Source organism: Diaphorina citri, unplaced genomic scaffold (genome assembly GCF_000475195.1).
Source record: "Diaphorina citri unplaced genomic scaffold, Diaci psyllid genome assembly version 1.1 scaffold157, whole genome shotgun sequence".
NCBI classification, from domain to species: domain Eukaryota; kingdom Metazoa; phylum Arthropoda; class Insecta; order Hemiptera; family Psyllidae; genus Diaphorina; species Diaphorina citri.
In genome coordinates this window covers 137,685-209,773 of record NW_007377594.1, presented here as the reverse complement: position 1 = coordinate 209,773, position 72,089 = coordinate 137,685, and the positions used below count along the sequence as shown (strand labels likewise).

The window sequence follows — 72,089 nt, the reverse complement described above, 5'->3', positions numbered from 1 at the left end:
GTCAGGTAGGAAAAAGTTTGTCCCTATAGGTAAGCGCGTACATAAAAATCCCACTCTGATGCTTAGGAGTAGGGTTAACCACACCTCAAAAGGTGGAAAGCCATTCTTAACCTATGGTCCGTGGACCACTAGTGGTCCGCGAGAAGGTTTCAGGTGGTCCGCGAGAGGTGAGTAGGTAAGGAAAAAGTCATTTGTGCGCTTCTTCCCACACCTCAAAAGGTGGAATCCTATAGGTAAGGAAAGTGAAAATGTGACAAGCCAAATTACCTAGGTATTAATTAAACTTTCCTCTTCCTATTCTGTAGAAATCATCGAGTCAAATAATTAATTTATTTGTATTGAAGAATAGTGTCTTTTGTCTGGGCCCGGAGTAGACTAATTGCGTACGACTTGGCCCAGAACATGTCAGGTAGGAAAAAGTTTGTCCCTATAGGTAAGCGCGTAGGTACATAAAAATCCCACTCTGATGCTTAGGAGTAGGGTTAACCACACCTCAAAAGGTGGAATCCTATAGGTAAGGAAAGTGAAAATGTGACAAGCCAAATTACCTAGGTATTAATTAAACTTTCCTCTTTCTATGGAGTAGACTAATTGCGTACGACTTGGCCCAGAACATGTCAGGTAGGAAAAAGTTTGTCCCTATAGGTAAGCGCGTACATAAAAATCCTACTCTGAGGCTTGGGAGTAGGGGCAAACATACCCCAAAATATGAGTTCGTTGTAAGCGGCGTTGTAAGAGAGCGAAGTTGTAAGGCGGCAGGGGCATATAGGTAAGGATATTAGTAAAAAAAAGTGACAGAAGTATAATTAAATAACCTTTTCTCTTTTATTTTTTGTAAAATTGGAATCAAATCATAAATCTGTGGCGAAAAAGGAGCCTTTTCACATTTATTGTGGGTACCTATCACAGCATTATACAAAAGTGCCTCCTTTACTGTTACATATTTCCCATGGGAAATCATCAGTCCTTTTACACTGGTAATGCCGTTATATGTAGGTCACTGCATAGTTCAAAAAGTTACTCAATTTTTTTCAAGAAGCTGAGTACATCCTGAATTCCAATCATAGAGCCGAAAAATCTTCGACCCCGCCGGAAATCGAACCCGGGACCTCTGATGAGCAAACCTCGTGTAATGCCCACTCGGTCACGGAGTGTGGAGATTCATTTTGCTCGGCTAATCAGTATTTGTACCTTTTTCAAAGTGTCTGTTTTTGGTACCTAGGCAGCTAGGCACCCTTTTCGATTTGTCTGCAATTAGTGTGCAAAAGGACGTTTTGATCGCAATTAGGCAGCTCGGATCCATTAGCCCTGTCTTCTGCACGGTAGGTAGGTAGTAGATTATATTCCTGGCTTAAGATAAATAGAGTCCCCTGTTAGTAGCCATCCTTTTCGAAGTGTCCTCAATCAGTATGTAAAAGGACGTTTTGATCGCAATTAGACAGCTCAGGTCCATTAGTCCTGTCTTCTGCACGGTAGGTAGGTAGTAGGTTATATTCCTGGCTTAAGATAAATAGAGTCCCCTGTTAGTAGCCATCCTTTTCGAAGTGTCCTCAATCAGTATGTAAAAGGACGTTTTGATCGCAATTAGACAGCTCGGGTCCATTAGCCGTGTCTTCTGCACGGTAGGTAGGTTGTAGATTGTAGATTATTCCAAGCTTAGGATAAATAAGAGATAATCCAAGTGGGCATTTAGGTAAATGACGCGAACAGGCCGTGGCAAAGAAGACTTCAAAACCTTTTCCCGGGTCCCCCTTAAGGAGCCCGGGGCAAATGAGACCAAAGGAGCCCCCCTGTGGTCCGTCCTAATCGGGGAACTTACTAGCGATCTGCGAACTATCTTGAACTGATCTTGGAATCAAGACTTGATCGACTAATGTCTCGAGTTACGCCTACACACTCGATAGATAAATGGAAAGATAGGGGCCAAATGCCATAGAGCCTGATAGAGAACGAATTGAATGCTCTTTATGATCTACATCTACCTACATGACAAAAATAATATATTTAATGGAATATACCTTGTTTATCTTACTATAATGAGACTGAAAACTGAAAAGTCTTAAAAAAAAGATGTTTGATTGAGGGAACTGTAACTGCTAAGGTCTAATCGTCCCTATGTCGGAGAGAGAAGGAAGACAGGGTAGGTCGGTAGGAGAAAGCCAGCCGTTCTGAGAACGAACCTTATCTGTGAAGCATAAAGTCTTTCTCGCTTAGCAATAGAACCCGCGACCTAGCGCTTGCAAGGCAGGTGCTCTACCTTCCAAGCTAACTAGACTGACCGAAAATAATACCTAAGAGTGCAGTAATAAGTCCCAATCCCATAAAACCTATCTCATGTCAGCTCCCATGGCGTAGTGGTCACTGCGCTCGCCTTGCACGCGGGAGACCCGGGTTCGATTCCCGGTGGGTTTGGCCAGCACCTGAGAGCTATGTCTAACTGATGAGTTCCAATAAGAACGAAACGCGTCTTAGGCTGCTCTCAGGTGTTGGCCAAATTACTTTCTATTTTTTTTAGGCAAATGCGAATTGCAGCGGATGCAAAACGCACAGGTACTTTTGTTTCAAAGATTCTAAAGCGTCTATTCTGTAGATTAAAACACTGCCTTATTACTTTCTCTTATTACTGAGGCGGATTTTCTTCCGTGTAGCTACTGGTATTTGACTTTCCTTTTTGGAATTGCAGCGGATGCAAAACGCACAGGTACTTTTGTTTCAAAGATTCTAAAGCGTCTATTCTGTAGATTAAAACACTGCCTTATTACATTCTCTTATTACTGAGGCGGATTTTCTTCCGTGTAGCTACTGGTATTTGACTTTCCTTTTTGAAGAACACCTTTTTGCAGCCCTTTTGACTGTCCTTAAGAAGGCCGTGGCAAAGAAGACTTCAAAACCTTTTCCCGGGTCCCCCTTAAGGAGCCCGGGGCAAATGAGACCAAAGGAGCCCCCCTGTGGGTACCGTCCTGGTGAGGGAACTTACTAGCGATCTGCGAACTATCTTGAACTGATCTTGGAATCAAGACTTGATCGACTAATATATGTCTCGAGTTACGCCTACACACTCGGTAGATAAATGGAAAGATAGGGGCCAAATGCCATAGAGCCTGATAGAGGCAGAATTGAATGCTCTTTATGATCTACATCTACCTGCATGACAAAAATAATGTATTTAATGGAATATACCTTGTTTATCTTACTAGAATGAGACTGAAAACTGAAAAGTCTTAAAAAAAAGATGTTTAATTGAGGGAACTGTAACTGCTAAGGTCTAATCGTCCCTATGTCGAAGAGAGAAGGAAGACAGGGTAGTAGAAAGCCAGCCGTTCTGAGAACGAACCTTATCTGTGAAGCATGAAGTCTTTCTCGCATGGCAATAGAACCCGCGACCTGGCGCTTGCAAGGCAGGTGCTCTACCTTCCAAGCTAACTAGACTGACTGAAAACAATAGATACCTAAGAGGTACCTTACACAATCATTAGTAATATCATTATTTCCAAGTAATGATGATAAAAAATCAGAAAATCCGGAATTCCATCATTACTAATGACATTACATCAGTAATAAGTCCCAATCCCATAAAACCTATCTCGGTATCTATGAAACTTTTTCAATCTCTAAACTTTTCTCTATCTCCTAATCTCTCTCAGCAAATTGCCAACAAATCAAACACAGAACCAGCTTTGTTGTGCAGATTATTCAGGTAGCAACTCTATTATCTTGTAATTTGCATCTGGCAGTAGTTGAGAGCCAATCTGGAGCTTTTATAAGATAAGATACTATAAGATACTAGTACCCTATTAAACATATAAATAGTATACTGTTCTATTGGATCACCATCCATAATTTTCAAACTTTAAATTGGACCACGCAGATTTCTTATTATTAAAGAAATACGAGTAGGGTGTCAACGATTACAACAGGTGTCGGCGATTGGGGGTTTTACCCTACCTACCTAAAAACCTAAATAGCTACAGTTTATTGTCCCTAGCCCTTATTCGCCTCGCCTATCTAATGAGGGACATACCACGATCGGGATGGGAATGCTACGGCACAGACCACAAGCGTCTAATGTGGCAGTTGTTTCATTTGATACGAAATAAAACGACCGGCAGTGAAACACTTTTTTTTCTATCCAGCAGATCCTTATCAGAAAGGACTGTGTCCACTAATACAGATTTTGCTACCGATGAGTTTTCGAGACAGATGAATGTTTCACCGCCGTTTTTATTTCGGAGCAATAAAACAACGGCAACATTAGACTCGTGTGGTCTGTGTCGTAGCATGCCCATTCCGTAGTATGTCCCTCATCAGATTGGTAATTGGTCGTGTATGGGCACCTTTATGCCCGCCACTCATGCCCAGACCGTCTGACAGCAGTCTGACATGTCACAGGTCAGACAGGTCTGCCAATCCATTTCAGAAGTTTAGAAACTGTCTCGCAGCTTTACAACTAGGACCATTTCACAAGTTTAGAACCTATCTCGTAGCTTTACAACCTTATAACTAGGTATATGTACATATATCGTATCTACAACAGCTTTACACTAGATAACTACTCGTATATCGCGGGTATTGTTTACTTTAGAACACGACATGACTCGGTGAGTCACTCGAGAACACACATTCCTCTGTCTAGTATTGAACTTTTAGACTGTTCAGTCCATCAGTCCACGGAACCTTTTTTTTTTTTTCAAAAGGTTTGATAGGGAACTGTAACTGCTGAACGGCTGAGCTCTAATCGTCCCGAAAGCGAAGAGAGAAGGAAGACAGGATGGGAAAAAAGCCATCAGCCTTTCCGAGAACTACCCTTAGTTATTTGCTTGGGATAAAATTCGCCCCGGACGGGAATTGAAAACGCGACCTAGTGCTTACAAGGCAGTCACGCTAACCTCCAAATTATCTAAACTAGGCTGGCTGCTTATGAAATTACATTGAGATATTGGGAAAATCCTACAATGCTGCAGTGAGCACCAAAGTTGTGACATAATAACACAAAGAAACTGCATTTACATTTTACAAAACCTATCTCGGTATTCTCGGTATCTATGAAACTTTTTCTATCTCTAAACTTTTCTCCATCTCCTAATCTCTCTCAGCAAATTGCCTACAAATCAAACACAGAACCAGCTTTGTTGTGCAGATTATTCATGTAGCAACTCTATTATCTTGTAATTTGCATCTGGCAGTATAGTTGAGAGCCAATCTGGAGCTTTTATTAGATAAGATACTATAAGATACTAGTACCCTATTAAACATATAAATAGTACCTATATACTGTTCTATTGGATCACCATCCATAATTTTCAAACTTTAAATTGATCTTCGAAACTTCGGTCTTCATGATTCCTAGGTTCGATTCATTTTACGCCCCTCCTCCTCAACAATTTAAATAAATTTAAGATCTAAATGACCCATAGGTTGGTTGGTAGGTAGGTAGGTACGTCTTTGTGTATTGGGCTCAAGTAGGTAGCTATTCTGTATTAATCTGTGTCCACACATAGGTACTTACCTAGTCTGGTTCATGTCTCTCAGAAGACCGAGGCATCTAAGCTGTAATATTGTGAAAAAGATGGAGGGGGGAGAGGAGATCCTAGTGCATAGATTTGATCACGTGTAAACCACGCAGATTTCTTATTATTAAAGAAATACGAGTAGGGTGTCGATGATTACAACAGGTGTCGGCCATTGGGGGTTTTACCCTACTTAGTCAATCAACCGTCGCGTCGCGTCTAACGATGTCGATTAAATTGTCCACACTGCTTTCAACTTGAATATTTTTACAATTGCCTAATAGATCTTTTTTTTTTTTTTTTTTTTTTTTTTATATATACAGCAGAGCCTCTTCAGAAAGGACTGTGTCCACTACTACAGATTTTGCTACACCGATGAGTTTTCGAGAAAGATGAATGTTTCACCGCCGTTTTTATTTCGGAGCAATAACTGCTACATTAGACTCGTGCGTGGTCTGTGTCGTAGCACGCCCATTCCGTAGTATGTCCCTCATCAGATTGGTAATTGGTCGTGTATGGGCACCTTTATGGCTTTATGACCGCCACTCACGCTCAGACCATCTGACAGCGGTCTGACATATCACAGGTCAGACAGGTCTGCCAATCCATTTCAGAAGTTTAGAAACTGTCTCGCAGCTTTACCTTACAACTAGGTATATGTATATCGTATCTACAAATCTACAACAGCTTTACACTAGATAACTACTCGTATATCGCGGGTATTGTTTACTTTAGAACACGACATGACTCGGTGAGTCACTCGAGAACACACATTCCTCTGTCTAGTATTGAACTTTTAGACTGTTCAGTCCATCAGTCCACGGAACCTTTTTTTTTTAAAGGTTTGATAGAGAGGGAACTGTAACAGCTGAACGGCTGAGGTCTAATCGTCCCGAAAGCGAAGAGAGAAGGAAGACAGGATGGGAAAAAAGCCGTCAGCCTTTCCGAGAACTACCCTTGGGTATTTGGTTAGGATAAAATTCGCCCCGGACGGGAATTGAAAACGCGACCTAATGCTTACAAGGCAGTCACGCTGACCTCCAAATTATCTAAACTAGGCTGGCTGCTTATTAAATTAAGGACTTCAATATCCTAAACAGGATAAGTATGGATATGCAACATAATTTCATGTTTTGTGGATGGGATTTGAACCCGCGATCTCTCGATTGTCAAGCGCCTCACCAAGTCCAGGCCTGACTTCATAAATAGCTAATTTATAATAATAGCGTCTACTGACGCAGTATACCAAGCACTCTTTACTAACTTAGCACTATATTTACTCAGGTTCTTTATATCACCAAGCACCTAATTTACGATTATAACTCCCTGAGCTCATAACTTCTTGTGATCTTGGCAAACTTTGTAGAAGGAAAAAATCTAGAGTCCACTAAAATAAAATCTAGTGTCTACTAAAATAACGATATACGTGTCTACTAACTATAAAAAAAAGTTCAACTACCTCCCGTCAGTAATATTAAACAAAAAAGTTATTAAAATGGGGTTAGCTTGGAAAATAAATTTCAAAATTTATTAGGACTGGGGTCCAATGCAACAGCCACTTGTGGAGAGGTCAAAACCTGTAGGTAGGTATACCAAACCACTATACCAACTAACAACTATTCGTAGTTTTTTCAGATAAAATTACCTATACCTATGTAGAACTTGGTCCTGTTACTGAAATAGTGTCCCTGTCGGGACCCCCGATAATCAATGGGACCCAGAACTTCACTCCGATCAGCAAACATCCTGCCTTCCTTTTGTATACTTTCGTTAAATTTCATCAAAATCGCACAGATCTTTTGAGAGTTACATGGAGTCTGGAAGTAGCCTACAAGTGTTTTTTTCAGCACTGTTCGTCCGATTTTGGTGAAAGATTGTTCAAAAGTTAAAAGAAATTTTGGGGCCCTTTTGATTGAGTTCTACAAAAACAAGTAGTAGATACATAACATGAGACAAAATCTGACGCAGGAATCATTTGTACTTTCTTTTTCAGACAAGAACTACCGCCATTCAATGAATCAATGAAGTAGCCTACAAGTGTTTTTTTCAGCACTGTTCGTCCGATTTTGGTGAAAGATTGTTCAAAAGTTAAAAGAAATTTTGGGGCCCTTCTGATTGAGTTCTACGAAACTAGTAGTACATAAGACAAAATCTGACGCAGGAATCATTTCTACTTTGTTTTTCAGACAAGAACTACCGCCATTCAATGAATCAATACCTAACACCAGCCAGTAGGCACCTACAGCCAAAGTTCAACGATAACCAATCCGACAAAATCTAATACAATAATCGTTTCTATTTTCTTTTACAGACAAGAACTACCGTTATGTAATGAATCAATACCAATCACCAGCCAGAACAGGCGGCTTCCAACGATAACCAATCCGACAATATCTAATACAATAATCGTTTCTATTTTCTTTTACAGACAAGAACTACCGTTATGTAATGAATCAATACCAAACATCAAGAAGTACAGGCGGATTCCAACGATAACCAATCCGAAAACAGAGAAAAAGACAGAACAATGGATCTCTGATTGATGTCACCGAGGTTAAGCACTGTGCAGATCGTTAAGTATTTGGTGAGGTGCCCATCACTTGGTACTATTGGTGGACTTAATGGCTTAGGCCGGGACCAACGATAACCAATCCGAAAACAGAGAAAAAGACAGAACAATGGATCTCTGATTGATGTCACCGAGGTTAAGCACTGTGCAGATCGTCAAGTATTTGGTGAGGTGCCCATCACTTGGTACTAATGGTGGACTTGATGGCTTAGGCCGGGATGTATACACTCATCTATTTACCAGCTGGGTAAAATCTCAGCTAGATGACCAGGTGGTATTAAAATTATTATTATTTCAATAGGTTTGTTGTTGTTGTTGTTGTTGTAGCGTTGCTTGTTGAGTAGCAAACCGCTGCGCTGTGTAGTATACACTGTGTAGTACGCTGCGCTGCAGATGGTTTGAAAGAGGGCACTGTAACAACGGTGGTCTTATCGTCCCGAGAGCGAAGAGAGAAAGAAGACAGGATAGGAGAAAGCTTGCCGTTCCGAGAACGAACCTTATCTGTTTACAATAAAATCCGCCCAGGGCGGGAATCGAACCCGTGACGCGACCTAGCGCTTACAAGGCAGACGCGCCTCATCTATTTACCAGCTGGGTAAAATCTCAGCTAGATGACCAGGTGGTATTAAAATTATTATTATTTCAATAGGTTTATTGTTGTTGTTGTAGCGTTGCTTGTTGAGTAGCAAACCGCTGCGCTGTGTAGTATACAGACGGTTTGAAAGAGGGCACAGAAACAACGGTGGTCTCATCGTCCCGAGAGCGAAGAGAGACGGAAGACAGGATAGGAGAAAGCCAGCCGTTCCGAGAACGAACCTTATCTGTTTACAATAAAATCCACCCAGGGCGGGAATCGAACCCGTGACGCGACCTAGCGCTTACAAGGCAGACGCGCTACCTTCCAGACCAGCTAGACTGACAGTGATAACTTTGGCTCTGGCAAAATTGTCGGACCGGGACTGAGGATTTGGTAGGACTTTGTTAGGTTCTGGTTTACTCCTACTGGCCTGTCAAGTCCCTAGTCCTGGGTTCGAAGCCTCTTCATCGTGACAAGTTCTGAAAATATTCTCCAAAACGTATACCTACTTTGTCAAGTACCATTATTGCAAGAAGGACGAAGGAAAATATGTCATTTGAGTCGGTAATTCCTAAAAAAAAAAGAAGAAAAGCTTGTCTCCAAAATCTCCATGACTAGAAATCTTAGCAGTTACTAAGAAAACTTTCTTTTGTTCACAGAATACAGATTTCTGATCAAGACAATGGCAAGGATGTGTTGAATCATTCCTGGATCAGCAAGATCAGAGACCATCAGCTACATATCAAGATCAAGACGTTGAGAGACCGAGGAAGGTGATGGCGTCTGGTTGAAGTTTTTGAAGACTCCAAGTAGCCACTGCTGCTGAATGCCTGGAATTACCAACTGCATTACCAGGATGATGTGAAGGACAGGAGACTGCTACCACAACAACATTAAGTTACGCCACAGATCAACATCAAGTTGAGTCACATTCGGGGTTTCAAAGAGGCATTTGCGAGAGCTTTTTATTAGTTGAAGCTGGGTTCGAAGCCTCTTCATCGTGACAAGTTCTGAAAATATTCTCCAAAACGTATACCTACTTTGTCAAGTACCATTATTGCAAGAACGACGAAGGAAAATATGTCTTCATTTGAGTCGGTAATTCCTAAAAAAAAAAGAAGAAAAGCTTGTCTCCAAAATCTCCATGACTAAAAATCTTAGCAGTTACTAAGAAAACTTTCTTTTGTTCCCAGAATACAGATTACTAATCAATACGATAGCACGGATGTGCTGAATTATTCCTGGATCAGCAAGATCAGAGACCATCAGCTACATATCAAGATCAAGACGTTGCGAGACCAAGGGGGAGCGATGGCCTTTGGTTGAAGTTTTTGAAGACTCCAAGTAGCAACTGCTGCTGAATGCCTGGAATTACCAACTGCATTACCAGGATGATGTGAGGAAGAAGAGGAAGAGGAGACTGCTACCACAACAACATTAAGTTACGCCACAGATCAACATCAAGTTACGCCACATACGGGGTTTCAAAGAGGCATTTGCGAGAGCTTTTTATTGGTTGAAGCGTACCGCTTTGACCGTCTGCAATGCCCTTGGAAATCCCAAATGTTGCTAACTTCACACTACTCAGGCGATGGCTAACTTCAAACTATTGGGCGATGGCTCCCTTCAAACTAGTGGGAAATGGTTAACTTCACACTACAAAGGCAAATGGACAACTTTACCGAGGAAATCTCAGGGGACTTTATGGTTAACTTTACACTGCTAAAGCGAAACTGTGGATAACTTCACCCTACTGAGGCGAAATCATGGTTACCTTTAGGATTCTGTGGCGCTGCGATGATGGCTAACTTTACTGAGGACTCTATTGTTTTGTACAAAGCTTGTGGTACCTGAGATCAATCAATGTGATTTCTCAATTTTTAGCCTTAAGATACCATGCTCAATATTTAGGCTTAAGATATCATGGTATCTTAAGGCTAAATATTGAGAAATCACATTGATTTACTGAGGAATTTCATGGGACTTTGTGGCTAACTTCGCCGAGGAAATCTCATGAGACTTTAGAGCTAACTTCGCCAATATGGCAACCTTTCAAGGACTTTGGACGAAAAGCAGTCCCGAGACCAGAGATTTCCAATTGGCGGCCCCAGAGATGGGTACATAAATCTACTTCCTCCTAACATAGGCGGGGCGACCACAAATCGCAAAAATATTTAACAAATGAAAAACAAAATTTAAAAAAGTGAAAGGAAATGTACATACCTCGGTTAGGTATTTTATTATATTTAATATCCTAAAATTGTACTTGTTTTCATAATAGAAGAAGAGAGGAGAAAAGTACATACCAAATTTCAAGTCTCTAGCTTATACCGTTCCCGAGATATTGTTAAATTACACCGAAAACCGCCAAAACGCGGTAAAATGCCAACCGTTGCACCGGTCTTAATCAAAAGTTTCGTGTCGCATCCTTGTCACATTTGACAGCTACATACCAAACTTCAACTCTCTAGCTCTTACGGTTCTCGAGATATTTTGTTTACAGACAGACAGACAGACACACACACGGATCAATGGCTGAAACTTTGGATTTAGGCTCTACGGACCTCAAAACGTGTTTTGACACTAAAAACTGACCATCGAAAATTTGACCCGGTTACATTACTTTCCTTCCTATAGGATAAGGAAAGTAAAAAGAAACAAACAAAAACTCACCATAACTACTAAACAAGTCCACTATATTATTCGTCTTCCAGGAGTTCGGGAAGTGAAGTACAAACACATGACCGCGATCAGGCGCAGGTTCGAGTCCCGTCAAATCTACATACGGGTAGTCTGCGAGCCGCATGAGGAATAGTTTGTTGCGCATCGGGTCGAGAATTGGCGCATGCGCAGTGATGGGGATCGTGAGGCCTGACTGGGAACGCTCGCCCAGGTAGTGATTCCTTCCTATAGGATAGCGCGTCTGCCTTGTAAGCGGCAGGTCGCGGGTTCGATTCCCTCCCGGGGCGGATTTTATCCGAAACAGTTGTTAATGTTCGTTCTCGGAAAGGTTGGCTTTCTTCCTGCCCAACTTCCGGACAATATCCGGTCGATTCCGGACAATAAGACCTCAGTATGTACTGTTCCCCCTATCAAAGCTTTGGAAAAAAAAACAGTTATTTGGAAAGGCTGGTTTTGTCCTGTCCTTCTAGTCTATCTTCGATTTCGGGACGATAAGACCATAGCAGTTACAGTTCCTCCTATTAAACCTCTTGGGGGAAAAAAAATCTGGTGTGAACATCACACGACTTTCGTCATCCTATTGAATGATGCTTATTTGAGTGTTTTTTTTACCCTAACTTTTACAATACATATCTCTAACCGTTTTGTCGCTTTAGCTGAAAACCGCCAAAAAACGGCCGAAAAACTAAATTATTTAAATTGATTTAGATAGGTAGTTAGTAGGTATCTGAATTTTGTTGTAATACCTATTTTAAGGATTTTATATTATTAGGCAATTTATTGTGAAAATAGATAGAATGTAATAGTTAGCTAGAGGAATAGGACTCTAATTGTTAACCTCCTCTTTAAATAAAACACATAAAAAAAAACGGTCGAAATCTGTCCAAAAGCGGTCAACATTTTATATTATTAGGCAATTTATTGTGAAAATAGATAGAATGTAATAGTTAGCTAGAGGAATAGGACTCTAATTGTTAACCTCCTCTATAAAACACATAAAAAAAAAGCTGATTTTACCCAAGACTAAAATTTCATTGTTTTCTTCCGACTTTTCTAAAGGGACACAACTAGGTATTAGGATGGGTGGCCAGAATACGACAAGAATTAGAAGGTTGAGTAATAAACCTCATACATAGATCAGAAAAAAGCCCACAAGTAAAAATGGATGACTCCCTTTCCAAAACATTTGGAGCGCGAAGAAGAAAATTAACTTTTTTCTCTCTCTTCTTCTCACACAAGTTTCTTTTTTCTCCAAGCATTTCTCAATTTCTTCTCTCTCTCTCTCTTCCCTCCTCTTTAACTTCCTATCTTATTCCTTATTACTTTCATAGTATACGCTTTATAAATTACTTTTAACGTCACTACTTCTCCTTTACTACGCTTTCTTTCCTTATTTTCTAAAAAGAAAGAAAAAAAATCAACTCCTATTCCAGTATAGTTTTTCATTTCTCTCCCTCCCCTCTCTCTTTTTCCAAGGGAAGTAAAATATTTCCTGTCTTTTTCATTCCACGCCCAAGGTATCTTGTTAATTCTCTCTCCTTCTCCCTCCCTCGTCCATTTTTCCAATTTTTGTTTACAAGAAGTTATCTTTCTTCTTTGTGCTATGCTAAAGCATAACACAATTTATTCGAGCGCATACCACAACAATATTTTGACACCAACCAAAGAGCAGGGAACTAAAAAGGACAGGGATAAGAAGTACTCAGTCATGCTGATCAAACATTACTGAAAGGTCCCTTTACCCCAGCTGTAGACTACTATGCTACTGTCAGAGTAGTCAAATTCTCAAAAAATATTGAACACAAATTTCCACAACTCGGCTGGGACGGAACCCACGCCCTCTTCATTCCAGGCAAGCGTCTGAAATTCTTGACCACCGAGGCAGGATAAGGGAAAAGCGAAACAAAAAGGAAATCGAGAACGAGAGAGGGGAGAAATAGAAAAAAGAAGTAGGTACCATCAATAAAAATGAAATAACAGCTAAGAAAAACCACGATTAAAAACAAAGGTAATGGTGAAAATTTAGCTAGAGAAGAGATAAAGGTAAGGAATTAGGTAAGTACGAACATGAAACTGATCAAACATTACTGAAAGGTCCCTTTACCCCAGCTGTAGACTACTATGCTACTGTCAGAGTAGTCAAATTCTCAAAAAATATTGAGCACAAAATTCCACACCTCGGCTGGGACGGAACCCACGCCCTCTTGATTCCAGGCAAGCGTCTGAAATTCTTGACCACCGAGGCAGGATAAGGGAAAAGCGAAACAAAAAGCAAATCGAGAACGAGAGAGGGGAGAAATAGAAAAAGAGGTAGGTACCATCAATAAAAATGAAATAACAGCTAAGAAAAACCACGATTAAAAACAAAAGTAATGGTGAAAATTTAGCTAGAGAATAGATAAAGGTAAGGAATTAGGTAAGTACGAACATGAAAGGGAGGGAGGGAGGGAGGAAGGAAGGAAGGAGCCAGAGGAAGGAAAGGAGAAGAACGAAGAAAGGGGGGGATTGATATCATTATCTCATTTCGATTGTGTGAAGGATTATAAAGTGAAAGAAAAAGAGAAGAAAAGAAATGGAGGAAGGAAGAGAGAAGGAGGGAGACATAAAGACTAGGTTGAAGCAGAAAGACACGAGAGACTGAGGGAATGAGAGCGTGAAAAGTGTAGGGAGGGTGTGAATGGAAACGAGGAAAGAAGGGAGGGGGAGACAGAGGAGGACGAAAGGAGGAGGGAAAAACAAAAACAAGCCTTTGGGTAATTTTTTAAATGCGAAGAAATGGAAGGCGTATTTTTATTTTTATGATGCCTTAATAAAAAGTTTTTACGACACTTCTCTGTGTGGAGGGGAGAGAGGAGAAAGGGAGGGAGGGGGGGAGGAGCGTAAAAGTAAAGCATTTCATAATGTTATTGCAGGAGGCATCTTCTTGCATAGGGAGGGAATGACATACAGGGGGGAAACATATTCAGGAAGCTTGAAAACATTATGTCTATACCCCGTGTACATAAGTTTAAGTACCTCTCTACCTATTTATGAAGAGCCCAGGAAAAGAAGAAGCTTTCAATTGACAAGAGCATTGAGAGATATGACTGTGAGAAGGGAGTGAATCCACTCTGTCCCTCCTATAGGCAATGGGTCTGTCTTTAAGTAGATACTCGTAGTTCAATCCAGTACAACCATCAAAAACGATCAGTAGCTAGAAGAGGAGGAGGAGGAGGAGGAGGAGGAGGAGGAGGAGGAGAAGGAGGAGAAGGAGGAGGAGAAGGCGGTTTATATATAAACGGAACTACGAACTTGCTGAGTATAAACGAAAATCCGTCCTGAATTTGCAGATAACACCAAAAACAAACAAGACCAACCAACAACAACATTGACATCAACATTGCTAGTTATTGATTTTTCCTTTTCTCCCTCTTCCTCTTTTTGAGGAGGAGGAGGAGGAGGAGGAGGAGGAGGAGGAGGAGGAGAAGGAGAAGAAGAAGAAGGAAGAAGAAGAGAAGTAGGAGAAGAAGAAGGAGAAGAAGGAGGAAGAGGAGAAGGAGGAGGAGGAAGAGGAGGAGGAGGAAGAGGAGAAGTAGGAGAAGAAGAAGAAGAAGAAGAAGAAGAAGAAGAAGGAGGAGGAGAAGTAGGACGAAAATGAGGAAGAGGAGAAGTAGGAGGAGAAGGCGGAAGAGGAGAAGAAGGATACCTTTTTGGATACCCCACCATATAAACGGAACTACGAACTTGCTGAGTATAAACGAAAATCCGTCCTGAATTTGCAGGTAACACCAAAAACAAACAAGACCAACCAACAACAACATTGACATCAACATTGCTAGTTATTGATTTTTTCTTTTCTCCCTCCAAGACCAACCAACAACAACATTGACATCAACATTGCTAGTTATTGATTTTTCCTTTTCTCCCTCTTCCTCTTTTTGATTAGGCGCTTTAACACTATAGTTCTCCTACAATCATAATACTTCCAGATAAGATGCCAATACGCACCCGGGCCTTGGTCTCCCGATAGTAAGTAAATTGAATTTATAAATGATAAACTACCACAGATATGTGGAACACACGATTAAAATCCAAGTCGATTTCTAGAACTCTTGGTCTTGCAGTACAAATACAGAACAAGGCGATAAATTTATAGAAAAAAAAAAAAAAAAAAAAAAAACGCCAGATGTTTCATACGAACCAAACCAATCTGTATAGATGCCTTGGTACAAGGTCTCTCGTTGAAAAAGAATCTGTGTGTGTATGTTGTTTTTTGTGGGTCCTATTAAATTTACACCCGAACCTTCCTGTTAACTTCTAGGTAACTTCCAGTAGATATAGATACTGTGTACATATCTGTAAGGAGAATCTCATGACTTCTAGGTTCTAGGATACCATCGACAAGGACGAAGCAATTTAGAGAATGAGATCCAAAATCCAAACCTTTATATGCAGAACAGAACATTTACTACTGCAAGTTTTGATCCGGATGATTTTCTTCAACGGTCTTTAATTTCTCAAGGGTGACTTTTTCGACCAATAAAATTTAACTTGGACCAGATTGACTCCCAATAATTTCAGGACGACGAGGACCCTAACCATCAGGGTTTTTGATCCGAAAACTAAAAGGGTTACATAGAAAGATGAGATAACAACATACCCCCCTATCCTATCTCGTCTAATGAATCCCATGGTAAATCCCTTTGGGGGAAAGGGAGAAAAAGGTTAACGTAACTCATCTCAAGAATCATATTAATGGGATCTACATATCTTTCAGTTTTCTCTTTTCTCAGATCATTGGAGATGGTAAAACTTTAACTTCTGTGCATCAACATGCTTTTCAACATCCATTGCTAACAGGCAGCAGGATGATGTTTGATTGCTATTTTAAGGTTTGTCCACACATAGCCGACGCCGTCGATCGACGTCGACTGAAACCGTACAAAGCCTCGACAACATAGATTCACCTCTTCACCTCGTAGATCGACGGCGTCGACTATGTGTGGACACAGCTTTGGAACCACATATGAGAATAGGTAGAGCTAGGTATCCTAACTTCCAGGGCACCAAGTACATAGAGGTACAATGTTGAGCATAGGTACAATGTTATGTACCTCAAGAACTAGGATTTATAATATGTGTACCATACACGCGCCCCTTTTCAGTGTTCCAGTGCCTCCAACTAAAAACCAAGTCAACTGTCGTGAACAGTTAATTTATGACCGAACAGAAAATACAAATGAACTAATGAAACGCTGCAAATTTAGTTTGTCCGTCTGTTTTCTTCAGGGATTATCGGTATCTTCCAAACGCTTAGTTCGAATGATCCTGTCTACTGAAAGAGGCTGAAAAATTCTGTCCCATTTCAGTCGGTTTGCCCAGAAGGGTGATAGAACTTTTACTCAAGATGTATAAGTATAGTCGAGGGTACAAATGTGTGCAACACACTTGTTTTTTTTTTTTACTCAAGTGTACATACCATGTCTATTTTGACATACGACATGCTTAGGACTGCTAGGTCTTGATGTTTTGGATTAAGCATTGGTCCAAAATAAATTCCAATTTATTACTGAGGGGGCCAAAATTTTGTTTTGAGGCCCGAAGAGGCAGCCCCCATGACTCATTTCATATCGAACTTATCTAACCTATCCAGTATTCCAGTAGCAATAGCCAATAGCTTAATTCTTTCAAGATACTGAAAACGAGCCATAATAAACTGCCCCGTGCCCATTTGATCATTGGACCACTTCATGCCAAGTGATTTATAACTAGCGGCAGTATCATTTGGTATCCATCCAAATGACAGGACATACACATTAACCGTACTTGAGGGGGAGTCTTGTGAAGAGATTTGATAGAGGGAACTGTGATTACGGAGGTCTTATCGTCCCGAAATCGAATAGAAAAGGTCAGGATAGTAAAAAGCCAGCCGTCCCAAGAAAGAACCTTGTCTGAAAGAGAGGACAGGAAAGGGGAAAGCCAGCCGTTCCAAGAACGAACCTTGTCTCAAAGAGAGGACGGGAAAGCCAGTCGTTCCAAGAACGAACTTTGTCTGAAAGAGAGGACAGGAAAGGAGAAGGACACTCGTTCCTAGCGCTTACAAGTTACAAAGCAGACGCGCTACACCTTTAAAATACTCTGTCATTTGCAGAGTTCTCTTCTCAGTGAGCTGTGAGCTTACGCCTTCAAGGACCGGACCTAATGGAAATGGAAACTGCAAGAGGGTCCAAAGCTCAAAATCCAAAGATCTTGACAATACATAAGTAATAACCAACATTTTTCCATGCAAAAAATATTCAGTAATAGAGAAAGAAAACATGTATTAAGCAACAATGAAAACCATTTTGTAATCGTCAGCTACCTCAATACTTAGCCAAGCTCTTTGCTTCGAACCCCTAATCATCAGACGAAATCTAAGATCAGAATCTGGTTGCTTCAAACTTTATGTAGAGCAACCCCATAGGTCCCAAGAGATAAGCATGTTCCATTGGTTTGATTCGCTAGAACAAAACTAACCAGGGAATGGTCCAAAGTAGGTACACCAGAATAGTATAGGTACCAACTATCAACCCAAGTACACGTATCTCAACTCTCAACACATACCTGAGGTACCTATCAACATACCTCTCTAGGTATAGGTACTAGAAGTGTATCAATCCGCGATTAGCGCAAAATGTATAACACATTAGAGATTTTTCTATCCGATTTTTTCATAGGTATTATTATTATTTTTATTGCTTTATTATTTCAAATAGTTTATTATGGCCAAGAACAATATATCCACGGTATCGCGCGGACTGAATTACATGTAAATTATTTCATGGTACATTGCATCTCATTAAAAATACATAAGCGATCGATCTATCTCTCTAGGTTTTTCGTTGCGAATATACAAAACTGCAACTTTTTAAACTGAAGTAAAATGAAATCAAGTGTTCCCTCGAATTGGCGCGAAAGGTAGAGTTGTACTGAGATTTGGTGAGGATGAGGCCCAAATTGAAGGGAAAAAGCATTGGACTCAGAAGAATGAAGACATGATTGATAGGAGCCGAAATAATGATAAAAAGAACTCTTGAAAGTTAGTCAAACAAAAGGTAAGACACATTACCTGACCCATTTTCTACCATCAAATTGTCAATTCTTCTCTCTAGGCATTTCGCACAGAATATACAAAACTGCAACTTTTTAAACTGAAGTAAAATGAAATCAAGTGTTCCCTCAAACTGGTGGGAAAGGTAGTGTTGTACTGAGATTTTGTGAACTTTCGATGAGGCACAAGATGGAAGGGAGAAGTATTGGACTCAGAAGATTGAAGATAGGATTGATAGGAGCCGAAATAATGGTAAAAAGAAATCTTGAAAGTTAGTCAAACAAAAGGTAAGACACATTACCTGACCCATTTTCTACCATCAAATTGTCAATTCTTATAGCTACAAGAGTCCATATTCGATTATTCAAGGGCCAAGCCCCACAACTCACCTCAATCAAAGCGAAAATACATACAACTGTAGCTACTACCTACCATCAAGAGGGGATAGGCAGACATCCATCAATACTGATGTAGGTAAAGCCATCACATAAACCACCTCTCCTGGCGCAAGCATTGTGATACGTTCTACTCATACATTAAGAGCTGATATCTCTTCGTATTAAACAATAGGATAATTATTTCAAGTTTATAGCTATGCTAAAGCACTGACTATATGGTTGCAGGGGTTAACATATACCACCTCTATTTTTACACACACTCTCTTAGAGACATTCAGAAATTCAGATGTAGTAAGTAGGTAAGGGCAAAAGGTGTGTTGGTGAATCAAATTAAATGTTTTAAGTGTAGTGCTCTGGTGTGTTGGTGAATCAAATTAAATGTTTTAAGTGTAGTGCTCTAACCTGTTAACTGGTAGTTGGTTGGTACCATCTCATTTAGGATAATATTAAACTGTGAAACTGTTCTGACTTGGCGGGAAAATTGCTACCGCACCCCTTAATTTTTAGGTCAAATTTACATGGTCAATTAGATCATTTGCTTTGACTGGAGATAAAGTCCTGGACTATTGGAATGTTCAGGGATATAGGTACACATACCTAAGTACTTAGTAAGTATGTATAATATGGTTGAGCATGTCAAAATCTCTCAGGAAAGACCAAATTTTTGCCCATGAGAAGGGGGAGGGGCATTTTAGATTGGCTGCATGGTTTTTGAATGAAATTTCAGGTCCAGGATCACAGTCAATTTTATTGTTACTTTTAAACAGATCTGTACCTATCTTATGGGTATTGCTTAGCTCAATTACCTATACAGCAATGATAATTTTTGTTAACCTAGTTCAGTAAAGAATGAATATGGTTCTAAGCCCAAATTGGTATAGATAAGTACTTCAGGGGGCAGCCAAAACTTTGAGGGTCCAGCTATGAAATAAATAAGTGGTAAATGGTTCGGGAACAATCATGACTTAATCAACTCAAGAAAATTGGTAGTACCTAGATTACCTTCCTGCTAAATATCTGAAGGTACCTAGTGTGAAAAGGAAAAGACCTATTTTATTAATCCTTATCGCATGGTGAGATTTCTGTGGGGCAACTGGCAACTGCGAACCTCAAAAGAGAGAGAACAACACCATCTTCTTCGTTTAGTAGGTCTCTGATTTTGATAGTCAAGACCCTCCTTTACAACAGAGTAGATAGAAAGACAAAACAGGTTTCTGAACCACTCAAATTCGAAGGATCTTGGACCCTTTTCTCCCCTCTTTATCCAAAATCCAATAATAGTGCCTTGATAAGATCAGGGTGTCTACCAAAATCAAAAAATGAAATTCCCTGACTTTTCTCTGCTTTCCAGTCCATTTTTTTCAAAACTTCCAGTCCACTTTTCGAAGATTCAAAAATACCCTTGTGCCCTGTTTCAGGAAGGTACGCTGCGGTCGTAGAAAGCTCAAAAGGAACTAGCGGTTCTCACGACTTCACCTTTAGCCACAGATCTCTCAAATTGCAGACAGCTTCCATAATTTATGATCAAAAGTGTCCGCAGGCCGGACCTCGAGGAATGTACGGTTCGGCCGCTATTTACCGTCAAATCTTTGTAAAAGCTCAAAAAGAGTTCGCAATGCTTAGGCCTTTAGATTTAAGCCAAAGTCGCTCGAACTTGGCATAGAGATTCGATACAGTATTTAGATCAAATATATCCTTGGGCTCTGTTTCCTCAAGGTACGGTTCGGCCGTTATTCCGGACCAAAGTTCCGCTATTTCGGGCTATACAGGGAAAAAGCTCAAAAGGAACTAGGGCTTTAAACCTATATAAAACATGAAAGTTTCGAAAGTTACCAAACTCCTGAATGTATTCTTCTACTCACTTGGTTTGTCCCACCCGATGACATCTGTCTTCAGCTTGCTTGTCATTGTACGGGTTAAAGTCCACGTCGTGTATGATAACAGTGTCCGCTGCCGTCAGGTTAATGCCCAGACCTCCCGCCTTGGTGGATAAGAGGAAAGCGAATAGGTCCTGATCTCGATTGTACTCGTCGATTAGCTCTTGTCTGGGGGAGAAAGAGAAAAGAGAGATAGACATTAAAAATATGTACCTACTACTTTAAAAATAAAAAAAAAGAGGTTTGACAGAGGGAATTGTAAGTACCTAACTGCTAAGGTCTTATCGTCCCAAAATCGAAGAGAAAAGTAAGACAGTTATAGGAGAAAAGCAGGTGTTCCGAGAACGAAAATTATCCGTTCAAGATAAAATCCGAACCGGGCGGGAATCGAACCTGCGACCTAGCGCTTACAATACAGTCTCCCTTGGTTTATAAGACCTTGGTTAGTTTAGTCTGCAGGGGCAAAGGGACTTTTTAGTCTCATTCGAGCAGGATAAACAAGGTTTTGACAGAGGGAATTGTAAGTACCTAACTGCTAAGGTCTTATCGTCCCAAAATCGAAGAGAAAAGTAAGACAGTTATAGGAGAAAAGTAGGTGTTCCGAGAACGAAAATTATCCGTTCAAGATAAAATCCGAACCGGGCGGGAATCGAACCTGCGATCTAGCGCTTACAATACAGTCTCCCTTGGTTTATAAGACCTTGGTTAGTTTAGTCTGCAGGGGCAAAGGGACTTTTCAGTCTCATGCTAGCAGGATAAACAAGGCATATTCTATTCTACAAGGAATACGCTTCAAGCTAATTAGGCTGGTCAGAAAGTTCTGCTATGTTGTTAAACCCATAAAATACACAAGACCTTGTTTAGACTGCTGGGGTAAAGGGACATTTTAGTCTCATGCTAGCAGGATAAACACGGCATATTCTATTCTACTTGTACTTAAGTATTACTTATTGAGATTTGGTAGAAGAGAGGTTTTTTTTTTACCTCGAAGACACCTGAGTGGCTCCGTCCAGGCGCAAATGTCTCCAGCCTCGTATGTCCATATAGTGCCCCAATATATCCAGCACGAATATGAACTGCGAGAATATGAGCACGCGATGTCCGTTCTTCTTCAGGTCGGGCAGGATTTCGTCCAACTTCTTCAGCTTACCGGACTCCACGACGAGATCGTCAGGCACTTTGTACTTGGCACAGTCCAGTGTCTGCTAAGCATGAATATTTGTCACAAATACACTGTGCTTAATTTTATGACTTGACTTGGATTCGAAAGATCAACTTCCGGATCCGAAGTCCATCACGTTAACCACTACTGAAAATTGTAATTCATCATCGTTATTAAACGATGTCAAATCCCACTTTCAACGCCATGGCTCTTTTTCTGCCTTTAAAAAATCCCCGTCGCGTCGTGTAAAGACAAACAATGTATTTACACAAAGTGAATACAATGCTTTATTTATTCAGAATTTTAAGCTGAACAAATAGGACATATGCCCATTACATTAAAACAGTTTAGGTGATGCTGAAGCTATTGAATATAGCAAGACACAGAAGGGAAGGGAAGATATTGCTTTAGCGAAAAAATCTGCAACTCGACCAGGAGTTATCTTGAAATGCCCGAAGGAAATAAATAACAAATTAAAGAAAACATACGAAATTCCATTCTGGGAAACAAGCATTATCTAATTTTCACAAAATCCGAATGCCAAAGAATTTTTCCCCACATAATTTGTATTAAAAATGTATATGACAATATATCGGTACCATGGTCAATTATGCTTTTAGCATGAGCGTTTGCTCTCAAATATACCTACACGGTTCGGTTTTGTACCTATATGTGGTCCTAAAACTTGTAGAAGATTTTTGTTTGGTAGCTGATTTAAAATTGTACATAGGAGATTTTTGACTGCATTTAGTCAGATTTTTAGTGATGCGCCAAGATTTTTAGTGACGGGCCTTTTATCCTCCATTTGGCGACAAGTTAATCGCCTCCTCACATTGACCTCATCTAGCCTGAGTATGGCCGGGAAAAGTCAGCAGACTAATCTGACGCGACTAAACTGATTGTTTCTTTCTTTCCCCCAAGTTATGCATATCGTAACATAACACCGACACATACTCCTTCGTAAGTTACAAACTTCGAACAGCCAGCCTGGTTAGCTTAGTTGGTAGTGCATCTGCCTTGTAAGCGCTAGGCCGCGGGTTCGATTTCCGCCCGGGGCGGATTTTATCCTGAACGGATAATGTTCGTTCTCGGAACGTCTGGCTTTGTCCTATATCCTGTCTTCCTCCTCTCTTCGATTTTCGGGACGATAAGACCATAGCAGTTACAGTTCCTGTCTTCCTTCTCTCTTCGATTTCGGGACGATAAGACCATAGCAGTTACAGTTCCCTCTGTCAGACCTCTAAAAAAAAAAAAAAAATTCCAACATCTTCTCAGCACAGCTTAATAAGCGTTGGCAAAGTAGATTACAAAAACAAACGCCACTTTTCTTCGAACGCCATTTTTTGACAAGAAAGTTCACCCAAACTTGTTTGTTTTTGGGGTAGAAACAAAAACAAAAAGGAAAACTTCTGGTTGATGTGCTGGGAAAAATCTCGCCTTTGACAATATTACTTATGACTTAATCTTGCATATTTACCAAATATGAAGTTCCTCGGACGTCTACTTTAACATGTTCATCTGCTGAAAACGCTTAATAAGCTTGATTTTCTACCACAAATTTGTAGATTCCATTCACTTTGCAAATACATTTTATGTAACTACAAGCAATGAGTCCGCACCTGTCTTTATCTTCAACAGTTTGACATCTTCACAACATTTCGAACTACAAAAAGACAAAAACCAATCCCTCCGCCCTCTTTCTTTTACTTGACCCTGTAAGCTCTCCAAGCTAGGGATTATCCTCAAGATAACCCCAAGCAAACCCTGTATTAGAACACAGACCATGCACTCTACACACACACAATACCTACAATTGAAACCGTTTTTTATTACTATGTGTTCTTTTTCAGTTAATATTCTTTAGAGAACCGGTTATCTTTCAGTTTTCTCTTTTCTCAGATCATTGGAGATGGTAAAACTTTAACTTCTGTGCATCAACATGCTTTTCAACATCCATTGCTGGAAAAGCAAATGAGAAGAAGACTTTAGTCCTCATTTTAAAGCTTCTGGTTCGAGTTTACAGTCGTATAACTAGTGGATATTAATCAGACTGTAAAACCGGGCATTGGTTTGACAATTTTCTCGATTCTTTGTAAGTATTTAAGGAGAAAACCTCCAAACTGTTAAAGTTTTCCAATACATTTATGTGAAACCTGACTGAATCTCACAAGAGAGATACCCACAAGATCTAAACTCATTAACTAACAACACGGACTTTATTCTCATTATGATTAGTGGAAGTAGATAATGAATTGTTAGTGTTGTTGTTTTTTCGATTCTTTGTAAGTATTTAAGGAGAAAACCTCCAAACTGTTAAAGTTTTCCAATACATTTATGTGAAACCTGACTGAATCTCACAACAGATATACCCACAAGATCTAAACTCATTAACTAACAACACGGACTTTATTCTCATTATGATTAGTGGAAGTAGTTAATGAATTGTTAGTGGTGGTGTTGTTGTTGTTGTTGTTGTTGTTGTTGTTGTTGTTGTTGTTGTTGTTGTTGTTTTTTTCTGATCCTGGTTCGGTCTCTTTCTGACCACTACTCCATCTATTGACTATGATAGCATGTCTATCATTCAATTCCTAACCTAAACCTTCTGTCCGTATATCATCTATATTGGGTCAATGACTCCTCCATGATTCTTTATTATATCATCTGATAGATTGATGATGTTTTGTTACTGATATATTTTTTATTTATTTTTATACTTTCTATTTGTTCTCTTTCTTCTAAATATTTAGTGTTTATTTTGTTACTTTGATATTAATCTACTTAGGTACGTATTTGGGGATTCTTTGCCAGCAATTTATTTCAAGGCCGATCTAGGATCTTCCCTTCGCATAGTAGAAGAGTGTGAAAAGAAAGAATGACAAAACACCCTATGGATAAGAGTACTACTATGTGTTACTAATGATCTAGCTATAAGTACTGCTCGAGTGATCATTATCTCAACCAGTACTGCTATTCCTGTCAAAAATTCCTTGACGTGGTAGGAGTTTGAACCCGCGCATTTCCGATTTCCAGGCGGGCGCCAACCACTATGCTACCTACCAAGGTAGGTTTCTGCAAAAGTGGGTACCAGAAGAAAATGAACCACCAGGACTTGTATGCTTTTACCTTAAGCGGATACCAGAATACAATGAATCTCCAGAACTTTATGCTTTTACCTTAGGACCAGGAGTACCAGGACCAGGACCCACAATCTTTTCTCTCGAAATATCCTTCCAATCGACACCCTTGGAACCCTCCCTGTTGGTCTTTAAATGAATTAAACATCCGAGAAGTAGATAACACAATGCAATGCAATATTCGAAAACCTTGAATAATTTATTTGCCAGAAATGAAATTTAAAAGAAGCGAGTTCATTCTTTTTCTCTCAATATTCGAACCTTGTCTTCTCATCTCGGTGTTTTATTCATTTCCAGCTTTCCATCGCCCACCGTTACGTCAGTTCGTTAAGGCTTTTTCAAATCCAACTTTCCAATCCTATCTGAATTATGAAGGAATCGACTTGCCTCCGTTGACAACCAAAATTGCGGATTTTTCTCCAGTGAACAGAACATGGACACCAATTTTTCTCAGGTCACAAATGGCCACTGATCTCAAAGTTGGCTCTCCAAAATTTGGTATGCCATAGATATCCTCAGCACTCCTTGAAATATCTACCAAAAATGGGGGGGAATCTTCTCAAAAATGGTTGAGACAATGAACATAGAACGATGAGATAACAACATACCCCCCTATCCTATCTCGTCTAATGAATCCCATGGTAAATCCCTTTGGGGGAAAGGGAGAAAGAGGTTAACGTAACTCATCTCAAGAATCATATTAATGGGATCTAGGGATCCACATATCTTTCAGTTTTCTCTTTTCTCAGATCATTGGAGATGGTAAAACTTCAACTTCTGTGCATCAACATGCTTTTCAACATCCATTGCTGGAAAAGCCAATGAAAAGAAGACTTTAGTCCTCATTTTAATGCTTTTGGTTCGAGTTCACAATCGCATAACTACTGAGTGAAGATAAGTGGTTTCATGTCAAGGGGACGGAGAATCCAGCCGATTGTCTGTCTCGAGGAATTACTCCCAAGGAACTCATTTCACACAAGTTATGGTCATGTGGTCCTCCCTGGCTAGCTACCCCAGATGAGCAGTCATCCAATGATAAGCTATTAGAAGAAAGGTTGAAGGTTCTTCACAATTTGGAACCTCAAAAACCAAGTCAAAATGTTCTTCTCATGTTGGCTTCGAGAATTTCCAAGTGGAACATTCTTCTACGTGCTGTAGCGCTAGTTCTCAAATTCTGCCGGTTACTTCCTCCCGGAACCATTTCCGTACAAGATCTCCACAGCTGAGCTGAGATTAATTCAAGCTTTACAAGGAGAAGTGTTTGCTGCCGAAAATCATCTGCTTCAGTGCTATACTTGAGATCCCAATAATTATTAATTATTTTGTTCATAAATGCGCGTGTAAGTGGGTACATAACTATCTAGTATCTAGCTATCTAGCATTCTAGCTGGTAGATATCATCTACTCTTGTCTTGATAGTTGCTAGTCTTGTTGGTTTGTTGTCAAGTATCTCAATCCCTACTCAAGTTGCGCCCCTTTCTACAAGATAATGTATTGTTATGCGGTGGTCGCATTTCCAATGCAAGTCAAATTGAAGTTAAGGACAAAGACAATGAAAAGGGGACAGAAACATTCTGCCAGTTACCTTCCAGAACTTTTTGTAGACTGTTTTGTTGACGGAAAAATAGCCAGAAAAGTCCACCCTGACCGGACTTCGACCCCGCCACCTCTGGATTAGGAATCAAGTAGTCAATACGTCACGCAGTCAAAGTGGTTTTGCTGCGGAGAAGAAAATGAGATCTACCTATCCTAGTGTTCAAAGTTGTTCGTTCTGTTCAACAAAAATGATAGGAAAAGAAGCCATTGAATTATTAAACAGTTTCAAAACCAAGTAGGAAGAAAAAGTCCCAAATTTCACCAAATCTTCAACAATTCTTCATACCATTGACCTTCACCTAGGGGACTTGAGACATGGCGCTTTAACACTATAGTTCTCCTACAATCATAATACTTCCAGATAAGATGCCAATACGCACCCGGGCCTTGGTCTCCCGATAGTAAATTGAATTTATAAATGATAAACTACCACAGATATGTGGAACACACGATTAAAATCCAAGTCGATTTCTAGAACTCTTGGTCTTGCAGTACAAATACAGAACAAGGCGATAAATTTATATTACAGAATTATGAATTGTTCCTCTAGTTAAGCACAGCACAAGCCAAGAAACAACAGAGGTTCAAAAGTGAGGCAGCTCTGGTCAGAACTTGGTAGGGTTTGTGCTGGGAAACAGTGGAGCTTTTGTTCACAAACTAGATGTAAAGTGTGAGACAAGTCTAGAACTCTTGGTCTTGCAGTACAAATACAGAACAAGGCGATAAATTTATATTACAGAATTATGAATTGTTCCTCTAGTTAAGCACGGCACAAGCCAAGAAACAACAGAGGTTCAAAAGTGAGGCAACTCTGGTCACTCTGATCAGAACTTGGTAGGGTTTGTGCTGGGAAACAGTGGAGCTTTTATTCACAAACTAGATGTGTAAAGGTAAAGAGTAAGACAAGGAGTCAGAGTCAGAGATCCTAAAACACACAACTCACTCTTCAACTCCCTACAGATATGGGGAGTATGGAGGAGTTAAGATCTGGTGGCTTCATTGAGTAGTCCACTGAAACAGTGCTGGGAGGATTGTTATTTTAAAGTTCCTACATAGGATGTGGATTTCCAACAATACCTCAGCCCTGTCAATGTCCAGATCAAGAGATACAAAGAAGTGATCAAGAAAGTTCTGAACATTTGATATGACTTTTTTCTACAGATATGGGGAGTATGGAGGAGTTAAGATCTGGTGGCTTCATTGAGTAGTCCACTGAAACAGTGCTGGGAGGATTGTTATTTTAGTCCCTACATAGGATGTGGATGTGGATGTCCAACAATACCTCAGCCCTTTCCCTGTCAATGTCCAGATCAAGAGATACAAAGAAGTGATCAAGAAAGTTCTGAACATTTGATGTGACTTTTTCCCAACAGAAATGAGAAACAGGCAGCAGGATGATGTTTGATTGCTATTTTAAGGTTTGTCCACACATAGCCGACGCCGTCGATCGACGTCGACTGAAACCGTACACTGCCTCGACAACATAGATTCATCTCTTCACCTCGTAGATCGACGGCATCGACTATGTGTGGACACAGCTTTGGAACCACACACTAGAATAGGTAGCTAGGTATCCTAACTTCCAGGGCACCAAGTACATAGAGGTACAATGTTCAGCATAGGTACAATGTTATGTACCTCAAGAACTAGGATTTATATGTGTACCATACACGCGCCCCTTTTCAGTGTTCCAGTGCCTCCAACTAAAAACCAAGTCAACTGTCGTGAACAGTTAATTTATGGCCGAACAGAAAATACAAATGAACTAATGAAACGCTGAAAATTTAGTTTGTCCGTCTGTTTTCTTCAGGGATTATCGGTATCTTTCAAACGCTTAGTTCGAATGATCCTGGCTACTGAAAGAGGCTGAAAATTTCTCTCCCATTTCAGTCGGTTTGCTCAGAAGGGTGATAGAACTTTTACTCAAGATGTATAGTCGAGGGTACAAATGTGTGCAACACACTTGTTTTTTTTTTTAACTCAAGTGTACATACCTACCAAGTCTATTTTGACATACGACGTGCTTAGGACTGCTAGGTCTTGATGTTTTGGATGAAGCATTGGTCCAAAATAAATTCAAATTTATTACTGAGGGGGCCAAAATTTCGTTTTGAGGCAGAACAATAATTTTTAGAATACATAGAACAAATAGGTATTATAAAATTAATATTTCTACAATTAATATTTTTTTAGAACTATTCTCAGATTCTGTGTTGAAAAAAACTCAACATCCATAACAAAGCCTGTTGTTTTGATCAGTGTTGCCACCGCTATTGTGGGAGAAAGAGAGAGAAATAGTAGATACAGAATATGCTAGGCTTGAGAAACTTTATGAAGAACAAAGATAGCTTGCAAATAAAATAAGATTGATCTAAAATTCTAAACAAACAAAGGACTTCAATATAACTATTTGTTCTTGAGGTGTTCCTTCTAATTATTATTGATCATTGGACCACTTCATGCCAAGTGATTTATAACTAGCGGCAGTATCATTTGGTATCCATCCAAATGACAGGACATACACATTAGCCGTACTTGAGGGGGAGTCTTGTGAAGAGATTTGATAGAGGGAACTGTGACTACGGAGGTCTTATCGTCCCGAAATCGAATAGAAAAGGACAGGATAGGAGGACCGGACGAAACGAATATGGAAACTGCAAGAGAGACTTCAAAATAAAAGGATCTTGACAATGCATAACCAACATATTTCAATACATAAAATATTAAGAGAAAGAAAACATGTATGAAGCAACGATGAAAACTGTTTCGTCATCAGCTACCTCAATAGGTAGGTACTTAGTCAAGCTCCTTACTCAAACCCCTAATCGTCAGACGAAATCTAAGATCAAAATCTGGTTGCTTCAAACTTAATGTAGAGCAACCCTATAGGTCCTAGGAGATAAGCATGTTCCATTGGTTTAGTTCGCTAGAACAAAACTAACCAGAGAATGGTCCAAAGTAGGTACACCAGAATAGTATAGGTACCAACTATCAACCCAAGTACACGTATCTCAACTCTCAACACATACCTGAGGTATCTATCAACATACCTCTCTAGGTATAGGTACTAGAAGTGTATCAATCCGCGATTAGTGCAAAATTTATAACACATTAGAGATTTTTCTATCCGATTTTTTCATAGGTATTATTTTTATTGCTTTATTATTTCAAATAGTTTATAATGGCCAAGAACAATATATCCACGGTATCGCGCGGACTGAATTACATGTAAATTATTTCATGGTACATTGCATCTCATTAAAAATACATAAGCGATCGATCTATCTCTCTAGGTTTTTCGTTGCGAATATACAAAACTGCAACTTTTTGAACTGAAGTAAAATGAAATCAAGTGTTCCCTCGAATTGGCGCGAAAGGTAGAGTTGTACTGAGATTTGGTGAACTTTCGATGAGGCACAAGATGGAAGGGAGAAGTATTGAACTCAGAAGATTGATGATAGGATTGATAGGAATCGAAATAATGATAAAAAGAACTCTTGAAAGTTAGTCAAACAAAAGGTACATTTTCTGACCCATTTTCTACCATCAAATTGTCAATTCTTAGCTACAAGAGTCCATATTCAATTATTCGAGGGCCAAGCCCCACAACTCACCTCAATCATAGCGAAAATACATACAACTGTAGCTACTACCTACCATCAAGAGGGGATAGGCAGACATCCATCAATACTGAGGTAGGTAAAGCCATCACATAAACCACCTCTCTTGGCGCAAGCATTGTGATACGTTCTACTCATACATTAAGAGCTGATATCTCTTCGTATTAAACAATAGGATAATTATTTCAAGTTTATAGCTATGCTAAAGCACTGACTATATGGTTGCAGGGGTTAAGATATACCACCTCTATTTTTACACACACTCTCTTAAAAGTAGCACTTTTTCTCCGTTATCAGGGGTACTTTATCGCAGAAAATACACAAGGTACTTAGGAAACTTTTAACAAATTCAGATCAAGGCCAAATGAAACCAGTACAGCACCAAGCTTGACTCTTGAGATTCAATAAACAAACAGATAAACTTCCAAGGGAACAATAGACACTATCGTCGTAGGTAATGTGTTTTGTTTAAGTAGGGGTGGTAAACAATGAAACGAGTTAAAGTTAAGGACAAAGACAATGAAAAGGGGACAGAAACATTCTGCCAGTTACCTTCCAGAACTTTTTGTAGACTGTTTTGTTGACGGAAAACAGCCCACCCTGACCGGACTTCGACCCCGCCACCTCTGGATTAGGAGTCAAGTAGTCAATACGTCACACAGCAGTCAAAGTGGTTTCGCAGCAAAGAACAAAATGAGATCTACCTATCCTAGTGTTCAAAGTTGTTCGTTCTGTTCAACAAAAGTGATAGGAAAAGAAGCCATTGAATTATTCAACAGTTTCAAAACCAAGTAGGAAGAAAAAGTCCCAAATTTCACCAAATCTTCAACAATTCTTGATACCATTGACCTTCACCTAGGACCTAGGGGACTTGAGACACAGGGGTTCCAAAATGTGAAAGGTTTCGGATACACACCAAAAACTTGAAATTTAGATAAATGATTTTTTGATGAAGTGCAAAACGAAAGGCAAGAAGAAAAGAACAAAAGATGGTTAAAGAACCTCTTGAAGAAATGCTTTGGAATAATAAGACAGAGGGAAAATGTACCCCAAAAGGCTGAATAAAATAAGATTGATCTAAAATTCTAAACAAACAAAGGACTTCAATATAACTATTTGTTCTTGAGGTGTTCCTTCTAATTATTATCCAATTCTCTTTTATTTAAGAATTTAATTTGAGCACACCCATGAAGCAGAAGTGAAAAACGAGGTTCAAATTTATGTGAACCTCAAGGAGGTCTAAAAAAGATAAGCCTAATGAGACTGAAGGATATTTACTGTTTACTTATAGTAAATTGATAGGTCAAGTAGTTGGACGCTTATTCATCATAATACTCTGTAGTTCCTCAGTTTTCTACATCAAATCTTGATGAAGAGTAATAGGGCTTCAACACGTATTTCTTCATTTTTATGATACTTTGTAAACACCTAATAACTAATTGAAAATATTAACTATTTAACTAATATTCTCCACCAGAATGAAATGTTATGAAACTTACCTTTCAGGTGGCAAAAGCACGGAAGAGTTTGATTGTCAGCTGTACAAATTCATAGGCCTAGAATTTTGAGCTGGCTCCAGCTTCTTAAGAGTTCAAAACTGAAAATATAAAAACAATGAAATTCAGTACATGGGAGACAGAGAATGGAGGAGGTGAAAATAAATAAAGGAGAAAATGGGAGGGAAAGAGAGAGAGAGAGAGAGAGAGAGAGAGATCATCATTAGTTTTACAAACCCCAAGACAGAAGTACAGAACCCAGAAACTACCTATGCATCTCCAGCCAAAATAAAGTGAAATACCTAGCCAAGTGTGGAATTGTTAAAGGGTATTTTATGTAGGTAGGTAAGTATACCAGAAGTCAGAAGAGAAAATGTTATCCTGAATGTCTTACTAAAGGTAGGTAGCTGTAGGTAGGTAAGGTACTAGCTACCCAAGTAGGTATGTAGGGAACCAACTAGCCAATCTCCCATTTGAATCAGTTCCATTTGTTTGTCCACTTCACTGTAATAGGTTTTATGATCAAGTAAAAACAGATTGATGGAGGTGATTCTAGACAAGAAATACAAACTAACTACAAACAATTTTTTCTTCTAGCTTACAACCTAGTCAGTTTGCTTGTCATTTTAATAGGTTGTCCACTTCACTGTAATAGGTTTTATGATCAAGTAAAAACAGATTGATGGAGGTGATTCTAGACAAGAAATACAAACTAACTACAACACAATTTTTTCTTCTAGCTTACAACCTAGTCAGTTTGCTTGTCATTTTAATAGTCCATCTGTAGTTTGCCTGTCTACCTTCCTCTATGTTTCCTTGACTTAGGAGATTAATTCAATTAATAATCTGATGTGCAAAGTAGCTACTCCTGTTCTAGAAGTGTTTCATCTAAATAAAAAGCAATCATAGAAACATACACTGGCAAAAAACTTAACTTTATAACCTACAAGATATACACTTGGAAGGAAAATCTGAAAATGAACAAAAAGAAGAAAATACATTTTTTTATCTTTCTTCTTTTTTCAATTTCACACAAGAATGATCACATTACATTGTAATCAATGTGCTGCTGCTCTTTTTTTTTTTCATTTCTAGCTACAGTGCACATCATCTTCCAAAGTCAACTGAAAATCTATACAGTTTGAAATGTTTATGATTATGTTCTCCATATTTCATTCAATTTTCCAACTCGAATGGAAAACAATCCCTCCTTAAGTCATACATTGGGGATCACTACCATCAGCTTATCCCTGAAAATTCCATAGCTATCTTAAGACTTGGGTATTTTTTAAACATTACCTTTGAAAAAATAGATGAAGTATCTTATTTGTACAAGAAATGTATTTACTCTTAAATCACCACATATACAATCTCATTTATACACCGAGTAAATAAAAAAACACATTGGTAGGTAAAATAATTTGAAACAAAAGTTGGTTTATTTAATTTAAAGTTAAAAATTAACTATCCACTCATTTATTTTCTTTGTAAAACCAACAGAAATTTCCTATGAAGCTATTTATTTTTTGTTGAAATAAAATCATAAATTATGTTAGAAAAACACTATGGGGTTTAAAACATATTCAGTGAAAATACATTCAAGAAATATGGTTTCTTTCAATGCATACTGTACGAGTAAAATATAATAAAACGGTGTTCTGTCCACAAATTTGCAGAGGGCATCATTACATATGAGGTATTTTCACTTTGCACTTTTCGCGCAAGAAGTTCTACATCTTTCTTTGCGCGAACAGTAAGACGTGGAATAGCGCCCTGAAAATTTAATTTTAATTGCGCTAAGCATGAATATTTGTCACAAATACACTGTGCTTAATTTTATGACTTGACTTGGATTCGAAAGATCAACTTCCGGATCCGAAGTCCATCACGTTAACCACTACTGAAAATTGTAATTCATCATCGTTATTAAACGATGTCAAATCCCACTTTCAACGCCATGGCTCTTTTTCTGCCTTTAAAAAATCCCCGTCGCGTCGTGTAAAGACAAACAATGTATTTACACAAAGTGAATACAATGCTTTATTTATTCAGAATTTTAAGCTGAACAAATAGGACATATGCCCATTACATTAAAACAGTTTAGGGTTTAGGTGATGCTGAAGCTAGTGAATATAATTACACAAAGTGAATACAATGCTTTATTTATTCAGAATTTTAAGCTGAACAAATAGGACATATGCCCATTACATTAAAACAGTTTAGGTGATGCTGAAGCTATTGAATATAGCAAGACACAGAAGGGAAGGGAAGATATTGCTTTAGCGAAAAAATCTGCAACTCGACCAGGAGTTATCTTGAAATGCCCGAAGGAAATAAATAACAAATTAAAGAAAACATACGAAATTCCATTCTGGGAAACAAGCATTATCTAATTTTCACAAAATCCGAATGCCAAAGAATTTTTCCCACATAATTTGTATTAAAATGTATATGACAGTAGATCGGTAACATGGTCAATTATGCTTTTAGCATGAGCAATGAGATAAAAGAAGTGTTTTATTTAGACTGTCAGCTTAACACTAGAAGTCCCATTACGCTAACAGTTAATAGGGATCATATTGGTTTACCTCGTTAAATTCTTAAACAAATTAAGGCAAATATTTTCTATATTTTGTCTATATTTTTCCTCTAATAGTCCGTTTGTCATACAGGTACTTACGCCTATTATAATACTGCTCGATTTATACTACCAAGTCCACTATACTATACTGCTCCAATGCTCCATTGGTTCTACAAGGAATACGCTTCAAGCTAATTAGGCTGGTCAGAAAGTTCTGCTATGTTGTTAAACCCATAAAATACACGAGCCTTGTTTAAACTGCTGGGGTAAAGTCTCATGCTAGCAGGATAAACAAGGTATATTCTATTCTACTTATACTTGAGTATTACTTATTGGAATTTGGTAAAAGAGATGGTTTTTTTTACCTCGAAGACACCTGAGTGGCTCCGTCCAGGCGCAAATGTCTCCAGCCTCGTATGTCCATATAGTGCCCCAATATATCCAGCACGAATATGAACTGCGAGAATATGAGCACGCGATGTCCGTTCTTCTTCAGGTCGGGCAGGATTTCGTCCAACTTCTTCAGCTTACCGGACTCCACGACGAGATCGTCAGGCACTTTGTACTTGGCACAGTCCAGTGTCTGTAGGGAAGCAAATTAGCAAATCAGTAAAGAAAAAAAGTCGAGTCATTCAATAATCCATTTTTTCTTTCTTTTTCAATTCTCTCCTAATCCTAGCCTAGCCCAAGAATCGAATTTGGGCATTCAAAGTACGAATGGCAGGCAAGAGGAAATCTAATAAATGTTATCTATTGACAAATAAATAATAGCAATAATAAAACAAGACGTGAGATAATTGCATTGCTGTTCCTCTGTAGAAATAAAACAGCTAAATTATGTACTTTTATCACAGGAGCATATCACAAGAACACCAAAAGTAATTTGTCGCTGGTGGGAATCGAACTCGGAGCTTTCTGAAGGACAAACAAACTTGTTACCACTGATTCAAATCTGTTCTTAGAATATTAATGTTGAGTTGTGAAGTATTAATGAAACTCTGTTTCGTGTTAGTATAGGCCGGGCGACGCGACGCTTCGAACTCTTGACGTTCACGCTTGATGAGAAATGTGTAGGTATAATTCTAATCCTGTGAGAGCATATTCAAGGAGTAGGAAGTTGGGAACTTACCTTGTGTTTTAGAGACAGCTGATGAATATCGTAGTCGGACAGCCAAGAGATATCCTCAAGAATATACTGGGGGTTTGTTCCTTTGTACGTTGGATCCTCAACTAGACAGTCTGCTATCTCCCTCAGAGTATTTTCCTGAAGAAATAGAGAAAAATGTAAGAAATACACACGAGTTAGGTGGGTACATCGGATAGAATCTTCGAAAATTGGTTACCAAAAAGTTACAATTTTAGCCATATACCTATCGGTAAAAAACCAACCACACATTGCTGTCTCCCTCATGAAATTGATGACATTCATTATTCGCTGAGTTCTGCTTCTTCGTCTTCAGTGCTTTAACAATGCTCATGTTTTGACACCACTAGGTGTCTCAGTTCAAACTTTTAACTAAGGTGCACTGTGAACTGTGCCACACAGTCGGACAGTTCTGTTCAGGAAAATAAAAGTACTCCATAGATTCGAAGCCTTGCAAGGGTTTAAGAACTCTAAGAGTTCCAAGAACATGTCACTTACCTGGAAATAATATCGCAGACCCAGCGGATGATTGGCCATCTTCCTCAGCATCATAAACATGGACATGTGGGATATCTCGTTACTCCTGTTCGAACCTTCAGGATTAGCCGTCTTCTTGAAATCCTCCATAAGGCCCCGGTACTTTTCGGCCTGGGACGGAATCATGGGGACTTTGATAACTAGGGCAGTCTTCTTGGGCAATTCGGTGAGGACGTCTTTCTTCAGACGTCGCAACATGAACGGACTGATGATTCGCTTCGCTTGATCCACCTGCTCCACTTCGAACGTCGCTTGTTCTTTCTGTGAAAAGGAAATAAGGAACAGGAGAAAAATTAGTTCGAACTTTGGAATAGAAGGGAGCTGAACGACTGGGAGGAGTAAACACAACGTAGATGTCTCTGGAAGCTAGCACCGGCTTCACATATCCCTCATGCGCTATCGGAGTGAGTGAGATTATTCATTTTTGTTTTATTAAGCACGGATCCACAAAGTGAGTTTAAACTCTGTTTAAGTTAAACAATCTGATTATCTGATTGGTTCATTTTTTAAAAAATGCCAAATATCACATTGCTTTATAAGAGAGTTCAACTTAAAACGAGTTTAAGAAATATTCTCAATTCAGGCATTTTTATTTTTAATGTGTGTTTTATTTAAAGGATAATTGATGATTGAACCCCAATTCTTACACACGACTGGGAGGAGTAAACACAACGTAGATGTCTCTGGAAGCTAGCACCGGCTTCACATATCCCTCATGCGCTATCGGAGTGAGTGAGAATATTCATTTTTGTTTTATTAAGCACGGGTCCACAAAGTGAGTTTAAACTCTGTTTAAGTTAAACAGTCTGATTGTGATTATCTGATTGGTTCATTTTTTAAAAATTCCAAATATCAGATTGCTTTATAAGAGAGTTCAACTTAAAACGAGTTTAAGTAAACTCTATTTGTGGACCCGGCCATAAGGGTTTAACGCCACTGTAGGTATAACTGATAAGGTTTTTCGTAATGTGGACGTGGACTTTACCATTCATTCAGCGACAAGTTACCCGCCTCTCCATCTTAACCTCACCCAACCCAGGAAAAGCCTGCAGTACGCGATTGCCTTAGAAATATTCTCAATTCAGGCATTTTTATTTTTAATGTGTGTTTTATTTAAAGGAGAATTGATGATTGAACTCCAATTCTTACACTTAACAAAACCTGAAGGTTCTGGGTTCAAATCCCGAGAGGAGAGACATTTTCTAGCCCAACTTTTCCGTTCTCAGATAGGAATGTGCCTTAAAGTAAAGCGAAAGCGGTTCCGAGGTACAATATCTTTTTGAAGTAAATAATTTATAATCATAATGAGGGGACCCTCACCTGTCAAATACTCTCTTGTCTTCGTATCTCGCATCGTCTTCAGAATCTGAATCCATCATGGCGGTTTTTTTCCTCTCTGAAAATCAAATGGTGAGCAATACCTATTAGCATTATGTCGACTGAAAACAGAATAGTACAGTTGTGCTTTTATTGAAACAATAACCTATGATAGTCTAAAGTCTAATCGTTTAAAGCTTCATTTGGTTCAAGGTCCAATGGTTTAAGGTTTAACTGCATGTGTTTCGAGATTGAAAATAATAAGTACTCTTTTTTATTCAAATTTTCATTTCTCTAGTTTTCTGCGTTTTAAAACACTTGAAGTAATCCCCCCCCCCCCAACTGTTGGTGTTTAACTTACTTTTCGTTTTGGATTGTGCTCCTCCAACTAGTCGCCGTTTTCCGGGAGGCTGAAATAATAAAATCAAAGTATTAAAAAAGAAGTTTCTAATGATGATGATAATAATAATTATAATAAAAAGCTTCAGTCCCTTAGCTCTAGAAATAAAATTATTGAGATTCGAACCCGAGTTATGCGGTATAGCTGGCGAATGCCTCAAAAATTCCATTTTATAAGGAAGATTAGCAATTAAAATTATATGGTTTCACGTGTAACAGATGGAATAAAATAAAAAAGGACCTAGATTTTTTCTAATGAATGTTCCACCGCCGTTTTTGTTTTTAGCTGGCAAATGCCTCAAAAATTCCATTTTATAAGGAAGATTAGCAATTAAAATTATATGGTTTCACGTGTAACAGATGGAATAAAAAAGGACCTATATTTTTTTCTAATGAGTGTTCCACCGCCGTTTTTGTTTCGTAGCAATGAAACAACTGCTACATTAGACGCATGTGATCTGTGTCGTAGCATGCCCATCCTTACCTGTCGACCTCCAGAGGAGCTGGATACTTCTTCCTGAGGTGCCTCCAATACATTGAGTAGGTATTCCATACCTCGGCTGGGATTGAACCCACGCCCTCCTGTTTACCAGGCGAGCGCCTTGACCACTACACCACCGAGGTGGGTCAAGTGGAAGTTTTGTTGAGTTATCCGTAAAAGAATACCGTGAGTCGGGTGAGCCCCCAAATCATCTTGGATGTTAAAAAAAAAGTAAAAACTTCCAAGCTCCAAAAAACTATTTAGGAATATTAGGCGCTACCCCGCCAGCTAGTTTAAACACAAGGAAATCAAGGCTAAACAAGTTCCGAAGGTCACTACACAAGAGTCAATTTGGCTCCAGTCCATGGTCCCCAGTGCAAATGGATTCCAGTCAAACAGAACCACCTAAATTTTACTAACTTCACATTCGTTACAAAAAACATCGTTAACTCTACATAAGTTATTTAATCGAGTTTACACTTACGTAGTGAGAATCACATCCATGTTGGCAAAGTCGGTCTTGATCCAATCATTTCGAATAGCTCTCCTCTCCTCTGGAGATCCATAGTAGAGAGCTACCCTCAACATTGGACACCACAACTCGAACTCATTCTCCCAATTGGCTGAAAATACAATAGGGTATATATTAGCATAACGTCATATTTCTATTAGGTAGGAGTATTGAAAATCCATCCACTTTTATTTTATAAATTCCTTTGATCTTACCTGCTTTCCCTAGGTTAAGGTTGATGTCATTCTACTTCATTCAACTATAGTGTAGCTGTAGACGCACTATATTACTTTGGCGACATTTTCTTTGAAATCATCTTCTGTAAAATACCCCGTCAATTTAATTTAATTATTTATCTTGTTATTTTGAGGTAAAAAAAAAACGTCTTGACGATTTTGTCTTGGGGCCCCCGAACAGTAGGGTTCTAATGAGGGATATTCAGGTACATAATTATGTCGTTGTACCCTACTTCCTGAGACGGACTTTGGTCGCATTCAGGTACCCTCAATTGAGCCACTGTTATTGCCTGTGGCTTAACAGGGCTGGTTTTGTCACAGTTTGACGTCCTCCAGCGAGACGGTACTTTGTACTTACACAGTGTGGAGGAAGGAACTATAATCAAATGAGGACTCTTGGGCCTGGACAGGCCTGCTTCATGCAGATAGGCGAGGAAAGATATCACTTGTATGGTTTTGCCGAGACCCATCTCGTCAGCCAGGATTCCACATAGCTGCTGATTGTGCATGACGGCCAGCCAGTTCAGACCTACCAACTGGTAACCGGCCAACTTTAAGCTGAAACAAGACGGGGAAAATGAAATTTGGGGCAAATGGACTTAATAGGATTTTAATGGATACATAGTAGAGAACTCTTCACAAACAGAGTACAGACCAAATTTTGTTTCTACAGCAGCCTAAAGAACACTTACCTGAAGCTATAACTCTTGGTCCTGTCAGCAGACTTGACCCAGGGGTCCTTGTACCAACTGATGGCACACTGGGGGATGACATGTTTAACAAAGGTTTCATACGAGGTGTACCAGCTGAACCCGGTACAGAGGCATACTGAACTGTGCCACTTTTCTGAACCGTGCAGTTGGCAGGCAAGACTTTGATGATGTTGGAATTGGTGTTTGAGTTTTCACCATCAGACAGCACTCGGATGTAGCGTACCTCGTTGGGGTCATCTGAGTTGCCACTGGTACTGCTGCTAGCAGCAGGGGGAGGCTGTAATGAAGGGGTTAGAATTACAACAGTGCTAATGCAGTTGGCAGGCAAGACTTTGATGATGTTGGAATTGGTGTTTGAGTTTTCACCATCAGACAGCACTCGGATGTAGCGTACCTCGTTAGGGTCATCTGAGTTGCCACTGGTACTGCTGCTAGCAGCAGGGGGAGGCTGTAATGAAGGAGTTAGAATTACAACAGTGCTAGGTAAATAGGTATTTAGATACTTTCAACAGTAATTGGGTCTTGAGTTAGAGGTAACCCCCCTAAGCAAGGTTGTTCTCTATTAGTCTATTACACATGGAACTCTTAATATACAGAAGACAATGAAGCCACATTGGCCATTATAAAGAACTCCAGAAACAATTTATAGGTAGACTTTGAAATTAAAATTCTGAGTCAATCTTTTTGATAAAGCACAGAATCAGATGATTTAGGACAGATCAATAACAGCTAGGTATTTACCTCGGGAGTCTCCAGTTTGAAAATGTTCACTTTGACAGGCTCTGAGTCAGTGGTAGAGATAACCGAATCTTCTGTCACTCGTACCAAGTTGGCATAAACATTTGAATTGGGTCGAAGAAATTCCTCCAGGCCTATTTCTTCAATATCGTACTGTTTTGGAAAACCCTTTCTTAGTGAGGGAACGGAGATAGTGGAGGAGGCACTTTTCTACATTCTTCGATAAAGCTTTGATTTGTGTGGTTTTAATCCAATTTCGACTCCTGGACCAATGCCCATGGCCACTTATCATTATTTTATATTGGTCGGGCAAGGCATAGTCTAGGAGGCAGAGGAGTGGGGAAATTTTCAATTAAATTAGCTGCCTGCCTATATGGACTCGTATGTAGGTAGAGACATGGAATCTTTGGGGAGAAGTACTTATGGATACAAATTGGACTTTGAGATTCTAGGCATGTATTTGGGTCTCGGTCTCTCCAGATAAGACTGTCTCAATGTATGTCCACACATGTCCACACATAGTCGACGGCCGCCCGGTTTGGACACATGATAAAGCTTTGATTTGTGTGGTTTTAATCCAATTTCGACTCCTGGACCAATGCCCATGGCCACTTATCATTATTTTATATTGGTCGGACAAGGCATAGTCTAGGGGGCAGAGGAGTGGGGAAATTTTCAATTAAATTAGCTGTACCTGCCTATATGGACTCGTATGTAGGTAGAGACATGGAGTCTTTGGGGAGAAGTACTTATATATGGATACAAATTGGACTTTGAGATTCGAGGCATGTATTTGGGTCTCGGTCTCTCCAGATAATACTGTCTCAATGTATGTCCACACATAGTCGACGGCCGGCCGGTTTGGACACACCTTAATGTCTAGCACAATAGCCAGCCTACCCTACGAGTATTAACAGAAACGTCTAGCCTAAAAGGCATTTGAGTCCGCAAGCTCATACATGCCTAGTTGAGACCCAATAAACTTGGGCCTGGTTGAGGCAAAATGAACCAAAGTCAATCTTTGTAAAAAGAGGTGCATTGATTAAGAATTCCGAGAGCCAACGGAGATTTATTTTGAGGGGTTGATAGGTCCATATCTACTATGTAGATATACTTACATATAGCTAGCGACCTAAGGTACTCGACTGTACCTATATGTGACAGGGTCTGAGACATTAATCCATTTAATACTAATCATATCTGACCTAATCGCCTAAACCTGAAAATTAGAATGGAATATTTAAGGGTTTTTGGGTTTTTACAGGGCAGGTACATTTTTACTCTGTATTTCAATCAAGAGAAAATGAAAGAAGCCTAATTGATTTTGGTTTAATCAAGTTCAATTCGGAAGATATCCACCTAATTCTTTTATGAGTATTTTTTTTCTATTTTAGTCCGGTCCTAGTGGTAGATTAAAAGCTGGGTTTTATTCGTAGTCGTAAGTAGATATTTCTAGGATTCCCAGAGCACAAATCAACCGGAGCAAATATCATTCTTCTCCTAAATGAAATGTAAAATGCATTCCTTGTCTAATTCCTTATCCTTCTGATAAGAAGATCCAGAATTCCCATGGAACGTGGAATTGATTGTCTTTTTTAATCTTTCACCCTCGCTGGCTGTGCCTGATGATACTTATCCTCAAGAGACGATTCCACATAGAAAATATTGCTAGTTTTAATTTATTATACATAGACTCGTAAGTATGACACATCAGTACAAAATAAATGAAGAATATAGGTATGCATATTAGGTAGGTACCTATGCGGACTCAAGTATGGCTTCCTAGTTCCAAAGGAGGATCAAAATGGTCATAGAATAGGTAAAGTGAAATAAGAGGCACGGTTAGTCCAGTGATAACACACTTAACATGCAAAAGATCACTATCGCGGGTTCGCTTCTCACTCACAGACTCACACTTCTCACATACAACAAAGAGGTGCTCTATTAAACTGTTAGTTTGAAAATGTTCACTTTGACAGGCTCTGAGTCAGTGGTAGAGATAACCGAATCTTCTGTCACTCGTACCAAGTTGGCATAAACATTCGAATTGGGTCGAAGAAATTCCTCCAGGCCTATTTCTTCAATGTCGTACTGTTCTTTGATGGAGTTACCGATGACAGATGAGACAGATTCTTCTACTACTACACTAGTGGATGTGCTAGGTGTGGCTGTGGTGGAGGAGACACCGTTCACTGGAGAGGCAGAAGCTTGAGGAGTATCTTCATCAGAACCTACAACTAAGAAGAAAGACATGGAAAACGGGAAAATCAATCTTTGGATTCTCTATTTAGAGTGATGGGTCAAAAATAAGTTATTCTTTTCTTTTTTCTTTTTTTTTTTTTTGCCAAATAAGACTACTGGCCAGTGACATGTTGAGATTTAGTCTATAAACAACACATACCATCCTGGGGCTTGTTTTTCTTCATCCCTAGTTTACAAGAAGTAGGTATGTACATATAGCATCCCTAATTCATAAGAAGTAGGTATGCCTGAAGATTGCTTTGAATTCTCTAGCTGAAACCCCATGTATAACTTAAGACCTAAGGTACTCGACTGTACCTATATGTGACAGGGTCTGAGACATTAATCCATTTAATACTAATCATATCTGACCTAATCGCCTAAGCCTGAAAATTAGAATGGAATATTTAAGGGTTTTTACAGCGCAGGTACATTTTTACTCCGTATTTCAATCAAGAGAAAATGAAAGAAGCCTAATTGATTTTGGTTTAATCAAGTTCAATTCGGAATATCCACCTAATTCTTTTATGAGTATTTTTTTTTCTATTTTAGTCCGGTCCTACTGGTAGATTAAAAGATAAAAGCTGGGTTTTATTCGTAGTCGTAGCAGCTCCAAATCCTGGTTTCTTGTTGAATCTAAATCTTCTCAAATTTTTCAACAAACTTGGTGGCTCTGCCATAATACCATGAAATTGACAGGATAGGAATCAAGATAGGGGCACACACTGTAATAAAAGAATTGATGAATAAGTTGAAAATTGATTGGAAATGTAACTGTCCAATTTTTGTGCAGTTTACTGTTAGTTCTGGGTTGTGTCCCTTGGTAACAAGGATATGGAAAGTTTTCAATCCAACCTATGAAGAGCTGTAAAAATGTTTCCAAGACTGAGCCCCAGATAGGAGAAAATTGGCAAAGTGTCCCTAAAAGAATATTTTTTTCAAGAACAATAGAAAGCTATTGATTTCTGTTCCATAATAGAATAGAAAGTTTTCTAGTGATGGTCCAAGAGGACACATATGAAAACAAAACAAGATATAAAGCTCAACTTTTATTACATGAAAATAAGTTTACTCTTTGACCTTGTGCCAAGCAATCTCCAGTACCTATCTTGACAGGAATAGTTAATATTTTCGGAGAGTATTATCATGAGTCTTATCAATTCAAAAAGTAACCGAACATTTCGGTAATTAAAAACCTGATAAAAAATATTCGAAAAAACGTTTTTTGTACAGGTGAGAAAGTGTAGCTAAGCAGATACTGCAAGCTTTTCCATAGGTCGGCAGGACTTGATCAAGATATCTAGGATTTTGGGTGTGAGGAAAGTTATCTTACCAATTAATTAAAACCTAGAGAACCAAAGTTCCAACATGAATTCATAAAACTTGGAGAAATCCTTGAAAATTTGAGATTTCTTCATTTATTTGAGAATCTTCTTCTTTTTCTTCGCCTTTTCCCGTGTTCAGACGGGGTCGGCGTTTTTCGTCAGCCTCTCAATCAGAATCAGCTCTAACTAGGGTGATTGCTTTGTCTTCATTTATTTGAGAATCTTCTTCTTTTTCTTCGCCTTTTCCCGTGTTCAGACGGGGTCGGCGTTTTTCGTCAGCCTCTCAATCAGCTCTAACTAGGGTGATTGCTTTGGTTGGCCGTTTATCGACATAACGATCATCATTATGGCCTTTTATTAACCATCACGATCATCATTACGGCCGTTTTTCGCCTTTTGTCGACCATCACTATTTCGGCCGTTTATCGACCATCACGATCATCATTATGGACTTTTATCGACCATCACTATCATCATTGTAAACATCAACACATTGTACACGAGTCATGGATGGATCATTGAGATTGGAATGAAGGATTTCACGTCGCAGCACTCGCAGTGGACTGCTGATCTGGAGACCCAGGTTCGTCGTCCTCGGATCAGGAAATTCCCAGAGCTTCATGAAGGAGTTGTTCAATATTTCGGCTCTCCTCTTCGTCATCTGTTGGAGGGGGAAATAACAGTAGATTAGGTCTTTTTTTTACATTTACACCACATTCTTTGTGTAAAATTATCATGCCCACCAGTGACAAAAAATATTCAACCAGTGTTGTAAACATGTGCCTATGTCTAATCTTGTACATAATTTCACTTTGAAATCGTCTTTCCTCTTGAACTCTCTTCAGCATTCAATCATAGAGAGATCTGCAAAAATTAAGATTTCAGCTTTCCAATCAACATTGGTTTGCCATAATGCCAAGGATCCTTCACGACTATAGTGACGTAGGCAATACACCCCTAACAAGCTCACAATTAGGGTAGTAATGACCTCAAAAGACAAATCTACGAGTGAGAGACAAGCACTAGGTCAGGTGAATTGTATTCTTTACCACACCCCACTTCCACTTAGCCAGAATTTCTGGAGAAAAAACTCCTAGAGTAATACAGAGGTCCTATGTGCAGCCTGAAACATGAGACAGGAGTATTACAAATTTCAATCAAAATTGCTCAAAGAATATACTTGTGAATGGATGAGAAAAGAGAAAAATAAATATTTAATTTATAAAATAGGTTCTATTCTTTATAACACACTGGAGTCCTGAGGCTGGAACTTGGCCTGGTGCACTGCCGTGTGCCTGGATCATCTTTAATCCTGGAGATTGGTTGGCAGCTCTCTACTTTAATGCCTTCTCTATCACATCATTGTAGGTCTTCTTTCTTTGCCTTCAGAGGGCTTCAATATTTGGTTGATGTATGCCAATCTTTGTCTCTTCTTCTGCTTCCCCAGTTACCTTTTATTCTTCCTTCTATGACATGAACTAAAAATTAATGGCCTTATTAAGTGCCCAAACCATTTCTACCTCCTTTCTCCATACTTGTATTTTCTTTTCCACAAGTTCTAATTCAAATACACTTTCATTGCTCATTTTTCCAGTCCATTTGTTCTTACACTAGATTTTCATACTTACATGGGACTTGCCAAAGATCATCTTGATGGTGTCCATCCTATTGAAAAACATATGGGGCATAACGAAGATAAGCAAGGACATAAGTTCCAGGAGGTTATTTTGTAGTGGAGTCCCCGTCAACAAGATCCTATGTGCAGCCTGAAACATGAGACAGGAGTATTACAAATTTCAATCAAAATTGCTCAAAGAATATACTTGTGAATGGATGAGAAAGGAGAAAAATAAATATTTAATCTATTTAATCTATAAAATAGGTTCTATTCTTCATAACACACTGGAGTCCTGAGGCCAGAACTTGGCCTGGTGCACTGCCGTGTGCCTGGATCATCTTTAATCCTGGAGATTGGTTGGCAGCTCTCTGTTTTAATGCCATCTCTTTCACATCATTGTAGGTCTTCTTTCTTTGCCTTCAGAGGGCTTCAATACCAAATTCTCAAGCAAATGTGTAAAGACTAAAGAGTTCTATACATCGGTCAGGATTTGAACCAACAATCTCCCACTTACAAGGCAAACGCCAAACTATTACCGAAGCCGGTATGTTCAATTTTTCTCATTAGGCCGTTTGTTTATCAAGCAATAATGACCTTTTATCGACCATCACGATCATCATTGTGGTGGTTTATCGACCATCACGATCATAATGATGGCCGTTTATCGACATAACGATCATCATTATGGCCTTTTATTAACCATCACGATCATCATTACGGCCATTTTTCGCCTTTTGTCGACCATCACTATTTTGGCCGTTTATCGACCATCACGATCATCATTAAGGCCTTTTATCGACCATCACTATCATCATTAGGTATGGTCGTTTATCGACGATCACGATCATCAATATGGACTTTTATCGACCATGACTATCATCACTGTAAACATCAACACATTGTACACGAGTCATGGATGGATCATTGAGATTGGAATGAAGGATTTCACGTCGCAGCACTCGCAGTGGACTGCTCATCTGGAGACCCAGGTTCGTCGTCCTCGGATCAGGAAATTCCCAGAGCTTCATGGAGGAGTTGTTCAATATTTCGGCTCTCCTCTTCGTCATCTGTTGGAGGGGGAAATAACAGTAGATTAGGTCTTTTTTTTTACATTTACACCACATTATTTGTGTAAAATTATCATGCCCACCAGTGACAAAAAATATTCAACCAGTGTTGTAAACATGTGCCTATACTTCTTCTGCTTCCCCAGTTACCTTTTATTCTTCCTTCTATGACATGAACTAAAAATTAATGGCCTTATTAAGTGCCCAAACCATTTCCACCTCCTTTCTCCATACTTGTATTTTCTTTTTCACAAGTTCTAATTCAAAAGAATTGGTCATTTTTCCAGTCCATTTGCTTCTATTTATTCTTATGGTTTAGAAATGTCTAATTCTTAAAAAAAAAAAAAAAAAGTTGACTTACGTTGATGGTGATCAGGTTTTCGTAGCGTTGAGTCTTCATGTTCTTCAACATGTGTGCCTCATCGAACACGACATAGTGCATGGGTCTACTCCTGAACAGCTTCCTCTCCTCGTAGCAACTGGTCACCATACTGTAGCTTGCATTTTTTTTAAATTAATTTCAATGTATTTATTTCTCCAAGTAATTTTAATAATTCAAAAATTAAATAACAAATAATTTGATATTGCTAATAATGTCAATAAATATAGAAGAAAAAAGATCAACATTATTTTACAGTTTAGATATTTTCAAAATAACAATAAAAGAGTTGGTAGCATTGAATAAAAATTGTATTAAAAAGAGGGGGAGACAAGATACAAGATACTGGAATATCCTTCAGGGGCGTATTAATAATTTTTAGGGGAGTGAGCTATAAAACCAGGGACCCATTTTAAAAACTCCTTAGGGGCCACTTTTTTTTTACTTGTCATATTCAAATTGAACATGGCTAACAGAACAGTGCTTTATGCATTTTCCAAGTTTTACGCAAAGCAGATTGAAATTGTATAGGTACCTACATCACTTATTACTGAAATGATATTGAGCAATTCTATTTGAGCAACTACTTTGGTAGGTACTGATATTTTTAAGAAAAACTTTCTAGCGTAAATATTTGAAATTCATGGTTTTAAAGAGACATTCAGAAATTCAGATGTAGTAAGTAGGTAAGGGCAAAAGGTGTGTTGGTGAATCAAATTAAATGTTTTAAGTGTAGTGCTCTAACCTGTTAACTGGTAGTTGGTTGGTAACATCTCATTTAGGATAATATTAAACTGTGAAACTGTTCTGACTTGGCAAATACAGAGGGAAATCTTACCATTATCTTTGGAAGTGACTTCTTTCTCTAGGTTCAATTTTTCTGTGGCCACCTTGAATATATTTTCTTCCACGGTGCCTTCACTGATAAGCCGCATGATGGTGACGGGCCTGAAAATATACATAACATTGATATTAATAATAGTGCCTTGATAAGATCAGGGTGTCTACCAAAATCAAAAAATGAAATTCCCTGACTTTTCTCTGCTTTCCAGTCCATTTTTTTTCCAAAACTTCCAGTCCACTTTTCCAAGATTCAAAAATATCCTTGTGCCCTGTTTCAGGAAGGTACGCTGCGGTCGTAGAAAGCTCAAAAGGAACTAGCGGTTCTCACGACTTTACCTTTAGCCACAGCTCGCTCAAATTGCAGACAGCTTCCATAATTTATGATGATCAAAAGTGTCCGCAGGCCGGACCTCGAGAAACGTACGGTTCGACCGCTATTTACCGTCAAATCTTTGTAAAAGCTCAAAAAGAGTTCGCAATGCTTAGGCCTTTAGATTTCAGCCAAAGTCGCTCGAACTTGGCATAGAGATTCGATACAGTATGTAGATCAAATATATCCTTGGGCTCTGTTTCCTGAAGGTACGGCTCGGCCGTTATTCCGGACCAAAGTTCCGCTATTTAGGGCTATACAGGGATAAAGCTCAAAAGGAACTAGGGCTTTAAACCTATATAAAACATGAAAGTTTCGAAAGTTACCAAACTCCTGAATGTATTGTACTCACTTGGTTTGTCCCACCCGATGACATCTGTCTTCAGCTTGCTTGTCATTGTACGGGTTAAAGTCCACATCGTGTATGATAACAGTGTCCGCTGCCGTCAGGTTAATGCCCAGACCTCCCGCCTTGGTGGATAATAGGAAAGCGAATAGGTCCTGATCTCGATTGTACTCGTCGATTAGCTCTTGTCTGGGAGAGAAAGAGAAAAGAGAGATAGACATTAAAAATATGTACTACTTAAAAAAAAAAAGATAAAAAAGAGGAAAAAGGGGGATTTTTAACTTTTCTAAGCATAATCAAAACACCAACCTAAAGTTCCGAAGTCCAATGCATTAATCACTACATCACTGGGGTTGGTATTTGAAGAAAATGTTCAGTACAAAAATGAAAATAAGTATTCTTTGTTGCCTCTAGGGCGCCATTGGACTTTCGGAGTTTGTAGTGAGGTATTCTTATAGTATTGAGCTATTGAGGTAAAGTACATGAAATAAATAAATGCCATTTCTTTGTGTTATTATATCAGAACGTTGGTGCTCATTGCAGCATTGTAGGATAGCTGCTGATTGTGCATGACGGCCAGCCAGTTCAGACCTACCAACTGGTAACCGGCCAACTTTAAGCTGAAACAAGACGGGGAAAATAAAATTTGGGGCAAATGGAGAGAAAAAAGGGGGATTTTTAACTTTTCTAAGCATAATCAAAACACCAACCTAAAGTTCCGAAGTCCAATGCATTAATCACTACATCACTGGGGTTGGTATTTGAAGAAAATGTTCAGTACAAAAATGAAAATAAGTATTGTTTGTTGCCTCTAGGGCGCCATTGGGGTTTCGGAGTTTGTAGTGAGGTATTCTTATAGTATTGAGCTAGTGAGGAAAAGTACATGAAATAAATAAATGCCATTTCTTTGTGTTATTATATCAGAACGTTGGTGCTCATTGCAGCATTGTAGGATTTTTCCAAATATCTCAATAATCTCATAGTAAAGTAAAGGTAAGGTACATAGAACTTATACAGATTTCAGAGCACGGATACTTACTCATTGTTCAATATGGAAGGCTGTTTCTTGATATAGGTGACACCCTCGGCAATGGTCTTCTCGGTTTTGTACGCCAACTTCTCACACTTCTTCATCAGATTGGACACAACATCCAGGGAGGTCACCAAAGCGGACACCCCGTTCAAACTCGAACCCCCCAGGCATTTGGCGCTCTCGAATTTATCCACCTAGAAAAAGGAAAAATAGAGAGGTTATTACTGAGGTCTTTTCGTCCCGAAAGCAAAAAGAGAGCGAATTTGTCCACCTAGAAAAAAAAACAACTACGGAGGACTTATCGTCCCGAAAGCGAAGGGAGAAGGACAGGGTAGGAGAAAGACAGCCGTTCCCAGAACGAACCTTATCTGTCAAGGATAATGATAGGATTTTGATTTCTTTTGATGAATAATATTAAAAACCCTTAAAATAATAATAAATCGGATGAAAATAGAACAAAACGCTCACCACATCCTTCCAGGAATTGAAAGGTCGGAGTTGTATGATGGTGTCGACTTTCTTCTGTGTGATCCCGGGTATGAGTTTCAGATCTGTCTGAGTTCCCTTCTGCAAGAACTTGAGAACTTTCTTCCTTGTACCAGTCAGCTCGTAGTTGTTAGCGCCGCCTTCATTTTCAGAATCGTCACTGAGGGGGGAGAGGGCAAAATAAGAGCCATCTTAGTCACAAAAGCCTCTTAGCCCTACTTATAGCAATACCAGTCATCTTACAAATTCTTGAGAGTTCATAGCAACGGTCATTAGATTAATTATAATTAGACTTACTTTATCGTGGACATTCGCTGCTATGTAGAAAGCCCAGAAGTGGTTAGGTAGTAGAACAGCCGCGGGAGACACTAAAGTACACTGGGATTTCAACATAGCATCGAGTGTCCATGATAAAGTAAGTCTGATTACCAAGAGCCATGTTATCTTTTTGGAATAGTGTATAATGAAATACAACTGTTAATACAGAAAAGATAATCTTAAAGCCTGACAGTGAAAGAGAAGATTCAGACACGCTAACAAAACCCCGCCTTCATTTTCAGAATCGTCACTGAGGGGGGAGAGGGCAAAATAAGAGCCATCTTAGTCACAAAAGCCTCTTAGCCCTACTTATACCAATACCAGAGTCATCTTACAAATTCTTGAGAGTTCATAGCAACGGTCATTAGATTAATTAGACTTACTTTATCATGGACACTCGTTGCTATGTAGAAAGCCCAGAAGTGGTTAGGTAGTAGAACAGCCGCGGGAGACACTAAAGTACACTGGAATTTCAACATAGCATCGAGTGTCCATGATAAAGTAAGTTTGATTACCAAGAGCCATGTTATCTTTTTGGAATAGTGTATAATGAAATACAACTGTTAATACAGAAAAGATAATCTTAAAGCCTGACAGTGAAAGAGAAGATTCAGACACGCTAACAAAACCTGAAGGTTCTGGGTTCAAATCCCGAGAGGAGAGACATTTTCTAGCCCAACTTTTCCGTTCTCAGATAGGAATGTGCCTGAAAGTAAAGCGAAAGCGGTTCCGAGGTACAATATCTTTTTGAAGTAAATAATTTATAATCATAATGAGGGGACGCTCACCTGTCAAATACTCTCTTGTCTTCGTATCTCGCATCGTCTTCAGAATCTGAATCCATCATGGCGGTTTTTTTCCTCTCTGAAAATCAAATGGTGAGCAATACCTATTAGCATAATAATAATAATAATAATAATAATAATAATAATAATAATAATAATAATAATAATAATAATAATAATAATAATAATAATAATAATAATAATAATAATAATAATAATAATAATAATAATAATAATAATAATAATAATAATAATAATAATAATAATAATAATAATAATAATAATAATAATAATAATAATAATAATAATAATAATAATAATAATAATAATAATAATAATAATAATAATAATAATAATAATAATAATAATAAAAAGCTTCAGTCCCTTAGCTCTAGAAATAAAATTATTGAGATTCGAACCCGAGTTATGCGGTATAGCTGGCAAATGCCTCAAAAATTCCATTTTATAAGGAAGATTAGCAATTAAAATTATATGGTTTCACGTGTAACAGATGGAATAAAAAAGGACCTATATTTTTTTCTAATGAGTGTTCCACCGCCGTTTTTGTTTCGTAGCAATGAAACAACTGCTACATTAGACGCATGTGATCTGTGTCGTAGCATGCCCATCCTTACCTGTCGACCTCCAGAGGAGCTGGATACTTCTTCCTGAGGTGCCTCCAATACATTGAGACCATCCTCATCTTCATCACTAGTAGCCGCTATCCTTGCTGGCCGCTTCCCTGGGATCTGAAGAAACAGAGTACACAACCATATAATAATTCTAAAGCATGTAGTGGATTGGCCAAATTATTCATGTATTGCCAAATCTAATCATATAAATTGGCAATACATGAATAATTTGGCCAATCCACTACATGCTTTAGAATTATTATATGGTTCAAATTAGAAAAACTACATACGAGTACAGGCCAATCCACTACATGGCTTAGAACGAAATGAATCTGAATGCAAAATACCTAAATACTTTCCTTCCTATAGGATAGGGAAAGTAAGAGCTATCAAGAGCCCTGTCTCTTTAAGTAGCCAGGATATACAGGAAGTTGTTCCAATTTTCCAGAGAGAAATAGAATGTAGATCAAAAGTGTTGTTGGGGCTGGATTAAAAAAAAAAATGTATGGTTTGGCTGCTACTCAAGGCAATAGTTTTTGTCTCACAGCTCATACAATCTTTCCAGAGGGAATTGATAGATTTAGGTCTCATTTAAGTACATATTTCAAAAGCTCCCATTCTGCTCTTTAGGTCTAATTTAATTTACCTTGCCTATGGGAGAGCCATCACTCAGCTGACTCTGTGGGGTTTGTGGGGCAGCCAGCGTTTTCTTGATGAAGTCTGTCGAGCTGTTGGGGGAGTAGTAGGATGCAGGGCGCGGGGTTTGGGACACAGGACGGGGCATGTTGTGTCTAATGTTGACCAGATGGGATCCCAGGGTACGCTGAGGGGAGGGGGAGGGGGTCGGGGCTCGGTTGAGAGTGGCGCGGGGGAGAGTACGAACCACTTGACCTGAAATATTTATATTGAACATTATTATTTTAACAGAGCAACCTCCGTGGCCGAGTGGATGTCACACTAGGCTTGCACAAAGGATTAGATTCCCGGTGGGGCCGAGGTTTTTTTCGGCTCTGTGCTTGGAGTTCAGGGTGCACTCAGCCTCGTGAAGACAATTGAGTAGCTGCTTTAATCAAGTAGCAACCAGTGGCAGCATTACAAGTCGAAGAGACAAGCAATAATAAATATGATTGAGTAAATGAAAGACTTGTAATACTGTGATACCCACGAAGTTGTGAAAAAGTTCTCTGCTTTACCACAAAGATTTTTTTTTTTCTTTCCTTTAAAGCGCTTTAACACTACATACAGTAGGTTGTTCGTGCTACCACAAAAATTCATGATCTGATTTTTTATTTTATTATTATTATTTTCGATATTATTATTTTAAGAACTGCTTATTTAAAACTTCAAGTTAAAAAAAAGAGAGAATTATGTTGAGGGAACATAGAGAGAACTGTAGCAACCAAGGTCTTATCATTATAAAATTGAAGATAGAAGGGCAAGATGGGAGGAAGCCAGTCATTCCAAGAACTGGCCTTATCTGTTTGGGATAAAGTTTGCACCCAGCGGGAATCGAACTTGAGATCTAGTGCTTACAAGGTAGGTGTACTACCTAATAATTTGAGAACTTAATAGAGAGATCCATAGTAGAGAGCTACCCTCAACATTGGACACCACAACTCGAACTCATTCTCCCAATTGGCTGAAAATACAATAGGGTATATTAGCATAACGTCATATTTCTATTAGGTAGGAGTAACGAAAATCCATCCACTTTTATTTTATAAATTCCTTTGATCTTACCTGCTTTCCCTAGGTTAAGGTTGATGTCATTCTACTTCATTCAACTATAGTGTAGCTGTAGACGCACTATATTACTTTGGCGACATTTTCTTTGAAATCATCTTCTGTAAAATACCCCGTCAATTTAATTTAATTATTTATCTTGTTATTTTGAGGTAAAAAAAAAACGTCTTGACGATTTTGTCTTGGGGCCCCCGAACAGTAGGGTTCTAATGAGGGATATTCAGGTACATAATTATGTCGTTGTACCCTACTTCCTGAGACGGACTTTGGTCGCATTCAGGTACCCTCAATTGAGCCACTGTTATTGTCTGTGGCTTAACAGGGCTGGTTTTGTCACAGTTTGACGTCCTCCAGCGAGACGGTACTTTGTACTTACACAGTGTGGAGGAAGGAACTATAATCAAATGAGGACTCTTGGGCCTGGACAGGCCTGCTTCATGCAGATAGGCGAGGAAAGATATCACTTGTATGGTTTTGCCGAGACCCATCTCGTCAGCCAGGATTCCACATAGCTGCTGATTGTGCATGACGGCCAGCCAGTTCAGACCTACCAACTGGTAACCGGCCAACTTTAAGCTGAAACAAGACGGGGAAAATGAAATTTGGGGCAAATGGAGAGAAACAAGCGGGGCCCGTCCCTCCGGGAATTTTTCGATCTTGGTTAAAGAAAATCAGTATTTATGTACCTACCTATTTTATTTATTATTCAGTTTATTATTATTCTTGATTTGATTTTTTGATTTTACTTTCATGTAATGATTTAAAATCAAGACTAGAGCCCGTTCTCCCTTTATTCCCAATATAAGGTTCAAGTCACCCATCCATTTATTGGCCTTGCTCGGCGTAGCTTAACATAGGTAACGCTAAAACCGGTCTTAAATGATCGACTAAAGTGTTATCTAAAACTTTCTCGCTTTGAGTTCATAGGTCATCGCGACAAATTTCGAGATCAGAGCTCATTTGTGAGAGAAAATGTGAAAAAAATCCCCCAAAAACCAGGTTTGGATAAGTCCTTCTATGGGAACAGACAGACAGACAGACGACACCGAAGCGAATACAATAGCCCGTCCCTTATACCTTTTTTTATTACTATCGTAATAGTAAAGGAAGGACGGGCTAAAAAGTGTGGAGTCGGCTTTAAAAACAAATTCAGCAGGTAGGTACCTATAGCAAGGGTGCCTGAGAAACTTTCAAATTTTACTTTCTCACAAGTTCTATTTTTAGATTCTGATTTTCCTTGTTTTGGGTTTTTTTTTTTGAGGTGGGGGGTAAAAAAAAAGTTTTTTTTTTTTTTTTTTTTTTTTTTTGCCAAAAAAGACTACTGGCCAGTGACATGTTGAGATTTAGGCTATAAACAACACATACCATCCTAGGGCTTGTTTTTCTTCATCCCTAGTTTACAAGAAGTAGGTATGCCTGAAGATTGCTTTGAATTCTCTAGCTGAAACCCCATGTATAACTTATGCAATTTTTTTTATTTATTTATTATGGGACTGGTTGCTCCTCTCCCAAGAGAGTATGCAATTAACACTGCGACCTCTGTAGATCTATTGTGACCAGTATTTTTTCCCCTGCCCAAGCTGCTATACCCTGGCCTTGATGGAACCTAGAAGTACCCTCACTGGTATATTTCAACCTCCCCAGTTTCTCTAAAATTAACCTGCAGCACCTCTAAAGAGTCCGCATACTCAGGTTTATTCCAGAGAAAAGCTGTGAGTCCATAGACTATCCCATTAAGAGGATACCAAGAGGTGTCATCAAGGCCAGAGAGCTAGCTAAGGGCCCCTAAATTGTAGGGGTCAGATGAGGGATATTCAGGTACATAATTATGTCGTTGTACCCAACTTCCTGAGACGGACTTGACCATAGTCCCATTCAGGTACCCTCAAAAGAGCCAGTGTTATTGTCTGTGGCTTCACAGGGCTGGCTTTGTCTCAGTTTTACGTCCTCCAGCGAGACAAACCAGTATGGTAATAATAGGCAATAATAACTTTCTAGTGCAGCTATTGAAATGATCAAATAGATGATTTTATGTGATTTTTCACGATAGATGATCTTATGTGTAACTTTGTTAGTCTCAATATTTTTTTTAATTTTTATAGTTTTTTCTGAGATAATAAAAAAAAATCATGAGAATCACCAATTGGGTGAATATGACTTACTTTTTTTTTATTATTTTTTTTTTCCAGAGGTTTGATAGAGAGAACTGCAACTGATAAGATCTTATCGTCCCGAAAACGAAGAGAAAAGGAAGACAGGACAGGATAAAGCCAGCCGTTCCGAGCCTTATTTCTTTAGGATAAAATCCGCCCTGAACGGGAATCGAACCCACGACCTAGCGCTTACAAGGTAGACGCGCTACTATTCAAGCTAACTAGGCTGGCTGAAGTTTTGTATGTAAAGTTCGTAAAAAAAAGTATTTCCAGGAGGGCCCATTTTTGGAATTAGCCCCGGGGCCCCGTTAGGAGGGTGCCCTGAACTCTTCTACATCACCTATTCTTTTTCTTCCCCTTACTCTCTTCTTCATCTACTCATCACCCCCTCCTATTACACTCTTTCACCTTCCCCTCCCTTCATACTCTTTGTCTCCATTATTTTGCCTAATACCTTCATACCTTCCCTTTACACTCCATTACCTACCCTCCCTTCCCCTCCCTTCTGATCCAATACATTGAGACCATCCTCATCTTCATCACTAGTAGCCGCTATCCTTGCTGGCCGCTTCCCTGGGATCTGAAGAAACAGAGTACACATGGTATGTATATGATTAGAATTGGCAATACATGAATAATTTGGCCAATCCACTACATGCTTTATAATTTTATTATTATATGGTTCAAATTAGAAAAACTACATACGAGTATAGGCCAATCCACTACATGGCTTAGAACGTAATGAATCTCAATGCAAAATAAATACTTTCCTTCCTATAGGATAGGGAAAGTAAGAGCTATCAAGAGCCCTGTCTCTTAAAGTAGCCAGGATATACAGGAAGTTGTTTCAACTTTTGGTGGATTTTTTTCATGTCCCATTTTTAAAGCGCGCTCTAGCGGTCAAGGAACAAACGAAGTTTGTGAAGACTACGGTAGTCACGCGCCAGTGAATACCGTAGTCTGAATAAGAACCGTTTACACGAGACAAGATGGAAAGGTTTAACACTTTGGCTTCCATCCAAAACGAAAAATATCTTTCTCCTTTTACAATAATACCTATATTATATATGAAAAAAATATATTTTTCTTTTTCTCTTAACATAATTCTCTCTCTCTTCCGAATATGATCAGAGATTATTAAAATAATTTAAGGAATAGGTGGGTGGTCATCGTGGCAATGCTAAATAAATTAAATAGTTACCTACCTATTTAAATCCTACTTAACTCTCACATCAAAACTTACCTAGGTACCATGGATTATCTCGGGATTAAGTTCAATGTTATAACTAACTTATAAACAAACTTAAAACAATATCGTCTAGTTAGGTAGAACTTATACCTACCAACTTTTTTCGTCGAACAAATGATATAGGTACCTAATCCTAATGATTATAGGTAAGTAAGGGTCTTTAGAAGAGATCCCTAAATTCGGCCAGGTACGGACGGATCCCTATTAGATTTGCCCGCCTTTCAAATTTCATCCTTCCTCTTTTGTTTTACACAGTTTTACCCTTCAAGTGGGGCCTGCACCTTCAAAAACATTTATTTTGTAGGCTCCTTTGAAATACCGTAGTCTGAATAAGAACCGTTTACACGAGACAAGATGGAAAGGTTTAACACTTTGGCTTCCATCCAAAACGAAAAATATCTTTTTCCTTTTACAATAATATAAATGAAAAAAATATATTTTTTTTACTTTTTCTCTTAACATAATTCTCTCTCTCTTCCGAATATGATCAGAGATTATTAAAATTAAGGAATAGGTGGGTGGTCATCGTGGCAATGCTAAATAAATTAAATAGTTACCTATATCCTACTTAACTCTCACATCAAAACTTACCTACCATGGATTATCTCGGGATTAAGTTCAATCTTATAACTTATAAACAAACTTAAAACAATATCGTCTAGTTAGGTAGAACTTACCTACCTACTTTTTTCGTCGAACAAATGACAGGTACCTAATCCTAATGATTACTTATAGGTAAGTAAGGGTCTTTAGAAGAGATCCCTAAATTCGGCCAGGTACGGACGGATCCCTATTAGATTTGGCCGCCTTTCAAATTTCATCCTTCCTCTTTTGTTTTACACAGTTGTACCCTTCAAGTGGGGCCTGCACCTTCAAAAACATTTATTTTGTAGGCTCCTTTGAGAACCCTCTAAATTATGACCATTCATTGAGAAGAAAGAGAAAAAAAAGGGATACGTGCAATGTTCGGTATTAATTTTATCTCTTCATGCCATGGACACCTTCTCCTTTCTACTTTACCTAATCCCTTATCCTGTTTTCCTCATTTCTCATTCTGCCACCTCGTCTACTTCACCTACCTATTTCTTTTTCTTCCCTTTACACACCCAGGATCGTTCATAGTGGAGTCCATCCGGTCCGATTTGCCCCAGGCTCCCCATTTCCAAAAGGGATTGGGTCAATTGNNNAAGAGCCAGTGTTATTGTCTGTGGCTTGACAGGGCTGGTTTTGTCTCAGTTTTACGTCCTCCAGCGAGACAAAAATTATTAAATTGTTTTCATTCCTCAATAATTAATAACAATAAATTTATTGTGCAAGTTTTTTAACACCCAAGTTTCATTTTGATTTGTGCAGTGTGCAGTTTTCTCTTGACTCTAAATACTTAAGCAATGTAAATTGTTTTCATTCCTCAATAATTAATAACAATAAATTTATTGTGCAAGTTTTTTAACACCCAAGTTTCATTTTGATTTGTGCAGTTTTCTTTTGACTCTAAATACTTAAGCAATTATCATAAGAATAAATAAATTAAAGAAGTGGTAAGTTGTACCTACATTTTTATTATTTGATGAGCTGATAACTGTAGGTAGACCCTATGATATTCAAGAGAGGATCGTTCAGGTAGTTTTTTCGTGATGATTAAAGACATTTTACTACTCTACATTTTAATTATTCAATACGTTTCATATGTATAGGCAATCCAGCCACAGATCTCCCCATAGGATGGCTCTCTTCCCCGCGCTGGTTATATGTCTTCTCCTAGCACCCTCCATATCCCTAGCCAACCAGGCACCACCTCGCCAGGGGCGGGGCATCTTTAAGCCCAACACTTACACCGTGTTTGTCGAGCAGAAGAGTCTGGTCACGGAGATCAACCCGTCATCTTGCGTGGTGGTTGAGCCATCCCTGCCCCCCTGCCGTCATGTGAGACAGCTCAGGATTCAACCCACAACCACCACACGGTGAGTAACGAGTTTAGATTTTCCTAGCCCAGCCGAGGCATGTAATTTTATCTTCATTTATTTGAGAATCTTCTTCTTTTTCTTCGCCTTTTCCCGTGTTCAGACGGGGTCGGCGTTTTTCGTCAGCCTCTCAATCAGAATCAGCTCTAACTAGGGTGATTGCTTTGGGCTGACATTTAATTCTGGCTACAAATTTTACGAGTGGATGGCCTTCGCACTCAACCTTTGCTATTTATTTAGCAAGGTAAATTCAGGCTGGTATACTCCCTGTTTAAAGTCCCCCGGCCAGACTTAGCTGGTCTACTCCCAGCTTAGCTCCCCCCAGCCAGACATATTTATTTGAGAATATGACCACATAATAATGGAGCTCTAAGGGAGAGGTAAGGTGGTAGAGAACGTTTCCGGAGTTAATCTCGCCTAGTGGTTACCTTCCGCTCGAGAGTCTATTATTATTAGCTTGGAGGGTTGCGTGTCCTGCCTTGTAAGCGCTAGGTTGCGGCTTCGATTCCCGCCTGGGGGCGGATTTTATCCTTTACAGATAAAGTTCGTTCTCGGAATAGCTGGCCTTCTCCTATCCTGTCTTCCTTCTCTCTTCGCTTTCGGGTCGATAAGAGCTTAGTAGTTACGATTTATTGCCTCTATCAAACCTCTTTAAAAAGTTTGGATAAAAAAAGAACCTGTGTGAAGAGCTCTTTGTCAACCTCGACGCAAATGGTAGAAAGAAATAAAGTGGCTAAATAAGTAAAGAGAGGGATTATTCTATCCGTATTTTATTTACGATGCCTTCAAATTAGGTGGGTTCCCTCCAACACTGGCGAATTTGAAATCCAACGGTGTTTTGCTCATAGGTTTCCAATTCAATAAGTCATACCAATATTGGCTTATCATTCTGAAAAGAAAGCCAAATCAACCCTAAAATATCCATGTATGGGAATTTGGAGAGGTCACCTTAAAAGATGAAGATAAAAGGTAGGAGAGAAAGAGAGAGAGAGAGGGAAAGAGAGGGCAGTGATCTCCATCTCGACCTTTGTTTCACTTGATCCTACGGAATTTCTTGTGGTGAATTTTTTTACCGTGCCAATTTTAGCAGGCTTTGCAAGCCTTCTCCTTCGCTTCTTTGAAATGTTCTTCAATATCAATGGATTTGTTTGTTTCGTGAAATCTTTATCGACATCATGTCTGCTCTTTGTTGGTATGGTGTCAATATGTTTTGTTTTATTCACGGCATGTGGTCTGATACAATTAATATTCCAGATCTTATCGAGAACTTTTTCCTTCCGTTTAATTTCTTCCGTTTCATACGGACACACATGAGGCACAAATAACACATTTACCAGAATGAAACCTGCGCTCCACTGCTGTAGTCGCATTATTTTTTCGAAACATGGAATAATTTTGCAAAGTTTACCCTCAAAAGGAGAAAACAAAGAGAACAAAGAAAGATTAAGTAATTTAGATTTGCGTAGATAGGAAAATTGTTGTGTTGCGGTTAGAATATGTATTTCATGGTTTTATTTTAGTCTGAGAAATTTTTACTCTCTTTTACTACCCAACAACACTAACAAAATCTATAATAATTAGGTCATGCAAAAACTATAAATTTGGTTCAACATATGCTCTAGTATCTACCTAGGTAGGTATGTGTGTACTTGCGGTTAGAATATGTATTTCATGGTTTTATTTTAGTCTGAGAAATTTTTACTCTCTTTTACTACCCAACAACACTAACAAAATCTAATAATTAGGTCATGCAAAAACTATAAATTTGGTGTTCAACATATGCTCTAGTAGGTACCTACCTAGGTAGGTATGTGTGTATCTCTATTTGAAACCAACATAATGAGTAGATTTGGTTAGAATGAGATTTACAAGAGAAATTTTCAATACATCTTCCTCCACTTAGACCTCCTTTTCTTCTACGTACTCTTCCTCTGTTCTCTTGCCCTCTTTTCAACCCCCCAGTTGTCTTCTTGTTTTCTCCTTCTCTTCTTGATTCTTTATATTCACCCTCTTCCTCATTTTCTTCTGCATTCTTGAAAATAATTTGGATATTATAAAATCTTAATGCAAATAGGCTAAAGTAACCAAATACAGGTCGTTAATCCAGTGCCTCTGGAATATTTTGAATTTTTCTGTGATTTCAGCAAAATTGTCTTGGATCTTTCTATTCTTTCTTCTTGTGGAGAGAGTGTCAGTAAAGGGCCCCAAGCGGGCTTCTTTAAGTTTAAAGCCATTACCTACATACAATGTCCCATTTGTATTTATGTTTGATTCCACTCACCACTGTCAATTATATTATTAGGTATTAACTGAAAGATAAACATTGTCTATCAGAAACCCTGTGTTTCATTAGGTCTTTGTTTTATTGTTTTAGATTGCTATCCAGGAATTAGTTTAATCAACAAACTATCAAACTAACTCCACTATAAAGTTCATAATCACCTAAATTAGAGAGGAATGCATTGGGAATTGGGGAGCATTTCTCAAAGTACTTTAGTATCCTTACAACGTAGTCCTATATTTGGGATGTACGACTCATCTTGATTTTTCACATTGTTTAATGTATGAACATTTTTTGAATAATTTAGTCGAGATGATTTCTTCAAGAGAAATCTCATCTTTTACAGGCACTGTTTCATTCATGTAACTCCTTCCTAATCCCTTGTAAATACCCATAGGCAATTTGGATTTTGGGTCCTACTTTGTAAAATCTAAATGATTCAGGGAAATATCTTGCACGACTTGAGACTTCTGGAGTGTTATGTACCTATATGTTCACTGATGAATTCGTCAATATCAAATATTTGATTTACCACAGATTCATCGGGTTCTGCTAGGACTGACGATATTTCATCTTTATTGGCTGAAGTTTCACTAACGTGTAGTTCTATTCTGGATAGCGCGTCAGCGTTGGTGTTAGATACGCCTTTTTTTATAGATGATGTCATAATCATATTCCTCTAGTTTTAAGCGCTAGCGGACAAGTTTGGAGCTGGGCTCTTGGAGGGGCTTATGGTCTGTGACTATGGTAAACTTTCTTCCATACAGGTATGGTCTAAAATTGGAGGGGCTTATGGTCTGTGACTATGGTAAACTTTCTTGATTCAGAGAAATATCTTGCACGACTTGAGACTTCTGGAGTGTTATGTACCTATATATGTGAAATTTTAGAAATTTTAAGCAATAGGTACATGTTTTTCCTTATTACGGACACAATAGGATCTAGCTATATTCCGATGTATAAATATCAGGATCTTCAGACTGAAAACAGGAAGGTTTTATAAAAGAGGAAACAGGGAGAAAATTTTCCTGTTCCACGCTCCGTAACAGGTTCGATATACTTATACTTGAAGAGTTCTTGAAATAAGCCTCCTCCCCCACAACAAATATACTCATAGATAGATCCGTCATCCCCTCTCCAACTTTATTAAACTGTCCCCTGGTACTATTTGTCTTCTGTAAACATAAATTTGTTAATCTCGGAAACCATCGTCTGTAATAAAAACTCCTAAATTCTATTTATTCTTTGCGAAGAGGATCACAAAAAAAACTGAAATCTGCTCCTATAATTAAATTTTGTGAAATTACTTAGCTCAAGTAAAATGCTCGCTCCTTTCCTTTCCTCGTTCTCCCTCTTACACGTTCTCTTTTCCTCCTCCGTCCGTTCTATTTCTTCATTATTTTCCCAAATTGTGTATCTTTGTTTCTTCTTTGCCTTTATGTCTTTCAATTTAATCTTATCAGGGCTTCTCTTCGTATTCTCCTTCTCCCTGCGGACATGATCTTTTGGTTCACGCACAACTTTTACATGCTTTCTTTATGTATTAGGATTATATCATTGTGAAGTTGGGAGTTGCGTACATACATACCTACATGATTCGTTTCTGGGTATTGGTCGTTTCCGACTTTAAGACAACTCTCCAATGTTTTGATAGAAACGATGTCCCGACCAAGATTTTTGGTGCCAGTAGAGCTGTTGGACTTTTGGGTTGTGTGGTTGACCCATGTCTTCCTCCCAGTCTGCCACTATGCTCACCCTTAGCCCAAAGAGCACTCCAATGCGACCAAGGCCTACTGGGACATATGTACATACATACATACTTACACTAGTTCACTAGTTTCTAATGGTACATTGAAGTAAAGAAAACTCGAGCCCGACTGGTATTTGGTTGGGTGACCATCTGTTAGTCACGTGACAGTGGTTGATGGTCGAAAGTAAAATCAATTCGGGGTCCGTGGTTACCTTTTATATATGTATATGTGTTTTTTTTTCTTTTATACAAAACCTTTATAATTATAACTTCAGCAAAACCAACCTTCCCCCTTTTTAATCGAACCCTAAAGATATCCAATCCGTTTCTGTGGCTTTAGGGGAGAGAGAGAGAGAGAGAGAGAGAAACTTTACACAACGTCGCATTCAAATGGCAGACCGCAAAATACAAATTGTACCTACCTATGATGGGAAGAGAGAGAGAGAGAGAGAGAGAGAGAAAGGGAAAGGGAGGAAGGAGAAAAGGAGAGGGAGTCTCTCCGTTTCGATCATTAGAATAAAAAAATCTCGGTATTTTTCAAGAGAAAAATATACAAATACATATTGAATTCGTACTCGGAGGTAGTATCTAGTAAAATTAAGGTTTATGGCTTGCTCCTTCATACCATTCATACCTTTACCAGTTTGTTTTGAAAAGCAGCACGCGATTGTCCAGCTGGTCACCCACTCGGATACCAGCCACGCGCAACGTTGATTAACTTCAGTGATCCTTCGGAAGCCGGTGAACATTTTTTGAATAATTTAGTCGAGATGATTTCTTCAAGAGAAATCTCATCTTTTACAGGCACTGTTTCATTCATGTAACTCCTTCCCAATCCCTTGTAAATACCCATAGGCAATTTGGATTTTGGGTCCTACTTTGTAAAATCTAAATGATTCAGAGAAATATCTTGCACGACTTGAGACTTCTGGAGTGTTATGTACCTATATATGTGAAATTTTAGAAATTTTAAGCAATAGGTACATGTTTTTCCTTATTACGGACACAATAGGATCTAGCTATATTCCGATGTATAAATATCAGGATCTTCAGACTGAAAACAGGAAGGTTTTATAAAAGAGGAAACAGGGAGAAAATTTTCCTGTTCCACGCTCCGTAACAGGTTCGATATACTTATACTTGAAGAGTTCTTGAAATAAGCCTCCTCCCCCACAACAAATATACTCATAGATAGATCCGTCATCCCCTCTCCAACTTTATTAAACTGTCCCCTGGTACTATTTGTCTTCTGTAAACATAAATTTGTTAATCTCGGAAACCATCGTCTGTAATAAAAACTCCTAAATTCTATTTATTCTTTGCGAAGAGGATCACAAAAAAAACTGAAATCTGCTCCTATAATTAAATTTTGTGAAATTACTTAGCTCAAGTAAAATGCTCGCTCCTTTCCTTTCCTCGTTCTCCCTCTTACACGTTCTCTTTTCCTCCTCCGTCCGTTCTATTTCTTCATTATTTTCCCAAATTGTGTATCTTTGTTTCTTCTTTGCCTTTATGTCTTTCAATTTAATCTTATCAGGGCTTCTCTTCGTATTCTCCTTCTCCCTGCGGACATGATCTTTTGGTTCACGCACAACTTTTACATGCTTTCTTTATGTACTAGGATTATATCATTGTGAAGTTGGGAGTTGCGTACATACATACCTACATGATTCGTTTCTGGGTATTGGTCGTTTCCGACTTTAAGACAACTCTCCAATGTTTTGATAGAAACGATGTCCCGACCAAGATTTTTGGTGCCAGTAGAGCTGTTGGACTTTTGGGTTGTGTGGTTGACCCACATTCGGACTCTTGATTGGTTGATTATTAGATTTCTCTGATCTGAAACAGTCAGTGAAAATGAGAGGATAAAATGTGCTTAAAATAAATGAGACACAAAGTCTAGGAACATTCAAGACCTAATCGGTGAAATACCACAGTGAAAGAAAAAACAGTGGTTAGGTGGAAGAGCTCCTAAAGGAGAACCCTGCCACCTAAAACAGCAATAAAAAAGGATTTTTTGGGACTGAGGCGAGGGCTCACCAAGGCTTTGGCACTTTCTGGAAGTCCATGCATCTAGGATGACCAATCAGTTTGTACCCTAAATTTTTGTACCAAATAAAATTTTTCTATCTACTAATAAGGGTTAAGTGGTAGAGAACGCCTTCGGCGTTAACCTCGCCTAGTGGTATAAGTAGGGCCATTGGCTTTAATAAACGCCCTTGGTCACTGCGACCTGGTTGGATCTTTTGTGATCTTTTACCTTCCACTCAAGAGTCCATTATTATTAATACTAACCCATTTTATACTAACCCAGTTTATCTAACTCAGTTTATACTAACCCAGTATTCCTTTCAAATTTCTCTTCAGTTTGTCCCGTCTCCCCGGTTCGATCATTAGAATTAAAAAAAAAAAAAAAAAAATCCGGGTATTTTCCAACAGAAAAATATACATATTGAATTCGTTCTCGGAGGTAGTATCTAGTAAAGTTAAGGTTTATGGCTTGCTCCTTCATACCATTCCTACCTTTACCAGTTTGTTTTGAAAAGCAGCACGCGATTGTCCAGATGGTCACCCACCTGGATACCAGCCACGCGCAACGTTGATTAACTTCAGTGATCCTTCGGAAGCCGGTGCATTCAACGTGCTGCCGCCGCTGGCAAGAGAGAGAGAGATGAAATAAGTTTGTACAGCTAATATAGTACAAAGAAGGAGAGAGAGAGGAACAAAAAACTTTTCCATCTCCTTTCCCCTTTCTCCTGGGTTCGAAAATGTCTTTAACCCAGAAATAATTATACCAGAAACCCCTAAACCTTTTTTTTCCCTCTCGTCGACAAAGTTCAGTTCCAAAAGAGCTATCTGGTAACTGGAACAGAACAGAACCTCTTCAGTGAGACGATGGACCTTTGACAACATGCCCCTCACTTGACTTTCATTTTGTCTTACTGTCATTCAAGTCTCAAGTTGGACTAAAGTAGCTGCTTGGGGACTTTTTTTCTTTGGATCAGGTCTGCGTTCAGTCTTCAGTGAGGTCTGTTTAAGCTGGAGTTCAGTGAAGTCGGTTTCAACCTTTCAACCAGAGATCAGAAAAGTTTTTTGTTTTTTGTAAGGCGTATTGCATACTTTAAGAAGTAAAACGGCGTTCACACAAAATTTCTGCCCGAGAAAAGTGATACCTTCTGAGTTGTGAGCTATGTGTGGGTTCCTGTACTTACCAAACCTTTTTTTTCCCTCTCGTCGACAAAGTTCAGTTCCAAAAGAGCTATCTGGTAACTGGAACAGAACAGAACCTCTTCAGTGAGACAATGGACCTTTGACAACATGCCCCTCACTTGACTTTCATTTTGTCTTACTGTCATTCAAGTATCAAGTTGACTTTTTTTCTTTGGATCAGGTCTGCGTTCAGTGAAATCTGTTTAAGCTGGAGCTCAGCGAAGTCGGTTTCAACCTTTCAACCAGAGATCAGAAAAGTGCCATTTTTTGTAAGGCGTATTGCATACTTTAAGAAGTAAAACGGCGTTCACACAAAATTTCTGCCCGAGAAAAGTGATAGGTACCTTCTGAGTTGTGAGCTAAGGGTGGGTTCCTGTACTTATCTCACGTATAGGTAGGTACATCAGAATTTCTACCATGGTACGTAACTACGTACAGTCCAATAAATGGTGGAGAACTGGGGGGCCCATTTCAGAAAGAACCGCTCACACCTCCCGCAAGAAAAAACGACACACGTGTACAGTTCTTTGTTTTTGTTTTTTTTTTTTTGTTTTTGTTTTGTTTTTTTTTTTTTTTTTTTTTTTTAGGGGGAACTAGTGCCATAAGTTCGTACTCCGAAGTCTTTTCAGCACTTCGAAGTTGGAAATGGGCCCCAGGAACGACGTAGGCACCTATGTACATTAGAAAGCTGGATTCCTGCCAGACAGTGAAGAGGCGATATAGGGTTTCGATATTAGGGAGAACTTTTTCGTCTCACTCAAGATTTCTCATCACGTAGTTATCAGAACAGCATCAGCAGTAATATCATGAGCGGAAGCATGAACAATGTTATTATTAGCAGATCAGCAGTACCGCGAGATGCTGGTCCTATTTAATCCCCGGGTCTACAGTCCCATGTTAATTTCATGTTGGTTAGTGTCCCATGTTAACTTCACCTAGTTATCAGAACAGCATCAGCAGTAATATCATGAGAGGCAGCATGAGCAATATTATTATCAGCACTATTAGCAGATCAGCAGTACCGCGAGATGCTGGTCCTATTTAATCCCCGGGTCTACAGTCCCATGTTAATTTCATGTTGGTTAGTGTCCCATGTTAACTTCACCTAGTTATCAGAACAGCATCAGCAGTAATATCATGAGAGGCAGCATGAGCAATATTATTATCAGCACTATCAGCAGATCAGCAGTACCGCGAAATGCTGGTCCTATTTAATCCCTGGGTCTACAGTCCCATGTTAATTTCATGTTGGTTAGTGTCCCATGTTAACTTCACCTAGTTATCAAAACAGCATCAGCAGTAATATCATGAGAGGCAGCATGAGCAATATTATTATCAGCAGTACCGCGAGATGCTGGTCCTATTTAATCCCCGGGTCTACAGTCCCATGTTAACTTCATGTTGGTTAGTTTCAACAGGGTCCCTTGTTAACTTCGTGTTGGTGAGTGTTAACAGTCCCTTGTTAACTTTTTCATGTTGGTTAACATTTCGATGTTAAATATCTGATTATCTGTGAGTGAGTGAACATCATTTGCGCAAAAACAAAATTATCATCAGTGGGTTATATTATAGACATAGACCCAAAACAGTTTTCATTGTCCTGTTTTGGTGGATCTAAATCTAGGGCTAAAAGAGATTTTTGATTGAGAACTGTTCATTTTTAGACCAAACTCTTATGAAACAGAACTTGGGGGGAAGTAAAAATAAAATAAAATAAACACATCAACAACGGAACAATTTGCTCATTATGTTAAGATCGGTGCATTGGTTGGCGGCATTTTACCGCTTTTTGGCGGTTTTCGGTCTAGTTTAACAATATCTCGGGAACGGTATGAGCTAAAGACTTGAAATTTAGTATGTAGGTCACAAATGTGACAAGAGATGCAACAGAAAACGTTAGTTAAGATAGGTGCTGCGCTTGGCGGTATTTTGACCACTTTTGGACGGATTTCGACCGTTTTTGGCGGTTTTCAGCTATACCGATGGCGGTATTTTGACCGCTTTTGGACGGATTTCGACCGTTTTTTGGCGGTTTTCAGCTATACCAACTAAACGGTTAGAGATATGGTAAAAGTCAGGGTAAAGTGAAAATGGAGGTGGAGGCGAAAGCGGAAGTGGAGGTGTAAGTTCACTCCAACCTAACCTAACCTAACCCAACCTAATCTAACCTAACCTAATGGAAGTGGAGGTGGAAGTGAAAATGGAGGTGGAGACGAAAGTGGAGGTGGAAGTGAAAGTGGAGAAGAAAATGGAGGTGGAAGTGAAAGTGGAGATGAAAGTGGAGGTGAAAAAGTAGGAGGAGGCAAAAGTGGAGGTGGACATGAAAGTGGAGGTGGAGGCGAATATGGAGGTTGAAAATGGAGGTGGAGGTGAAAGTGGAGATGAAAGTGGAGGTGGAGGTGAAAAAGTAGGAGGAGGCAAAAGTGGAGGTGGACATGAAAGTGGAGGTGGAGGCGAATATGGAGGTTGAAAATGGAGGTGGAGGTGAAAGTGGAGATGAAAGTGGAGGTGGAGGTGAAAAAGTAGGAGGAGGCAAAAGTGGAGGTGGACATGAAAGTGGAGGTGGAGGCGAATATGGAGGTTGAGGTGAAAATGGACAGGGGGGGCGAAAATGGAGGTGGAGGCAAAAGTGAGGGTGGAGGCGAAAGTGGAGATGGAGGTGAAGGCAAAATTTAAGGTGGAGACGAAAGTGAAAATGGAGGTGGAGGTGAAAGTGAAAATGGAGGTGGAGGCGAAAGCGGAAGTGGAGGTGAAAGTGGAAATGAAAGTCTCCAATGCATTCTACTTTGAGTGCACTCAAAAAAAAAGTAATTAACATAAAGAAGAGGACGAAACGATAAGTTGATAACCCAACCTAACTTAACCCAACCCAACCCAAGGCAAAAGTGGAGGTGGAAGTGAAAGTGGAGACGAAAATGGAGGTGGAGGTGAAAGTGGAGATGAAAGTGGAGGTGAAAAGAGAGGTGGAGGCAAATTGGAGGTGGACGTGAAAGTAAAGGTGGAGGCCATGTGATCATCAGCAATCCAGGTTTTTTTTTCTTTTTTTTTAATTCAAGTTTTTGTAAAGTTTCAGATATGACGAGCTGAACTTGTATGCTTATTAACTTAAAAAAGATGTACAAGTACCCACATAGCTGTGGTCTGGAATTTCCGCCATACACTAAAATCCGCTATCCCACTTCTGTCATATTTGCCCTACAATAAAAGACAATAATATACCGATAACAGCAAGCTTTCCACCTTATTCAAATATTAAATATGCAAAAGATGTACCTACAAACGTCTACCTGTAAATAAAACAATAAAATAACTAAATAATACCTTTACCCAAGTAAACGACTTTCCCCACGAGACTGATTTGAAGGGACCAAGGAGGAGGGGTTTCATTTTCATGAATTAAATGCATCAGGAAGCAATGAATCGAAGGATAATGAAGTAATGTATGCAAGACTTGAAGTAAATGCTCATATTGTGATCATCGTTCCTCTTCATATTACCTCGTCAGTCCCAATGGACAAATACTCGTATGTAACAGCCCATTCACGCTATATGACTTTTTTTTCCTGATGGATTTTCAAGATTTTTTTTCCTGATGCTGATGACCGATCACTTTTTTCCCTGATCACTTTTATTTTACGAGTCGTCCACTTGACTGTCATTGCAACCTGAACGAGAAAAATGGGATGGGCTTTCGCTTGTTCATGTAAGATTTTTCTTTCCCCGACCATCATCACAGCCTCTTTCAAAACAATACCTAAGTATTTGCTCATGTTCTTTGACAAATAGAAATAGAACGTACCTACACCTAAAAAAAATCTGATCTTTCCGGATCCAAAGAGGTAGATAATTAACTCGCACCAGTTTTATGATACCTGCAGTGAGTATACCTATAATATAATATTTCTTTCCCCGACCATCATCACAGCCTCTTTCAAAACAATACCTAAGTATTTGCTCATGTTCTTTGACAAATAGAAATAGAACGTACACCTAAAAAAATCTGATCTTTCCGGATCCAAAGAGGCAGATAATTAACTCGCACCGGTATTATGATACCTGCAGTGAGTATACCTATAATATAATTATTCTCCTATATAGCCATACGAGTAGGTACAGAGAACTACCTTCATGATGTGCTCTCTCCCGTACCATGAACTTCAATCAAGCGGAGCTAATTGAATATTTTCTCATGTCCAGGACTGTGAAGAACAAAAAGGAAGAAGAAGACGAAGAAGAAAGAAAAAGAAGAAGATAACAGAAAAAGACGAAAGGATAAGGGGGAGAAGAAGAAGAAGGGGGAGGAGGAGGAGGAAGCCGAAATAGGAGAGAAGAGGAAGAAGGAGTAGAAAGAGAAAAAGAAGAACAAAGAGGAAGAAGAAGAGGAAGGAGGAGGAAAAGAAGCAGGAGGAGACAAGGAAGACAGAAGAAGAAACAGAAGATGGGGAGGAGAAGGAGGAGAAGAAGAAGAGGAGACAAAGAGTGCCAAAAAAGAAGAAGAAAAAGAAGAAGAGAAAAAGAACAAAGAGAAAGAAGAAGAAGAAGAAGAACAACAAAGAGGAAAAAGAATGAAGCAGAAGAAGCATTGAAGTAGGTGGAGGAAGAGGAGGAAAAGAATACCTAGCTAATAAGTAGGATCTAGGATTTAATTTGATTACCTCACCGGGCGAGATTATTTCTGGACTTTCCGTCGACAGGAATTCAATTTATGCAGGAAAAGAAAGAGAATTCCTATAGCTCCATTGAATTTTCCTTTAATTAACTGTATGTGTCAGATACAGAGTGTAACAAAAAGGCCAGTAAAACACCAATTTTGTATTTAAAAAAAAAAAAAACAGACTGAATTTTTACTACTTCAAATCTTCAAAACAAATACTTTATTTAGTCTGCATCAGCACCCGCGATGGCATATTCCACCCCAGCAACCTCGGACATTTAGAGACCTAACACTTGTGGTCTTGTGGATTCGGTTGTGTCTTTTTCCTTATTCCTTGAGGACAATAAATCTATTATTTATTAACACCCTGTATAAATAGGTTATGTAACAGACCAGACGTGGGTACATACGTTTGCCTATTGATTTTCTCCACATAAGTACATTCGATATACAACGTAGGTATACAAGTAGATAGTAGGTAATTAGGCATACAGATTTTACGCTCCCGATGTTTGGTGTCCATGTCCATCCTAATTTTGGGTCTTTCCCGTCTTTCTGGAAATCTATTTAATTTTCAATCCCCTACATATACTCGGAACTAAAAATGAAAATTGGACTATAGGAAATATCTCTAAACACGTACCTACTCTACCTCCTTAAGCTGAAGGAAAGTGTACGAGCATAGTAGTAGGAAAAACCTATTCCTCAAATAATTTTCTCAGGTAAAGTTTTGCCGGACGGTACCACCGAAGTCATTTATGAAGGATGTTGGGCAAATGGAAAGATGAACGGGCCTGGACGTTGGTTCATCTCTGAAAACAAAAAAGAAAAAGTATGTGAGCCATCCAGAAGAGAACTCAAAACATCGTTAAGTGATCTCAAGAAAGATATGGATTTACCGGAAACGAAAATTACCCACTTTATTCAAAGCGATACCAATAAGCCGCAAGCTGTCATGTTCAACCACACTCCAATCCTTATTTTTCAGACGACAAGGTCGACAAGCATTCACTTCAAAAAACTTTGGATCGAGCTTCATCAGATTTGCCCTATACAAGGTCTCCAACAAAGGCTCCATTGATAAGCAACCAGATATCATTCAAAGAGTTGAAACAAATCTACAACGAATTTCAAAATCGAGTTCGCGAAGGGAAGAAGACCAGAGAGATTAGGAAAGAGAGGTTCCAAATGGATTTACGTGGGAAAATTATTGTACGAGTGAGTCAGACAAAATGAAAGGCTGTTTGTAAGATCTCCTTTTTCTCCAACAATGAAACGAATCTCCGCCATTCTTGTAGTTA

The 72,089-nt window shown here is 38.9% G+C and overlaps 3 protein-coding genes and 3 long non-coding RNA genes across 6 annotated transcripts in view; 1 reads left to right on the top strand and 5 right to left on the bottom strand.

Moving 5' to 3' along the window:
- Positions 1-20,660: 20,660 nt before the first annotated feature.
- Positions 20,661-52,700, bottom strand: LOC103505218 (SWI/SNF-related matrix-associated actin-dependent regulator of chromatin subfamily A containing DEAD/H box 1 homolog). The gene is made up of 12 exons (XM_026820570.1): positions 52,434-52,700; positions 51,791-51,904; positions 51,159-51,232; positions 50,035-50,212; positions 49,573-49,760; positions 39,252-39,451; positions 38,631-38,769; positions 36,980-36,995; positions 35,911-36,210; positions 35,398-35,532; positions 34,634-34,851; positions 20,661-20,847 (listed from the first exon to the last, which is right to left on the bottom strand). Exons 1-12 carry the CDS (start codon positions 52,698-52,700, stop codon positions 20,661-20,663), a joined length of 2,016 nt encoding a protein of 671 aa, XP_026676371.1.
- Positions 31,690-33,259, bottom strand: LOC113465773. Its single transcript, XR_003390382.1, has 2 exons — positions 32,987-33,259; positions 31,690-31,788 (listed from the first exon to the last, which is right to left on the bottom strand). It is a non-coding gene; the product is annotated as an uncharacterized LOC113465773 (long non-coding RNA).
- On the bottom strand, positions 39,947-40,496 carry LOC113465771. The gene is made up of 2 exons (XR_003390380.1): positions 40,348-40,496; positions 39,947-40,054 (listed from the first exon to the last, which is right to left on the bottom strand). It is a non-coding gene; the product is annotated as an uncharacterized LOC113465771 (long non-coding RNA).
- LOC113465772 lies at positions 43,253-44,006 on the bottom strand. The gene is made up of 2 exons (XR_003390381.1): positions 43,919-44,006; positions 43,253-43,310 (listed from the first exon to the last, which is right to left on the bottom strand). It is a non-coding gene; the product is annotated as an uncharacterized LOC113465772 (long non-coding RNA).
- A 652-nt stretch (positions 52,701-53,352) lies between the features above and the next one.
- Positions 53,353-56,284, bottom strand: LOC103505217 (SWI/SNF-related matrix-associated actin-dependent regulator of chromatin subfamily A containing DEAD/H box 1 homolog). Its single transcript, XM_017442326.1, has 3 exons — positions 56,157-56,284; positions 53,907-54,106; positions 53,353-53,426 (listed from the first exon to the last, which is right to left on the bottom strand). The coding sequence occupies exons 1-3, from the start codon at positions 56,282-56,284 to the stop codon at positions 53,353-53,355; spliced, it is 402 nt and encodes a 133-aa protein (XP_017297815.1).
- Positions 56,285-58,650: 2,366 nt separating this feature from the next.
- Positions 58,651-72,089, top strand: part of LOC113465770 — a 17,416-nt gene continuing 3,977 nt past the window's right edge. Inside the window, exon 1 of the mRNA XM_026820571.1 lies at positions 58,651-58,893. Within this exon, the coding sequence (XP_026676372.1) occupies positions 58,655-58,893 (239 nt within the window). The 5' untranslated portion in view covers positions 58,651-58,654. The remainder of the gene's footprint in view (positions 58,894-72,089) is intronic.

Coding starts and splice junctions, on each gene's coding strand:
- LOC103505218 (XM_026820570.1), bottom strand. CDS start 52,700: ATGTTCAATATAAATATTTCAGGTCAAGTGGTTCGTACTCTCCCCCGC. Junction 35,533..35,910: donor GTCTGCGATATTATTTCCAG/GTAAGTGACATG, acceptor CTATTTCTTCAG/GAAAATACTCTGAGGGAGAT. Junction 20,848..34,633: donor GCCACTCAGGTGTCTTCGAG/GTAAAAAAAACC, acceptor TTTCTCCCCCAG/ACAAGAGCTAATCGACGAGT.
- LOC103505217 (XM_017442326.1), bottom strand. CDS start 56,284: ATGTGTACTCTGTTTCTTCAGATCCCAGGGAAGCGGCCAGCAAGGATA. Junction 54,107..56,156: donor GGGAGGGTAGGTAATGGAGT/GTAAAGGGAAGG, acceptor GTCTTGTTTCAG/CTTAAAGTTGGCCGGTTACC. Junction 53,427..53,906: donor AGTTCCTTCCTCCACACTGT/GTAAGTACAAAG, acceptor TTGTATTTTCAG/CCAATTGGGAGAATGAGTTC.